Raw genomic sequence first — 72,089 nt, forward strand, 5'->3', positions numbered from 1 at the left:
CGGTACTTCGCGCAGATAATAGAATCTTAGCTTAAGATTCCTGTTTTGAATAATATTTAGAAACACATTCAAAACTGGGGTAAAATCAAAATTTATGGTTAATAAATACTTTTGTACAATTTGGAAAGTAAATGGAAAAATGTGAAGATTTGATTATTGGCTGGTGATCAGTCTTTGTTTAGGTGTGGAAAACACCGTCTAGCAGTAGGTTAGGTTAGATTATGGTGGTAGTCGGCTTGTACAACCAACTCACCTAGAACTTATCGCGGTCGGTTGTGATGCCATTGTGCGACACTGGAATCTGATTTTTTTTTTTTCGTGAACCCATTTTGGGGTTCTTATGGAGCGCTGGCTTGGTCCAGTCCAAGGGTCTGTATGAGTATTGATAAAGTATCTACTTAGAAAACCAGCTCTGATTTTAATTAAGTTGGACAATTGCAAACAAAGTGCTCAACTATTTCTTCCTATTGCTGATCTCTGCAACTTGTACAATATTCATAGGAGAAAACTTCTAATCTCAAGGAATGTCTGCCAAATAGCCAATGACCGGTTATAAAAGCCACGACCCTTGAGTGACCACTACCGCCCGAGAGTAAATGCTATGCGGCAAATATTTTATATTATATGCACTTGAAACTATACTACTACTATTTTATATAAGTTTAGTGCAAGTTTGTCACAAACTAATTTTTAATTTTCTCTATTTAAGTTTTTAACGAACTTTGGAATTAAAAAAAGTGTTTTAAATGCTTATAATATAGGACCACAATCAAACTCTTAAATCTATCCTATCGGCATTCAAAACTTTATATCTATTCCGTTCTAGTTCATTTCTTTTAATTCTATTTCTTTCTTTAGCTATCTTCTCCAGGTATGCGCTAGACGTTTTTTTCTATTTTACCCTTGCGGGTTCCATTCGATGGCTTGCCTCATGATGTCTTATTGCGGTTTTCTTAGCGTGTGACCAATCCAATTCCACTTTCCTTTGAATATTTTTAATTTGATGGGCGTATGATTAGTTAGCGCCCACAGCCTGTCATTATAAATAATTTATGGTGAATTTTTCTTTTATATATACTTAGGCAGCATTCCATGTTTCGCATCTGTGCATTAAAACGGATATAACGTTAGAATTAAATATTCTTAACTTGGTGCCGCACGACAGAAATGAGGATTTGTAGATATATTTTAATTCCCCGAATGTTTGCTGTGTTTTCTTTATTCTATTTTCGATCACGTCTGCACATCCACCAGAGGTCGAAATATTGCAACGTAGATAGTAGAAACTTTGAACCTCCTCTATAAGTGGTGAGTTTAGTAGGAAAGGATGCGCATAACGTAAGTTTTGGAGACGTTAATGTTGAGTTCAATTTTGGAGGTCAGTATCGATATTGATTTGAGTTTTTGTACCATGTCGTCGTAGCTATGCGCGACTTAATTGAGGTCGTTCAAGTAACCACAAAGATCCCATGTGATGGGTCTCTGATTAACTAGACCCTGACCTAAGACGATGTCAAGGACAATATTAAAGCCTTGTTTTATTCCCGATTGAACACTTACTGGACCCCTTAATTGTATATCACGTACAATTCAACAGCATGCGTCTGTATATAAGTTTATTATGAGGGTAATAATTTTATCGGAGAGGCCTTGATACTGGGGTGCGGCGCGAACGGCTTTGTGAGGAAGAGTATCGAATGCTTAGTGAAATCAATAAATACTAAATATATAGAGAGGTGACTGATATTCCAGCTGGTTCTTCATGAAATTTAGATGTAATCGGCGTAAGTTGTGGATTCGTTTTAGCTAATATTAGCAATGATTTTATTAGAAATCTATATAACATAAGTGACACTTCTATCCAATTGGAACATTGTGATGGTCTTTAATTTGGAATTTTAATTATAAAACCCTCTTTAAGTTCATCTAGAAACATAATCTCCTTTCAAAAATGTATCTTGAAATATCCTTGAAATGAGTTATAATAAGACCGACCCTCCTATGAAGCTATGACGAGCGCTGGTGTACATCTGCAATAAATGCCAATTTTAATTCTTCGCTTACAGATGGATGAGTTTTAAATGCTGTCGCGAGAGATGTGCTCAGTAGTGCATAATCCACCAGTTTATGAAGCTCTCGGAATATTTAAAATTTTATATAATTTTATATTTAAATATCCATTTGATCACTACGCCATTTGAGTAATTTTTTTATGCATTTTTGTGTATGTGTCTATTTGTAAATAATAGATAAAAGTCTTTCTCAACTATCTTCACGCATACCCATGTATAAGTCATATACACCCATCTGTATGTAAACACAATTGTCTGTTGGCCGCTTAATCGTAAAACGCCTTTTAATGGGCACCGCGCGATTATTCAACTTGCATGGCGATAATTATTGGGCTGAGTTGCCTTAATTGCCACCAAACTTTAATTGATGTTCGTTCTAGCGAACGGCAGACGGTTTTGGCTCCTTAGTGCCTGGTTCAATGGTTTTTCAAAAGCCCCATGCCGCTGCTTTTGCACTACTTAATACAAAAACAAATATGTACATTAATAGGTCAGCAATTTAAAGGCTTTTAATTGAAAATTCCACCAAAAGGAATTACACACTTGTAGAATATCATTAAGTGGCTTGGTCTAAATTTCGGTGTGGATATGCTTTCGAGTCCATTGAGATTTATAGTTGAGTGGCGAAAAATTAGAGTAATTAAATTTCGAGGTCTATTTCTGGTAATTTTTGAATTGGCTTTTAATACATCATATGGAATTTATATGTGTAAGCAAGAAGTTATCCACATTACACCCATTTTCCTTTATTGATTTTCAGAAAGTTCAGGTTTTGCACGAAAAGAAAGTGTATTCTGTTTTCTGACTACTTTGGCGCAAGAAATTCGGAGAAATAGAAATGTAAATATTATTGATAATAAAAATCTACAATACCATGTAAAAGTATAATATTTTACGAAACATGCAAACCAAAAATTGAACTACAAAAAATAAACTAAACAGTTACGTCTCGTTGAAAAACAATATTTAAATATTTAAACAATTGATGTGCTTGAGTCACCGCTTGATTGAGTCTCTGTGTACAAGGTGGCGCAAAATTTTTCCAATAACTAAAAAGTTTTTGAATAACTTGTTTGCTAAATAAAAAAAATAAAAATATTTTGAGTGTCGCCACCAGTGTTGATACATATTTATGCTCGTTTTATCGTATTTTCCATACCTTTTGGCAAGACCTCCAGTACCCTTGAATTTCTGTGGAATATTCTCCTTAAGGGTTGTGATTTTCTGAGGCTGGTCGTTATAAACCAGTGACTTCAAGTAGCACCAAGGAAAGAAGTCTGCGATAGTTAAATCAGGTAATCCTGCTGGTCATGCTAAATAGCCAAAACGGGAGATTACGCGACTTGGAAACACTTCTTTGAAACCAAATTTTCACCAAGTCCCGCTCATCCAATTCCGGCAGTATGAAATTGATTATCACATCCCTGTATCGTTTGCTAGTAAAAGTGCTCGTATTGCGATGACGTCTTCAAAAAAATACGGGCCAATTACTCCTCCCGCGTAAACACCGAACAACACATTGGTTTTAAGTGGGTGTAAAAGTGCTTCATTTGCGGCTTTCCAGTGGCCCAAAAACGAAGACTTTGCCTATTGGCGCCTCGTCGCTCATGATGCATTACAACAAAAAATCGTCCTCTTTGCTTTGGGATGGAAAGACATACGTGACATACGGTCAGCAGGCATTAACTGATGCACTGTTTGCACTTTGCATAGGGGCATGTGTAAGTCCTTCACTAAATTTCGCTGAAGGGCCCGTTTGTGTTTTTTTTTTGGTCTGGCATAACGACCATGAAGATGAAATGCTCATGAGTACTGCTATCCGCAGAACTGCCAAGAAGATTGTTTCAAAGGCTTCAAATTATTGTTAACGCTTATGCTCGTCTTAGATCGTTATGAATGTGTGTTACATGCACGCAGATTCCCTTCCAGTTATTAGCTGATTTCAGCATAAAATCCACAATATTTTCTCCGTTTAAAATTTTAAAGGTTTCGGGAGCATAGTGTGCGCATTGGGACAAAACGTACAGATTGGGCAATTTGGTGAACTGTCATGGTCAAATCTATGGAAGTATGTTCTAAATACCCCGTGTCCTGGAAGAAGTGGTCCATCTAGATATGCGCAATTGCACGGCCCTTCGTCTTGCAAGGTCTCAGGTGGTTCCAATCTGTTTGAGTCGAGTAGCTAAGTGCTGGAACATTTACCCAGTTGGCGCAACACAATTAAAAAATTTACGTCGATATTCACAACGCACCAACACCACCGAGCGATTATTTGCCAAAATAATCGACACAACAACAACAACTTCATTATCTGTTTGTATACTACCATGCTATGGCTTACAAATGTTATATACCATGGAGCATTAGCTATTGCCCAAAGGATCCTAGACTGAATCCTTTGTAATACTCGCAGGTTGAAATTGGGCACAGCTCCGCAAACTTATGTGCCCAAATTCGATATTGACATAATTAAAGTTTTATACAGAGTGGCGCAAAATAGAAGTTTTGGCTCAGGTAGTTCCCATTAAACATCGATTTTAGAAAATAGTATACGAAAATAAGCATTTAAAAAGAACATATTCAACGTTTTTACAAACGCAATATTTGGCTATCGATTTGTTTTGTTTTGTGTTTTGCGGTGTGGGAACCAATCATTTCATCGGCAGTATATTCGACTCCTAAAAAAGATTAAGCTTAAATTATAAACGAACAACAAATTATCATAAGTTTAGTTGAATTGCTATAAGAAACACTATTATCAACAGCAGCGATTCTGTGAAGTGGACACTGAAAATACGGAACGAATTGTCTGTAAATGTCCTGAACTAAGCAAAAACGGCTACACCACCTTGGTGGTATTCCCGGGCATTCATTTAAGTTATAAATCTCAGATGTGCTAAAATTTTTCGAAAGCCTTAATATTGCACATAGGGTACGTCGTTTGGCTGGGCACAATATATTTCTTTGTTCGTGGTGCGCAGTAGCCTAATAATAATAATAATATCCACAGAAGCTAATAATAATAATCAAGAATTAGAGTAAATTCTTAGTTTGGCTGAGAAGTGCATTATGGACCAACTGGTCACTTAACAAAAGATTCGTGCGTTTTTTCTAACCTAGCTGCAGGCTTAAATGTAAACTAAAAGTTAACAAGTGGTTACCGTTATGACATTTTTAATGACAAAGAATACCATTCTGGAAAAAAATATAGACCACCCCTTATAAGAGGTGCTAGTCAACTTGCATACTCTAAATCTGGTAGGAAAACACGTGGCCGCCGTTTCAGCGCTTAGACTTAATAGTATGCCGCTATGCAAGACCCGGCAGTTTAACTACGCTCCCATATTGCATACTATGAGTAGTTTTAGTCAAGAAATTGACTACTCTTTCCCTAAATCCACCTTTGACAGACCGTTCAAGACTAGCATCCCGTCAAGAAGAGAATGGCAAATTCAACGATCATGGAGAAGAGAGGAAATACATTTTTTAAACGATTTGATCCAAGCTAGAAAATAACGTAGGCTATGGAGTTTTTTCAAAAGAATTAGGATTACAATTATCTGTATGATTTCCGAACTACTGTAGAGTCTACCAGGCAGAAGTCTTAGCCGTAACTGTGTTACTATTAGAGGTGCCAAACCATCGATGGTGGTCGATAGTACCATCGATAGTGGTCGATAGTCGCAATAAAAAACAATGATTCAAAATCATTGAAATTTGTAAGAAAAAACAAATAATTTGAATTTTATTTTAATTCATAAGGAACACTTTAAAACAACTATATATTTTCACAAGTTTGAGTGATTTACATTTGGGGAAAAAGAGTAAGAGTACAGGCTATGTGTCTGTTCTGCCAAAATATTGAACTTATAAGTTTAAGGAACATTGCTTATTTTTTATGAAATTATATTTTAAGGGAAAAGCTAAAAATACAAAAGCCTTATAAAAGACTTAAAAGCTAAAACTTGAAAACTATAATATGATTTATTTATTATAGCGAAAGAGTTTTGTTTAAAAACAACAAAACGTTCACATTTTCTTCTTTAAGCCGTGTTCGCCTATCAGAAACAATTTATCCCGCCTTGCTGAAACCTCTTTCCGACTCCACAGACGTTGCGAGGATGCATAAATATTTATACATCAGTAATTTTAATAAAGGGAAATCCACTTGGTTGACCTGCAATCAAATGTATTACCAAAACTTAGTTTTATTTATCGAAGATTGATTTATTAATTTTACCTTGATCAATAAAAGAGGGGCTATGTCTCTCTCCAGATACTGCCTTTTAATAATGATTGCTTCAAATCGAAAATTACTCTTTTTAGTAGCACATCGTTGGTTCAAAAAATCAAAAATTGGGTCCGTAGTGGTCGTGCTTGCTTCCAGACTGACAGGGTCTTCAACATGAGTCAAATTGCCCAAATTTTCCAAGATACTTGCTGCTTGTTCAGCATTTGCGTTGGATTGAAACCCCTCTTTTTTGAAGCGTGGATCCAAAATCGTAGCCATCCTTGTTACCGTGCGTAGCTCATATATAGATAGTCGTTTTTTAATCGACTCCAACATAGCATCTTTCATAGATTTGCCTAACGCAGTTGCCAACTGAGATGAAAGATTTTCAATTTGCCGATATAGTCCATATGCCAATGGTATTATTAATGACACTGTAACGTATTTGCCACCAGAAACTTTTTCGGACACGTTCTTAAATAATGCTAATATTTTGTCAATATCTTTCAACACGTTGATTTCCTCTGCAGTGAATGGTAATGGTGCATTTGTTGTTGATAATATCACACTGGCAATGGCTTCATGGGTTAATAAAACTCTCTCAATCATATCGTGGAAGCTTTTCCACCTTGTTGGGGTTTCTTGCAACAAGGTATATTATATGTGAAATTTTCTTGAACTTGTTTCAATTTTTCGTTCGCAATTGAACTTTTCTTAAAAAATTTTACAATATTTTTACATTTTGCAAACAAAGCTTTTGTGACATCGTTGTGATTGAGATTCAAGCCATCTTGGACTACCAAATTAACTGTATGAGCAAAGCATGGCAGATTTTGGATTTTTAAAATTTCACATGCTTTCACCATTGAGCTTGCATTGTCAGTTACAATGCAGACAGTTTTTTCAAAGATATGCCAAGATGTTAATATTATATATCTTTTAAAGTGTCTGCAATATTTTGTGACGAGTGATTTGTAGTATCGATCAGTTTTTTGGTTGCTAGCGATGCCGTTTTGATGCCGTATTCATGTACGAAATGACCCGTTACCGTTAAAAAGCTCACGTTAGCACTAGATGTCCACATATCGCAAGTGATAGCAATGTTCGAAACCTGCTCCAAAATTGTTGACAATTTTTCCGTCGTTTTTTTAAACAAATTGGTCATCAGGACGTTTTCCAAATGACTCCGGCTGGGAAGCTTGTAACGTGGATCTAAAGCTGTAATTAATTTAATAAATTCTTTGTCCTTCACTATGCTAAAGGGCTGAATATCCTCAGCAACCATCTCTGCTACGAGTTCATCTAAGTCCTTTTTACGCTTGGAGTTTGCATCATACAACACAGCCCTTTTAAAGTATGACTCCACTGACCGCATGCTTGTACAACATCTTCAGCAACTTGTGTATCAGGAGCATTTCTGTCCAAATTCAGGTGAAACCATTTAAGGTGATCATGCAGATTCGATGTGTTGCCACTGGTTTTATACTCCTTGGCGCAACTAAGGCATTTGACAAATTTCTTATCATCATATCTTTTAAAATAATTCCACACATCCGAAATTTTACTTTTCTTTTTTTGTGCAGGCTTCTCCAACACAAAATTTGTTTCGCTGTCGCTGTTGTTGCAATCGCAACTTGCTGCAGCAGAACTGCTTCCTAAAATTAAACAAAAGTGTTCTAAGCATTCTTACTAATTATTTGAAAAATGTATTACCTCGTTTAAGAAAGCGATCCATTTATATATTTTTACGAATTGTTATTTTAAACAGTTTACAACTTTACACTTTTTAATATTTGTACACAAGCGACGCCACAAATAAAAAAAGCGCGAATATTTGCTTGGTGATGTTTAAATCGCTCTTTTGACGATACTATCGTCCACTATCGAGACTTTTATCCCTCGATAGTTCAGTAGCTCGATAGTGCACTACCATCGATGGTGACGATAGTGCCATCGATAGTTTGGCACCTCTAGTTACTATGTACCTTAACACACACACACCGTAACAAAAACTACGATAAATATCTTCTCAGCCAAGCGGCCATCAAATCAATGGAAGCAGTTATACTAATATCAACTATTGCTCAGGTCAGCCAGGGCATAGAGATATTGAAAGAAATTGCAAGGCCGATGAGCTAGCCAGAGAGGCACTGCTTGAAAACAGAGGCAATATTGGGATTGCTATGGCAACTTGCAAATTAGGGATAAAAAGTGATACTCTCTAGGGGGCTAATAGGGCATGGAGAGAAGAAAATACTTGTATTACAACCAGTCTAATGTGAGTGCAAGTATATAAGAAAAGTTCAGCAGAATTGCTTAACCTCTAGAGAACATCTCGAAGGTCGTGACTTGTGTCACCTGTCATTGGCTGTTAGGTAGGCACTCTTCTAGGCTGAGAGTATTTTCGCATGAATACTGCAGAAGTTTTAGTGACAAGGAAGAATAAGAAAGGTTGTTAGGAACGTACCATTTTGACTCTCTTATGGAACTATCCGGTGTGGGGGTAACCTAGGCTTCATAAGGGAGTCTAACTGGTTCCATGAAAATCTCACCGTTGAAATCTTTTGACTCCTACTTATATAGGAGGTTTTTTAAGAGCTTGATAACTTAAAATAAAAATACGTTACAGAAATATTTTTAGAATGATTTTATTTATTATTAATTGGTAGATAATTTCATCGCATTTAATATAGTTTTTGTATTTGATATCCGGTATATGACAGCCATGGTTACAAAAATATTGTCAGCTTGATTCGTAACATTTTCACTGTAGCAGCAAACCCTTCCTCATTTCGAAACGAGTAAGAGCCGATGATGCCGCTTGCTGCGTGTAAGCCGCGCGTAAAATGGACGAAGTGCTCTATGAACTTCGCAAACAGATTTTTTTTTTCCAAGTAAACTTCCACAATGCGGAAGCGTAGTTCTGTCCTTAACTTATTAATAATGACTTGTCAAACTTTACAGAACAGAAATGTCAACACAGTTTGCCATTCTCAGCTGTCAAACTATAGTTATCGATCTCGATAGTTCTCATGCAACTTCCTGATGAATGAGTATTCATAAATATTCTCTGATAAAACTTGTAAGTGTTGTATTATAACATTGACTGCTGTGGTAGGAAAATAGGGGAAAAACAGTCAGAGTTCCTTGGTAGTAATTTTCAGAAAAGTTAATTAAAACTTGAAAGTTTTACCTGCTTTCCACGGCAATGCATCTTAACACAATATACTCGCCATTTCCTCATAACCGAATTGTAAGCACAAAATAATACTATTCCTCTAACGACTCGCATTAGTATACTACTTTCGACGAAATTATGACTTATACCACTCTTACCTCATTTCGTTGTTTCTTAGACGTTAACTCCAAGTATTCTAAAGTATACCACAATTCTTGCGAGTTATCTATTCGTCGGTTTTGCCGCCGATGTCATCCCGATAAACGCGATAAAAAGGTATGCTTAGCTGAAAAATTTGACAGACAAATCTTACTACCATATGTATGTACATCTTCGTACTCGTAGCCAAAATACGAAATTGGACAGTTCATATTACTGCTGAATAGTAGATTTGTTTAACTCGTTGAGGTTTTCTCCACCGGGCGCGCTCTTTTAAAAGTTTTGCTATGTATTTGAGTGCATTGTCGTGTTGGTGGGTGTGTTTTAGCAAAACAAGTCATGCACCAGTAGAAGTAAATTTGTGTAATTTTGTGGTTAAGCGGTATTAGTAAACGCTTTATGTGTTCGCTGTGTACGAAATAGAAAAGTTTTAATTAAATCCACTGACACATTGCCACATTATATAAAAAAGTTCAATGCTTACAGATGTACTGACTGCTTAGCACTCCATAAAGTAAGCACATGCGTGTGTACATACAAACATGCATATCTGCACGCATATTGGCACTGCACACGGTATAAAGGAGCAATCACGCAAAGAGCAGTGCCTCTCAATACATTTCGGGACTATCTCCAAACTAGTGCAAAATAGCTGCCGACTGGGAGAGTTCGTAAACAGTGTACCAATGCTCAAATACTCTTATTTATGTATATATAGATATTAAGAAAATTTGCTTAAAAAAAAATTAATAAAAAAATTGAATTCAATTAAAATTTCATGAAAATGAAAAATTTAATCTCTGGAGCTGTGATTCAAAAGCTACGGATCGGTAAAGTCTTAACTAAACTGGCCAGTGAAAGTGAACATGTAGTTGGATTTTGCACTTGTGTAATCTAAACGGTTTTAAATAAAAAAAAAAAATCAAATTAAAATCAAGAACCGCATCGATTCAAAAAATTTTATTAAGAAAGTGAGGTGCGCATTTTACATTTTTCGACACACCTTTGACACTTATGGTCGGATTTTAACAATGATTATAGATTTACTAAAAATCTTTTCACCATGGGACTTTAAAGCATAAAATAGGGCGTCCGGTGGCAGAATTAGGTTTTAAATTGAAAGTTTCTCCTAGCCATAGTGAATAATTCCTTTAGGTTTCCCATAATTCAATTATTAAAGGTTTGCTCAATTGTGGTATTCGAATTCTGACACTCCTTTACAAAACGCCGCGCTTGAGAAGGGTGAAGAAAGTGGAAAAACTAAATAGAAGTGGTTGCAAAAAGTTTGTTTTTCTACTTAAATTATAAATAAATATATGTTACAAAGGGATATTAGCAACAAACTGGTTTAACTAAATTCCAGAATTATATTTTGTGAATTTATTTTTAAAGTCGGATCGGAACCGATGCCATGCCACCAAAAAGGCTATAACTCATGAAGTAATAGGAATTTAAAAATTCCTCTCAATGACATATTCTTAAATGTAAAGGGTGATTTTTTAGCTATTATCTATTTAAATAGTTGGTTTAAACAGCTGACGCACGTTTCGTGTTTTGTTTCACTGTCAAACATCTTCAGTTTGGTCTATAATTTAACCATGAATCGTCTTACAAACGAACAACGCTTGCAAATCATTGAAATTTATTATAAAAATGCGTGTTCTGTTAAGAAAATTTAAAGTCGAAAAATTGTGTTCAGCGACGAAGCTCATTTTTGGATCAATGGGTACGTAAATAAGCAGAATTGTCGATTTTGGAGTGAAGATCAGCCAGAAGAATTGCAAGAGCTACCAATGTATCCAGAAAAGGTCACAGTTTGGTGCGGTTTATGGGCTGGAGGTATCATTGGACCGTACTTCTTCAAAGATGCTGTGAATCGTAACGTAACTGTGAATGGTGAGCGCTACCGTGAAATGATATTCAACTTTTTTTTGCCTAAAATGCAAGAGCTTGACTTGCATGACATGCGGTTTCAGCAAGACGGTGCCACATGCCACACAGCACGCGTAACAACGGACTTGTTGAGAGACGAGTTCGGTGAACATTTTATTTCACGTTCAAGTCCTGTCAATTGGCCACCCAGATCGTGCGATATAACGCCTTTAGATTATTTTTTGTGGGGCTATGTTAAAGCTCATGTCTATTCAGACAAGCCTGCTCCAAATAAAGCATTGGAAGACAACATTGAAGCATTTATATGTGAGATACCGGCCGAAACATTGTAAAGAGTATTCCAAAATTGGACTAAGCGGATGGACCATTTGAAGCGCAGTCGCGGTCAACATTTGCATGAAATAATCTTCAAAAATTAAATTATATGGACTGTACTATCGATTTAAATAAAAATTTCATACATTTGTCAGAAGTTTACGTGTGTTTTTTTTTTTGAACAACTTTTCTATAGCTCTTAAAAAACCACCCTTTAGTATAAATTGGCTCCAAACGGTAGCCTTAGTCCCGACAACTTTTACAAGTTAGCACGAAGTTTTAATTATTTCCCCATATTACTATAAGAATGGCAGGAATGAACTTTTTGTTCAAGAAGAACTAAATGAAAGCAATAAAAAGTTTTTTCGGTCCTTTACTACATTTTATAATATTTAAGAAATTAAAATAAAATATTGATACTCGTATGTAAAATTTATTTTTAAAATTACTAACAGATATGTGGTTTTTATTTTAGTACTACTTTGACTAGACCCACCAGTGGCGTCTTCTAAGCATATAAATATGTCATCTTGCACAAATTCTGAACCAGCTGAATTTTGTGTGGGGTTTACGGTAATTTGAGTGCAAACATGAAAACTTTCAACATTTTGTTGCTGGCGCACACGATGATTGAGTTTCGCGTGTAGCTTGCACTTTGAATGATATTGTACTCATCTCTGCTGTAGAGATTTAATTAGTTTAGAATTTGCACATAAGTGGGAGCTTCGACATTTTGAAAATCCTCTACGAAATGCTGTTGCGCGACACTTGACTGTACTTAGACGCACTTTTCGTGCAATGAGTGGCGATAGCTTGACATAATAACTATGTACTGGATATAAATGGGTGTGTGGAACCGTTGATTAGATTTTCAGTAAGTGGCAACTTTGCTCTGGTTTTGATATTCGCTGCTTTGATGATTAGCTGCTGCTGGAGATACTTAGAACTTTACACACAAACAAATTGGTAAGAAGAGCAATGTGAGGTAAATTAATTTAACTTGGATACTATACTCGTATACATACATATATATGTAATACATACAAGACATACGTTGCTGTGCCGCAAAGGTAAAGCTTTGTGTTTTTTTTAATCATGAAACAGGAATTTGGTTTTAGTGCTTTAGGATAAACTATAGTCTTTGTTTCTCCATTTGAAAGCTTTCGATATTTCCTTGCAAAATATACGGATTTACCAGATTTAATTTTATTTATTGACTTTGCATTTTTTTTTATTGGCATATGAGCCAAATCGGACCACAAATAACATATTGCTAAAAATATTAGGGCATCAATGCCGCCTAGTATCATCATTTAGCACAACAGTTCCTTATGACCCGCGGTCTGCAAGACAATTCCCACGTTCACATGCTGTCTTCTCCCAGTTTCTGACTCCCCCATTGTTGGAGTAGTCCAGACCTTCCGTGCCGTCGTATGCTTGTCAGTCGAATCTTTAGCTCACTATATCCTTCCTTATTTTAAACCATTAACTGTGCCTCTTGTTCTCCTCTCATCTTCTTCTCTACTGTTTTATATTTACTTCCAAAAGTCTTTTCACCAGTTTCCACAGCTCCTCTTCTTCATTCGCCCTCAATTGCTATGTTTCCGCTCAACAGCATTAAACAGGCCCAGTATGTACTGCTATATTGTTATTTTGAATTTTTTGAAAATTAATTTTGATTATAGTATTTTTGTTAAGCCGTAGTTTGCCTTTTTTGCTGACAGTAATTTCTCTCTGATAGCAGGTTCTGTCGCATTGTCGTTACAAAGGGTTATTCTAGCAGTGTTCTTGCTCGTCTTCTGCTGCCGAATTTTGATAGTATCGTGTATTTAGTATATTGCTGCCTAATTCAGTTTTATTCAGGAACTCTACCAGTCGTCGTAGAGTTCTACAGGGCAATGCCATCTGCAGAAGTAAAAATCTGGACCACCGTGTTTATCATTTTTTTCCTTGTTCACTCCGCTACATTTAATCTAGGAGTCAGTGGCCTATGATTAAAGCAACTGAGTAGAGTAGAGACCCGTTTATCCTTCATCGATTAAGTAGCTCCTTTGAGCGCCTGACGTCCCATGCTGGCCAAATTCTTTTTGCAGAATTACATGCGAGAGTATCAACCCATCTCCTGTTGGCTGAAGTGGCTACCCTAATTGTACCAATCTCCATACAAAGAGGGTCTATATTGCGCAGCTATGATAGGAATACATTTCCTTGAAGAAAACTTAATTTGCTCATGATTCTATCACTATAGTTTCACTATCACCATTTTTATATAACTTCAAACTTTTTCAAGTCGATGTGCGATTTAGGCATTCAAATCTCGGCTTTATACGATCGCCCACTAATATTTGATAAAATCACTCTTCACATTTACGAGCTATGCCATGCAGACCTTCAATTTCCACTCGCTTCTATTCATTCCTGATCTATTGGTGGAAGAAAATCTATTGCTTTAAGCAGGTCAGAACGTTTCAGGTTTTATGTGGCTTCATAATTACTACTTTTGATTAGGTTAGGTTAGGTTATAATGGTTGCCCAGAGGGTAGGGCCTACTTGGACGAAATAGTTTGGTTCGTCCTTTGTGATACCATTTAAGGACAGAGAAGGGGGAGGAAGGGAAGGGATGGGGGAGTGGTAGGTGATTGTGGACTACGAACGGTGACTAGTCCGCGGTTGTGTTAACCTCATTATGCTGCTGATGTAGTTCATCAGATTTTTGTTATCAACACCTGCTATATCAGCAGGCGCAGAAAAGAAATGAGAACCAAGATACTTGAATCTTAGTCCCGCGAAGGCTGGGCAGCTAAGGAGCATATGCTGAGATGATTCCACCTCATCCTCCATGCAGCTGTCGCAAAAAGGACTCGAAGTGATTCCGAGTCTCACGGCATGTGTACCTCGCGGACAGTGCCCCGTGATGATGCCCACGAAATTTGAGAGATGACATTTTGTCATTCCCAGGATATCCCTCGAACGCCTCCTATCCAAACGTGACCAGAAGGACTTCGCGACCCTTCACGTTCGTGTACTTGCCCGGCGTTCGCTGAGTTGGTGCATAGCCCATCCTTCCAGGAGTAGAGCGCAGGTTGTCAAGGAGATCCCGATCCTCTGCTTTCGCGGGTACATTGCCTCACAGGTCCCCTGTCTGGCCAGCTCGTCGGCTTCGCAGTTTCCTGCAATGTCACTGTGACCAGGTACCCAAATTATCTTTATGTCGAAGAATTCTGATGCAACTACTTTTGATTAGTGTAGGTTATCTTTTTATATGCGTGAAGCGCGCCGCAAGGTGTCATAAAAATGCCATGTTAGCTTTTAAATAAAGCTCAATTAGATGGAGCTGGTGAAGGCACTTTCGATCAGCACATTGCGTACATCGGTACGCAACTTCTGTGCTAAAACTTATTCTCGTTCTTTTGCGCCAATCTCAGCAAATCCAAAATATGTACACATACTGACGCCGAGGCATTTTCTGAATAGTCCGCTTGCAGCTCTACCTGATCTTACATTCCTAAACTCGAGCATAGAGGCGTACACCACAGACAAACATTCTAATCATTGTTTGTACTAAGGATGACATTTTAGCGTTCAGTCTGCATAATCAGGATCATCACCGGAATAGATGGTGGTGCAGGAGTCGCTGTACTACGCATATTACGCGTAGCTAAGAAACTGTGCGCCTTGCTTGTTCAGACATCTGTTGAAGGTCCGCTCCTTTCAAAGCGGGAGGCTGTTCGGAGCAGCAGACGATACAGTGGCGGTACCTCATAAAAAAGTAGTGATTTTTCCACAAAAGTTAAAAAATGTGCTGCACCTTAAGACCTTACCCAAAGTATTTTGGAAAATATTACGATTTACGTGAGCTGAGCAGATTAGATTTTCTAATCCAAAAATTAGGTTTTTATAAATATTTAAAATATGGCTCTGTTAAATAGCATATCTTTTAAATGCCCACCATGAGAACCTCTAAAATGGATAAAATCCGCCAAACAGTCGATCTACGAATGCCTAATTGTTGAGGACATCGATATATGGATGTTGCCAGTTGTTCAGCAACATTCTGCGTTACAGCAACAACAGAAAGCCCACTTTTTGGTCTGCCAGTCATTTTTCTTCCTTGAATTGTCAACGTATTCGGATGAATATTTCTACCAAAAGAAAAAACAAATTTTGCGAAATTTTGTTCTCAAAGATTTATGTACTATATTCGTAATGAGTCTCAATAATTTTAACGCATTCTTCTGTCCGTCCACTCGACAAATGTCAAAGATGACACAAAAAAGGAACCGTCTGAGAATTATTCACTACTAACATTTAGGCGTCACATTTGAAAGACTATTTGTTTTGAAAAACTAATTTCATTTATAAAACAAACTTGATTATTGGGGGAGTTATCAAATTAAGCTCACGTAAATCTTAATATTTGTTAATAAGATTTATAATTCCGATCGAAAAAGTATTGATTTTTTTATCGAAATTCGTTTCGCATTGGCCCCTCGTTTTGTTGTCATACTTACCTATTTTGAATTAATTATTCGTGTTTCAATAGATGGAAAATAACTTAGTAGCTCAACAACTGCATACAGTAATTTGATACCTTCAAATAGCGACTTATAAATGTCATGGTTAGTGATGTACATTTGTTCGATTTTTAGGATCACGGAATTTTCAAGATTTCGTTATTGTAGTCCCGGCATTAATGCCGGTGTACAGTTCTTCATCTTTTTTCAATCATTTAACTCGGTCTTAGATATATTTTCTCATTTAAAGCGAAAATTATTTCTTTATTAAAGTAAGTTAAATGCATACCCAATAAATAATACTTTAGTGCTTCTATATCTGATAAAGTAAATTAAGGTTTGTCGAAAACATCGCAATGGAAGACAGACTTAAAAACGGAGCTGAAGCCTTCTGACTTCGTTCTGTGAGCGAAAATCCGTTATGATATAGTTTGAACTTCAAATGCTAAAGTCAGAACTTAATTTTATTATTTATAGGTACATCTGAAATTCATCGTCACTCACCATTAATATTGCAATATTAATTGATACAACAGGAATAGAAATATTTCAGTCACTTGAAGATATGAACCTCGAACAAAAAAACCCTGATTATTCCTATCACAAAGTGATGTAAGCGCAAAGTGCTTTTCAATGTTACTTTTTTACTATAAAAGTGAACTTTTCGAATTTCATAAGGTTAGTAAGAAATTACAAATCTCAAAAATCCCGACACTGCTCATAAATAGTCCCCGACTTTTTGGGACTTAAAAAAGACTGTTGTTCTGGGATTGACATCTCTAACCACTGTGGTCATACAAAATATGAAATAATGCTAATTAACGCAAACCCACTTATTGAACGCCCGCATGTGAATAATAATTATAATTTAATTGGCAGTGAAGAACTGTAGGCTAGAAGGAAGATTATCTGTTGTGTGTTTCATTGTCACTTATTGTTCATATATAAATATATACTGGGGTTATCTAAAGGAATATAAATACATTGAGTGTGACTGAAAAATAATTTATATTCTGCTATTTCCTGTACTTGCCTGAACTCCATTGTATCCGCACTTGAGCAGGGTGTAATCATTTTAATTAAATTAAAGTCAAATTAAGCCTTCAGACATTTAATTCTGTAACGATGAATTGAGCAACATGGTTATTTACGGTTCGATGTAGGTGCAAGTTTTCAGGCACAGCACCTACGCATATAATATCTTGCATTTATGTACATAAATAGGTATGTACAAAATCCCTGCAGGAAAATACACTGCAGTCGAACAGGTGTTAGTTAGTAATCATCATTTGCTCTTATTTATGCTTTTCCCACACAGACTTATAAATTTCATGCAAGGACACTTTCTTATGCAATCTCACTCAGCAAAACTTCAGTGTTATGTGCAATGATAAAATATTAATTAGCAAAGTCTTCCCTTAATACAGCACAATTTTTGCTGCAGAAACGATAGCCATATATGAAGCAGTACAATATGCTAGCCGAACACCTGGAAAATTTGCAAATTTTTCTGATTCCTTAGCTTCATTAGATATGGTAAGAAATATAAACAATAACAATTATTATACAGACTACGTAAGAAACTGCTTATTAAAATTCAAAAATAAAATCGCACTTATATGGATACCAGAACACGCGAAAATGAAGGGCAACGAATTAGCAGATTCAGCAGCAAAAGAAGCACAAAACCTCCCCCTAACTATGTCCATGAATCTCCTACACGCAGATATTAGAAGTCGTATAATAAAAATATTCAAAAATAAACAACACTCCACATTCGAACAAACAACAAGCTGGTACAAATTTGTTAACCCAATGAAGCAAGAAATCAATGAACACACATTTACACATAACACTGCGGAACAAATTCAGGTTAGCAAAAATTTGGTCCATTCTGAGAGTGGCGGGTGAAAATAGAGCCGATTTTCGGTATATTGTTTCATAAGTACCACAAAAATTTTCGAAATAAATTTTTTCAAAAATTGTAATTGTTGCACAGGGGTCTAGCAATAATTTGGCTTTTACAGATTGAAAAAATATCAATTAGTCGACGAGTTATAGCCAAAAAACCATATAAACAATTTTGCTCCGATTTCGAACTTCGAAGGCCGATTAAAAAAAAATTCGAACTAACATAAAAAAACGGCGCGATACGGGGCTTCTAATTTCGCCTCTATTTTCACCCGCCACTCTCAGAATGGACCTAATTTTTGCTAACCTGAATTTGTTCCGCAGTATAATACTAACATAACTAAAGGGAAATAACAAAAAAAAAATTAGACTACGGAGTGGATGCACCACTAATACAACAATATCTAATAAAAAAGACGTAAATATCTGCAAATAGTACAATACCTCAGCTCAAACATCAAACACATCCTTGACGACTGTACACATTTTACAAAACACAGAAAATCACTAAACAACACAAAACCTACTGATCTACTTTTAAACAATTCTACAGAGAACATTATTAAACTTATAAGCTATTTAAAATATTGTAATATCTTAAATGAAATTTAGCTAACACTCTACGTACAGACTGTTACATAAGAGCGTGATCACTGTTACATGTAGATAAAAAATCAGAGTGTTCTGTTTCTTTTTCTATGACATAGAGAGCACCTCAGTCCTTCATGCTTTTTATAAAAAGTCAGCTGTCTGTCAAATTTAGTCTTCAATTGAGTGGTTTTTCGAAATGAATGCTGTTTACGCCTCTCGCTTTGAGGCAATTTTTCTATGTTTGCATGAAAAAGAACCCAAATTAACGAAAACTGCTACTGCAAACTGTGGATAAATCGCTATAAAATGGTCGGTAACGTTGATGATTTTCCTGATCGCGGAAATGCAAGCAAAGTCTCCAAAAAAAAAGACCGAAAAAAAATTCTCGCATTGTTCTGGAAAGATCCAACTTTGACTTTACGTGGAGCTGCTGTGAAATTGAAAGCAAAAGGGTTGGTATCTTACAGAACGATTCGCAGGCACTTGTTTGCCAATAAACTGAAATATCGCAGTACTTTGGAAAAACCAATGTTGAGTGCAAAACACGTTGAAAACGAGTGCAGCGCAAAACGGAGTTGTCACTTTAGATTGCCCATCTCAGTCATCCCATGCAAATACCACAGAAAATGTGTGGGATCTGATGAAAATGCAGCTTCGCAGACACAAGCCATGTAATTTAGACCAACTTTCTCGACAAATTCGGAAAATTTGGAGGTCTTTTCCGGTGGAATATGCAGAAAAACTAGTGGAAAGTATGCCCCGATGGTGCCATGCTATAATTGGCAATGCAGGAGATTGGACTTGCTACTGAGGTATTTGCATTGAGTATTGACGACCGAATTATCAATAAATTTGCGAATTTTCGAAAAATCAATTGTTGTTATTATTTAACAGTGACCCCGTATGACCACGTGACCCCGTATGACCACGTGACCATGTATAGACTGTACATATTATATATATATTTCCAGTATATTAGCTTAAGGCCACAGTAGCCAAAGCTATAAGCTTATTGTATTTTATAGTTAACTGTAAATATAATTGTCAATAAAAAAAATTGTAAAAAAAAAATAACTAGTGCTGGAACAAACTAAAACTTACTCAGCCTGTAACGGTGCCTGTGATAAGGGTGCCCGGGATTACCGAGTGTGTCACTGTACAGCATTTTATACATTGTGTTCTGGGTGTTTTCGTGATGGGTTCTTTCGTTTTATTCAATTGAAAGTAAATAATGTGTGAAAATATTACAAAATTAAGAATCTATTTACTTTTGCTTGATATGACCACCGTTTGACTTGACTATAACCTTAAGATGGTCCAGAAACGAATCGCAAGCTGCCCGAATGTGACTTCCAGGTACCTTTCAGCACCTCGAAATCGGAGAATCTTTTAGTTTGGACCTTGCTTTCCCAAAAGAAAATAATCCATTGGATTGTGTTTTAGCCATTCTTGGTTCACTTGAGCTTTGTGAGACGGTGCCGAGTCCTATTGATGCGTCCATGGTCTGCCAACGAAAAGTTTGTCTGCCCACGGCTTTAAAGCAATCTCCAGAATACTTTCCCGATAATATTTCGCATTTACCTTGACGCCAGTCTCGATGAAAATCGATTAGAGAGCGCCCATCTGCGGTTACAGCGGCCCAAAAATTACCTGTGGCCCATCGATGACTCAAATTTTCGTATGAGCGGTCGGTCAAATGAACCCTATTGTTTTGGAAGTTTACGAATTGCTCAATTTGGAAAATTTTCTCGTCAGAAAAACAATGTTCGGAAATTGACCACTTTCGACCAAGCGAAGCAACTCCTTCGCTCTCTCAAGTCTGACTTGTTGCTGCTTTGGTGTGATATCATGCGCCTTTATGGATCTTGTAAGGCTAGACTTGAAGATCATTTTTCAGTATGCGGCGGATGCTACTGTCAGATATTTTCAATTCTTTCGCTATTTGATTGGGGATTTAGCTCAAGTCGCTTCGTCACTTTTTGCACCATTTCACGTGACGTTGCAGTCTTTTGATGATCAATAAAAGGAAGCAACCAATTCGACTGATTGATTGGATGACTTTATGTGCCATTTCACGATGTTGTAAAAACCAGGTAAAAAAATATTTGTTTTTTTCCTTCTTGCTTCCGTTTGCTTTAAGACCTATTCGTACTCATGATACAGCCTCGAGACAAAATACAAGTACATTTTCGGAGAAGCATTTGAACTACAAAAACTAAATTTTATTCCAAAAAATTATTTAAATAAAAAATACAAAATTTGTGTTTATAACCTGCTTCAACCTGCTGATTTAAGTTTTTGCTTAAAACGGGTAAGCAATTTTTTTGTAATAAGTGCGACGCTGTTCGGCGTCAATCCTTTCGCGCACCATCAGCTCCCATCAACATGGATGCTAAAATTGCTAATGCTAATAACGCGCAAACTTAAGTGCACAGATCGCACCACAACAACAAGTTCCGAAATCAGTGTCAGCTGTAATACCTGCTGCAAATGTAAACAATTCTTTGATTCGAAAACCAAATCAAAGAAACAGGAGCCACTACTAGTAGTGACTGCTGCTACGTCGCCCGTGAACGTGACTATTGTTATGATGCGCACACTCACGAACGTAAAGCTGACACGAACATCTTATGAGAACCCCATGTGAATGAAAAATCACTACCACTCCGTTCTGTAGTATCCAAGATCGTTTACGTGTATAAATGAAAAATTTTGGATTGTTCCCTAGAAACATATCAGCTGATTGCTCTCTCACTACACAGTGTTGCCAAACAGTATATTTCGAGATCATTTACAAAATAAACTTAGAAAAATTTTAATTTTTAATAAAATAACTTAAAAACAATGATGAATAATGTTAATTATAGATAAATGAAATATTTGCAGTTGGCGGATGGGTGTAAAAGTGTGTATGCAAAAATATCAATGACAATATTGTGTCGATACCACGAAACACAAACACATACAAACTGATGTATTGCGTAAATATGTAACCAAAGGAAAGCATATGTAAGGCATTCATAAAGCTTTATCTCTGTTTTTCAAACATAAATAATGTAAAAAAATCGTTTTTAAAATGCGAACTGGTACAGCTTGAGCTAGGATGTCTCAGAAGGAGTAAAGGCGGCCGCCCCTGGCCATATCCCATTCGAAGGCGGTAGAAGATTGTATGCCCCTCCATTTGTAGAAAAATACCAAGACGCACAACATAAATTGGTGCAGGTGGGTGCAACAAATGGGCTGAAAAGTCCAGCTAACCCATAGATGGCGCTAGTTTTATTGCATTCATCTCTTTTTCAGTTAGTACTAACCTTAAAAACATAGCTGTTAAGATTCCATGTTATTCTATTCATTAGATCGGGAGTTATTGTGCACTCTTAGCGCTATTTTTTATTTTCAGAACAATGGATGAAACATAGTTTCGTGTATTGATTTTACACTGCTTCTTGATGGGAAAAAATACCGTGCAAGCGAAGAAATTCCTTGAAAAGTGTTATGGGTACTCCGCTCCATTAGAACTAACAATGAAACGATGGTTTGCGAACTTCAAATGTAGTCGTAGAGACACCGATAAATGCAGTAGATTTTGAACATCTATATTACATAAATAAAAAATTCACAAAATCGTTTTGAATGATGGAAAAGTGAAATTGCGTGAGTTAGCTTGCATCGTAAAGATATCTAATTGCTCCCATATCCACCGTATTCGTCCGATTTGGCTCCCAGCAACTACTGGCTGTTAGAAGACCTAAAATATCCTGGCCGATAAGAAATTTCGCTCGAAGGAAGAGGTTATTGTTGAAACTTTAGCCTAATTTGAGGTAAAAGATAAATCTTTCTACAAAAGTGGTACTGAAATGTTATAGCGGCGCTAGAAGGACTACGTTGTTCTTCATGGGAATTACGTTGATGAATAAAGCTTTGAACAAAACGATAAACGATAGAGTGCCCAAAGGTCAAAATAAAGATTTCCGTCACTTAAGCTCGTTTTTTTTTATTTAATAAGAAAGGTGTTCAAAAACAAAACTTATTAATTCTGTGCCATTTCGCATATGTTTCAATTTGATTGAATAAGTGCTCACATGCAAGTTCACCTTCTCAATTTCCATGATTTTATCGACGATTTCGACAACTGTACTACTATGGCGAGCTTCATCATCAACGTCCACAACGTAGAACAAGTTGGCTCCACTTTTCATCTCTTGATTTCGATAACGCATTAAATCCACAAATAACATTTTTTTACAAATATTTAAAATCCATTTCAATATTAAAAGTCTTCTAGCATTTATACGCATGTACTTTTCAATCATCGAACAATCATCGACCACTGGACATGAACTGCCAAGTAGAATAAAATTTGCTTAAGTTCGAGATTTGTAATTTTTGCAAATCACATCGTACGTTAACCATATTTGACGTTGTGAACTAGGCAGCTGCAGTATACACACAGGCAAGCATTGATGTGCATGAAGGTCCAAATAAACACTTCCATCATTCACAATCATTTTTTTTTTATTTAGTAAAAAAATGCCAAAAACAAAATTGGATGATTAATCTGTCCTTCGTAACGTATAATTTAAGAAGACGGTCTCAGAAGTCAGTCGGATTTTGCGGACCCATCATGGGGAAAGTGCAGACATTTTAAGTTCCACAGAATTCCAATAATGAACAGCGAAGCTGTTTAAAAGGAAGAAACTTTTGCTGAAATTGGTAAACAATTGATTCACTATTCGCTATATGGAAAAATGAATATCACGTTTAAGAAAGTGAAAATAACGTTTAAAAAAATTAAAACAGTCAACCTCCTATTTGTAGTTTTTGAATTAAAATTTAATGGACTATAAAACGGTCCATAAAAACTCTCTCTAGGCATGCAATTGAGAATTCGGATGAAAAATTTGTGAAATGTTTTTATTCGGCTTGTTAAAACTCGCAAAGACGTGCATTAATAATTACCTATATTAAATAATGTAATATGTTCTACTCCAGATACATAGCACTGACAACACAGTGGATCCTAGAAGCATAAGGGAGATCATTGTGCAGATCAGCCATCACTAATTAACCTATCCTTCTAATTTTTGTATGAAATTTTAAAATTGGATTTATATGGTTTTTATTAGGCAATAAGTTATACACTTGTGCAAAAATAATGAACATTTAGCTTCGATTACTCAAATACATTTAAGTGTTTCACAAGGTGTCGTAAGTGTCGTATTGTTTATATCGTAACATGTCCAATGGTTAAATAAATGGCTCGTAGAATATAAACCACGACAAACTATTTTTTGGCTGTATGAAAATTCATAAAACGACTTGTACGGCAGCTTTTTATTATTTTTAGTCGCTTAAAGTTTATCAAATACAACAATACGACACTTATGAAACTTGTGTGAAAACCACAGTTGCTTGATCTCCTTTCAACTGTTGCGAAACCAGTCGCTGCCTGACTGATTCAGCGAATTACATAACTCGCACTGGACGTATTTCTATGCCCTTATGCAGGATACGTTATAATTGACATATGTATGTATTTATGAGTGCTATCCCATGTCTCTCCTCAATTCTTCTGTCAATTTTATTGCATTGCATAATTACACATATAAATTTTGCACCGAACGTATGTATTTACATAGAGCAGGTATGTGGCTAAAGTGTTGTTATGCTGTTCTTTGTGCAATTAATTGAAGCGCTCCATTGCATGCATGCACCCTAAAACCTCTACTTTTGTATGAATGAATGTGAGTCATAAACAATGTCTACTTTGTTAGCATACGAGATTGTACTCAAATGAAATTAGTATGATTAAACTCATTGTCACGCTGCAATGGCACGTGCAGCAGCATATCACAGACGTGTGCATTTGTGCAAATTACTTGTCCATAGGTGCAAGTTGTTTGCTTATAATTTTATATGTCTTTGATGTGGCATATATAAATTCACTAAGATTCGATTATCAAGGCTCTTTTGCACGTACATACAGAAACATACATGTATATTCTAGTGGTTTAAATTAAATTTAATAGGAAACATTCATTACTGAGATGTATATTTATGTGTGCGAGTGAAATCCTTGTATTACCTAAATTTCAGTATAAAATTGCTTTGGGCATAACAATTAGTTTACTAAGAACTCGAAATGAGCTTTTCCGGACGTTCGTTAGCAAACGAAATACCACGCAGAGCTTCTCTGGTTTTATGCGAGGATATACTCGTATAGTGTACAAGTAGTTTCAATCATTTAGGCGTAATTTCAGATGTATGCTGGGCTTAAACAATCCTTCGTATGCCCAGCCAACTTTAAATTGCATAATTAAGAGAAAATGCGATAGGAAGTGCGACGATCCTCAAGCTAATCATCTCTCTCTATGGAAAAACCCCACATTTAACGATATCGTAGCCCACGGTGCACGGAATGCAGAGATGTGGTCAACCTCAGACCTTCACCAGGCTCTCAGCGATTATAAAAGAATCAACTGATTTCTGACGTAAGCGGGGTTATAACAAAACTGAGATAGTGTTGGTATATATATTTAATTGGCGCGCACCCTTTTTGGGTGTTAGACCGGGCTTCTCCTCCTATTTGTGGCGTGCGTCTTGATGTTGTTCCACAAATGGAGGGACCTACAGTTTCAAGCCGACTCCGAACGGCAGATATTTTTATGATGCGCTTTTTCATGGCAGAAATACACCCGGAGGTTTGCCATTGCCTGCCGAGGAGCGGCCGCTATTAAAAAAATCTTTTTCTTAATTTTGGTGTTTCATCGAGATTCGAACCACGTTCTCTCTCTGAGTTCCGCATGGTAGTCACGCACCAACCCATTCGGCTACGGCGGCCGCTACTATACTTTCGAAATATCGAAAAAACAAAAAAAGATTTTTTGATATTTCTAAACCACCGGGTCTACAGTATCGGCACTATAAAACCATTCACAATTTTAGCAGCTTGGCTTGTAATTTCGCATTTATCAAAGAAAAACTGTACATAATACCGAATTTTCTCTTTGTTGATTTCCGTTGCTAACACCCTGTAACTCCCAACTGAGTGGAACAAACAAAAAACAGTAAAGGAATTTTTTTAGTACAAAATGTCACCTTGACAACGAGCATAAACTTTAAATTGTGTGATCGATACTGTGCGAGATATCGATCACTACAGTCATCTACCGAGAAAGTAATGGACTTTTTGCCCCAAAGTAACGAGTGGTAGATAGTGCGGTAAACCCATTTGTAGATTTGTCTCACAACTTTTATTTAATTCATATACTAAAGGCAAACAACCGCATCTCAGTTTAATGTCATCTGAAAACAACATTGTCTGAATGCAAGACATGGCTACCGTCGTAGGGTAAACGCAAATTACTTGTGACGAAAAATGCAAAAGTTCCCTTCGTAGGCATGAATATTTTCCATCGTAGGCAGCTAGTTCTGCGGTAAAAGTAAAAAAAACAGTCATGAGGAAAAAAAATAAACTACGAATCAATGGAATTTTTCAGGAAATTCCAACTTACACTTTGTTAAATCGGGTGTTTTTTAAGAGTTGGAGAACTTAAAATGATGATACGGAACAGAAAAATTGTTGAAATGCATTTTTGTATTTTAATCTGGTTGATAATTTCAGATTAATTATTTTTCGAGTATGATGTCCGCTATATGTCCGCCGCGGCTACGAATTACATAGTACATTCGATCAGTCCAATTTTGGACTACTTTTTTCAATAAATCTGGACGCATGGCGTCAATGGTGGTTGAAATGTCGTAAATGTTTAGCTAATTAATTTCTGGAAACAAAAATTCAGTCAGCATAGCTCGATAGCGCGCGCTATTCGCCGTAACGGCAGCTTCGTCGAAATAGATAAGGGCCGATGACGCCGCCAGCGTGTAAGCTGCACGTAAAATGGGCGTAGTGCTTTATGAGCTTCGGGAAGAATTTTGTTTTTTTTTTTTTCAAGTAAATTCCCAAAATTTGGAAGCGTTGTGCTGACGTTCATTGAGTCATGATGATTTGAAAAATTGCACTCAACAGAAATGTCAATACAGTTCGCCATTCCCAGCTCCCAAACCAAATCTATCTACATATATCGATAATTGACATACAACTAAGGAAGCCACCGATACTTAAATTTAGTGGACTATAAATCTGCACCCCACAAAGTTTTCTATAAATTATAACTAAAATCCGTGGAATTGTAATGGAAAGTTTTAGGAATTTTTCAATATTTTGTGTATATGGTAGTTTATGTGATTTTCTAAAAAATAACAAAAAATAGAAAAATATTGGAGAGTGGTAAAACTCTTGATGTGCCATCATTTGTCGTGGGCTGTATCAGATATCTTCTAAGCAGAAGGCACATGGACTATGTCTGCCTCCCTACTTAATCTAAATTTAACTCCTCCTACCCTAGTATACTGCGTAAACACTTTTCTTAGCATTTGCCAACAATCAAATTGTCAATGTGTTGACAGCATTAGCAATTGCACAGCGCAAAGGCGGCTTATGGCGATAAATTGGGCGTTTGGTGTGCACAGCTGTCATAAGAACAATATCGTTTTGGTAGCGAAACTGTAGAGAAGAACGAAAAGATAGTGGGGAAGGAGTGGTGACAAGCAATCAAAAATCTAACTTTTCGCACCATTTTCGTCATGGATATTGGCCCAAGCAACGGCGAAAAGGCAAAGAATGATGTCAGAAGCCAAGCAAATCACACTGTGAAAATATTTATGTGACTGTATGTAATCGGCTGCATGAATGGATGCCTGCGTGTGCGTGGAAATGTGTGACGGCTATTGAAAACAAAAGCCGAGTCGTGGCAAGTGAGCTACGGAAAGCAAGAACAATAGCGACATTTAGCCAGCAGCATTAGACGCGATATTTCAATGTCAGTATGGGTGACCACAAACACACAGGCGGCTTACGCATGCAAACATATATTCGCATGTAAAAGTGTATTCAGTAACATTTGGGAACCTGTATGTATGGTGTATTGGTGTGTAGTTTTTGTTGATCTCTTCCACTCGAGCGCTTTGGCGCGCCATTTTTTGGCTAGCATTCTATCATTTTGCAATGTCGTTTAGCCCAACTTTGCTGCTGCCATTGTCGTTGTTTATTGTTGTCCTTTTTGCATAATACCATTGCGAGCAACTTTTTTTCTTTTGTTTAGCATCAGAGTTGTGCGCTGAAATGTTCTGTCAGTTGGCGTGGAAATTATTTCAACGAGTTAAAATTTAAATGCATTTTGCTTTTGAAATGCTGTTCGTGCCAGTCACTCATACGCAGTGGTGTTAAAAACCAAACCAGCATACAACTGCAGCCAACAAATACGCATACAGGCCAGCGTACCAGCAGTCAGTTGCCACACATGAAGTGGCGTAAGCGGCGGCGACCGCTGCAGCGACAAATCAATGTCATCAGCAGTCACACACGACAAACCGTTATGTTGCATGCAATGCACAAAAAATATTTAAACATTTGTATATTTTGTATCTGCGTATTACTGGCACAAAAGAACGTTTGTGAGAAAAAAGCAAATGCAAGTTTGAAAAATAAAAACCTTTTCTCTCAACTATGTATGCTATTTTTTTAAGCACTAAAGATTAATGTATTATATAACTCTCGAGTGATATGACAGACGTTGTTGATGCGCATTTGCTGGCATTTAAATGCACTGGTTGGCGATTTATTGCCACAAGGACCTTGAAGTTCACACAAATTTCTGGTTTAAGCAGGGGCAAAAGTGTTGAACATGGCTATATTTTGTTTTTGGATTTGTTTTGAGACAGAGGAAAATATTGAAAATTACTCAAACATCTAGAAACATATAAAGTTTTGACGACTTTCACCTTTTTTGAAATTAAAATAATTATGGTATAAAATGGGTTTTTGAAATATTTCGCAATTTTTTATTCAGTATTTGCGATATTTTGAATATTCCACCGAACATCGTCATATTTAGTGTAAGAGATAATGCCAGTATATTGTATTTACCTAAAACGTAGGCCCTAAAGTAGATAGACTAATTTTACAAACAAGTTTATTAGTGATATTAAGCTCAGTTAGACTTTCAAACTAACTTTCACCTGCTGCGAAATTTTTTCCTAGTAGAGAAAATTGGAACCACGCAATTAGTTCTTCAATTTTACCTACTTCGAAATAGACTAACTTCTTGCTTTGGCGTGCAAAGAGACACATTCTGAAAGCGACGCTTAAGGTGCTGGTCGGTTGCAGGCCGGCTTTGCTGAGTGCTTCAATAACTGCCAAAAATGAATAGAACAATACTGAAATATATGGTTTGAGACCAAGTTGTAGCTTTACTTAATGCGCTTGAAGTTTGGCGAAGTTTCCAATAGCTCAACGTTCTATTTCGAGGGTTTTTGTTATATAGAAATTGTCTTTCATTTAATTTTAACTGGTTCAGCTTAATTTGTGAATTTTACGAAGATTACAGAGACTGTTTACTTACATTTGCTTTTGAAAAATGTTTGAAGAAACCTTTATTATTGAAAGAAAAATTTGCGATATGTTACAGCTTCTAGTTAACATAATGATTCAAAAGTGTGTTATGTATTGTTGAATAGGGCTAACATCCCTGCTTTCCTTTTTCTTTTAGCGGATCATCTGATTGCCATGACATCGTTCGAAGCTCTCATTTGGCAAGCAAAGCAGTTACAGCAATCGAAGCCAGCGTGCATTGGGCCAGCACTTTTAGGCAATCCGAATGTGTGCTTTGCGAATACGAGTAATGACTATAGCATCTTTCCTATGCGATGATAATAAATGTATATATTTAAAAAACTCTCAATTTCATTCTTAAACCTGATTAGTTTAAAATATAGGATTTTTATAATTTCTTCGATGTGCATACGAGAGAATTCTTGAAAAAGCTCTCACAAACTGCTGTGCATTTTCATACAGAAGCGCACTAGCACAAGTTAGGTTGGTATTGGAAATGAGAATAATGTAGTAAAAATCCAAGCCTACGTAAGCTAGGCAGTGCTAAATTTACATAGAATGTTAAATTTTCAAAATGTTTAGTCATTACTAGACATGTATCCTCACTCATAAAGTGCTCAGAAAATTTATAATCAGGGTTTTCGCAATGCCTTAAACAATTACTAAAATATTATATATTTCCATTATAGACGTCAATACATGAATGGGTGAGGTTTTTACCTTGTCACTCGTCTCGAAGCGGTGTGCACAATGCAGTGTGTTGTAGTTGAACATTTCTACTGTAATAATCCTAATAACCGAATAGCACCGGTTTACTACACTCTTCTCGTGAGATGTCTTGTTGTTGTTTTTTTTTTTTTTTTGTTTTTCGTGAGATCCAAGTACAGCAATTATATCTAAGATTTAATTAATTTGCTGTAGGAAAGGCTTACTGAAAGAGTGAAGTACTGCCCTAGCTAGACCTAGACATTCGCATAAATAGGAAGTGGAAAATAGTTGCTTTCACCCAATGAATTGTGTTGGTTGGGTTATACAACTTTTTAATCTGCCCCTCAGAAAGTATAGGACTGACGTTGGATCTGAAATCATCCAGCTTTACAAATCGTTCCTGAAGATGGACAAATTCTCTTTACGGGTGAAACACATGACAATCAGTTAAAAATTTGTTTAAAAAAACTACACTTTTTTAATAAAAGAACTTACTCTCATTGCGTAACGAGCCAACCAAAACATGCGCCATCTTGGTCTCACTCCAGCAATACAAAATTTCGAGCAACTCTAGACAACTTCGCCTACTTCCGGTCTGGTCCGATCTCGAAATCCGTTGCCGAAAAGTAATACACGCAAATGTTTCGCTTGGTTTCCATTAAGCGCCGCACGATTTTACTCAATATTTTCTTTTTATTTTGCCTTTTGGGACATGAACGAATTTAACGCCCTCTTTCGTCCACGTTTAGTGGCTCGAGAAAAACAGTATTGCCAGCTAACTTTTTTAGCAAAAATTTTCATTTCTATGCGTTTGAGTACTTTTTCTTTAGAATTAGCTCTGAAATAAAAAATAGCTTTTGCAAGCAGGCATCACGGATTTATTGATTAGCCTAAGATAGCTGACACAGGAGGGAAATTAAACAACTTATACCACCTTTAAATTGTGCTACATGGGTATGAGTAATACACATTTTAAGCATTGAATAAATTAGGCAGAGTAGACAAACTTTCGAGAATAAATTCCTTTTTTGTAAATGTATGTCAACAAAGGGTTGATGAAAATGCAATTAATCGCGAAAAAACAGCTATTAGAGAAAGAATAACTACATCGCTCAGCTTATGAAAGAAATCAAAGGCAATTATATGGCATGGCAATTAAAAAGTTTCGCAACAGCAAATATTTCGCCGACATACTAAACTTTTGAGCCATATCTATGCATTTAAGCCTTTCTGATGCTATTTACAAGCTGTTCCATATTCCCATTTAAAATTTTTTGTTATAGTTAGCATTTATTTTTTTGTTTTTGCAACCTACTTGCACTTTTTCATATCGATTGCTACTTTCTGCAATTTCATGCACTTTTTGTTTTTTGTTTTTTTTTTTTGCACGCAAATTTTTAATATTTGATTTTCTTTTCACTGCAATACCGTGAAGTTTCATACATACATATGTGCATATGTATGAAGGAGCATGTGAAAAAAGTAAAGATTGGAGTTCGAACAGCAGTTAACATATTTTATTGATGTACGAGTATGTTGGTAGATATATGCATCAGTTGGTGTATACATACAAGTCTCTACGTGTGTGCGCCCATTACAGTTTCGCACAAGCACCGCCATTGTATTAAAAGTTTTGCTGCAGCGAAGTTTGTGCCGCATAGCGCGGTGGTATCTGGGTGCTGCTATTGGTAGTGTCTGACTGCAACGCGGCTGTTGGCTGCTGCGCGTGCCTGGCATACGAATCGCTACTTTTTTGCCAACAACGCAGCAAGAATGGCAGTATAAAGGGCCATTACTGCAATAATATGGTAGATTTATGTGAAAATATATGTGTATTGTGTATGTACGCATTCTTTTAGTTATTCTTAGACCCCTATTATGCGTTCGTCGGCTGGTAATTGTACCATTATACCTTTAAAAGTTTCTTTGCGATGAATTAAAAGTCGTGTTCTCATTCACACAAGACAAATATATGTATAAAGGATGGATCGTTTGAATTTATTTCACTGTTGTGTCTATCGCAGACATGTGTCGGTAAAGACTATAAACTTATAATAAGACGGACAATTTCCCAAAAACCGCAAGGCGCTTACACCCTTTGTTGAGTGTTTGACCGAACTCCGAGCGCCTCCTATTTGTGGAGAGATCTACAGTTTGATGCCGCCTCCGTACTGCAGATTGTTTTTCATGAGGAGCTTTTTCATGGGAAAAATACACTCGGAGGGCTTTGCCTAGCGAGGAGCGACGCTATTAGAAAAAAAATTCTATAATTTGGTGTTTCATGTCCGGGATTTTGAATCTGCGCGCTACCGAATGGTAATCACGCATCAATCCATTCGACTACAGCGAGACCAGTAATTAATCTGTTAAAATTTAACATTTAAAATCGGAAAAACTACTTTTCGCCGGTATCTAACGAGCTTGTCAAAAGATATATAAAGTCATCATATCATTGGCTTGTTCGTTTTACATAACAATTTTTCAGCAGCAACGACTAGCCTAAAGCCCGAAAAAATTTGTACAGTTAACCCGAAATGGACTTTCTTGTGGCCAGACGTGAGACGTACATATCAGTTTCTAGTCAGATGTCAATATCAAATGAAACTTGAAGGCATTAGCTGTTCAATTATAAATTATTGTTTATATTTTCCAGTAAAATATAAGTTAAAAATTCGATACACAAATGAATCTGAAAATGTCTTACCTATTTACTAAATAAAGCCTTCGTCTACATGGGTTCTTCGAGACTACTAGATTAATTAAATATTTTAAATAAATTCAATTTAGATTTATATAATATTATTATAAAATAGCTAAAAAGATATGTTGTGCAGCCATGTATCCTACTCAAATAGTCCTAAAACTGCTATAGGCTTACTTTGTACCAGTAATTTTGGATCTATAACCCCACTTCCCAGGTGATTTAGTCTGCGTCGTGCCACTGGTGGGCAGTCGCATAAGATACGTTCAGTTGTTTTATATGCCTCTTTACAGAATCTATATTAATCATTTTCTACCACACTAAATTTTTGACCTCTACCCTTACACGTTCTGGATCAATCAGTCTATTCGACTGCCTCATTTGGCTTTAGGCTCTCTAGTACTCGATTAAGCCTCATTGTTCCCGCTCACACCACAGAAACCTTTTCGCGAAAGTGTCCGCAATTTCGTGCCCTTGATGTCCCGGTATCCAGATCAGAGTAACAAAGTTTCTTGATGCTAGAGTTACGAGAATTTTAAAACATTCCTTGACCAACTTTGTTTGAAATGAAAAGATATTCCCTGTCACTTAGCTCTAAGGCGTGAACCTTCGCCTAAAAAATTGAAGTCGTTTTTATCCTTCTTGAAATGTGCCTTCTTGAAGTGTGGTCCGACAATGGCCGTCTTTCATTTTAGACCCATCAGTAAACCATACCTGTGCGCCCTGTTTTAAAGATATTTAATTGTTTCTCCACGCTAAGCGATCGCTTATGACCACCTTGAAATTCTTGTAGAATTCTGGTTTTATTTCCATCTTGTCACATACCGTTAGGCACGAGAGTTCACGATTGAACCCAGAATTCTTGCATGCCCAGTAAGATTGCCTTCCTTAATATGTAATAGATTACGAAGTCTTAGGACTGCACTAGCTGCCGACCGTTTGACTAAAAGGTGGAGTAGAGTGAGTCCTGCCACCATTCCTCAATCCGTTGTGGGACAAGTTGGGATTGCTCCCGTTACGCTCAGGCAGGCTATTCTATATACCTTGTTCAGTGTCATCTGAGTCATAATTTGGTCTACTTGTGTCCCCCATACTAAAGAGACGTATGTGTTCATTGGCTCTATTATTGTCTTGTAAGACCATGAAATCATATTTGCCCGCAGACCACATGTTTTACCGTAAAGCCTTTGGCACATGTGTATTGCTCTCAAAGCTTTATTTGTGATGTAGGTTAATTGATTTTTCCAGGTCAAGGTTTTATGAAGGAGTTAAGCTTGCGTCCCATAGTTTTAGAGCCCTTAAGCCTAGCTTTCTTCTTCGGGTGAGGGATTTAACTTTACAATATATAAACTTTATATATTTTACAATTTACTATTTATAACTACAAATCATACAAAGTGCTTTATCGATTTATCATAGATATTTGAGCTAACTTTACTTCCGATACAGTAATTATGCTCTTCAATTTATTATTATATTTCCTCTACTTTTTTATCCACATAAAGAGAAAAGTAAAAAAAGTTCTGATAAAAATGTCTGATAAAATAAATATTTTTTTCTATTTTCTTGCATTGATTAATTTCATGAACTAATTAATTTAAAATAGTTTATTAAACTTTTAAAAGCCAGCCATAGTCTTCACTCATCAAAAACTATACTTTGATCTGAGACTGAGAATTTAGCACTATTCAAAGTAAGTATATATTAAAGGGCGCAGAAACAATATTTGTGTATTACGTCGGTCCGAAAAACTCATCGTAATACTCGTATATGTAAATACGTGAAATATTTATCTGCAACATTTTCGGTAGTTTGCTTTTTGAGGTTTTTTTTTGCGTCAATTATTTTAACAAAAGTATACCGATAATCGGCTTGTAGCGATACCATCAAAAGGTAGGTACCATTAAAAAATTTTGTGTATAATTTTAATACAGAATTCAACTGCAGTCATGCTTCGCGCACGGAAGTATTACAATTTTCATGTCTGATAATTTTTATGCTGTCCAAAAATTGCAAATGCCACATTGTCATGTGATACACCGTGAAATTGTGACATCCTTAAGCATTGTTTTAACAAGCATCAATAAAATATTTTATGAGCTTTTGAACCTGAAAAACTTTTGTTGACACTGAATTTTATATCCATTGCTTAATATTGAATTTTCGCTGGAAATTTATTTTTTCTTCCTTAAAATATAATACTCATACATTTAAACATGACTCGATTTGTGGCGTATTGGCTGTTATAGTATTATATTCAAAGCACTTTTTCAATTGAGTTGTGAGTACATGGTTCTATTTTTCTGGGCTTCGTTCAGGAGGTCAATAATCGTTAGCCAGTTATGAGTAGTGCAACTGTGCATATATGCATATACCTACAATATAATATTATACTCATACATACTCGTGGGTATTATGTGTAGAAACCATAACCATTCAATAGTTTTCTAAAATTGTTCTGTTTGTCCTGTGGAGCAACCCAAACATTCTGTCTAAGCATTCCCGCCCATAAAGTAGTATGAAGTATTGAAGCCTTCCAAATTTATAAATCTCCGTGACCAGCTAACGGCAGTCTCTTCCCAAATTTATAAATCTCCGTGACCAGTTAACGGCAGTCTTTAACTGTTTACCGAAACTAAGGAGGGAGTTAATACCCTTCTTAACTTCATACTCAAACCGGTCTCAGGCTAGGACCAGTCTCTCAAAGTTTCTCATTAGAGTGATGGATGAATTGTCCAGCTTTCACTAGCTTTCTTATGTCCTAGAAAAGCTTACCGGTAAAATAAACCTGAATAAAACTGGTGCAAATCCATATGAAATTCATTATGGTCGCCCTTTTGTATGTAGAATTGACTTTTTATAATGTTCTGTTGCAATCTATCCACTGCGACCACATGAGGTCGTGGAGTTTTATCTGTTCTGTTTGGGACCCTCGTGCTGAATGATTTTCTACTTCACATTATTTTGATAGCTATTAAATTTGTTGCATACGCTGCAGATTTAGTTATTCTGGTCGTAAGAAAAATAGTCTCGAAGGCTGATCAAATAACGTGATCGGCATTACTGACTTAGTTATGTGGAGTTTGGTAGTTATATTTATGAACAAAATATGAAAGAAAGCAAAGAAAAAATGGTTACATATTTCAAGAGTACACATTTGTTTTTTTCCGTCGGCTTTAATGTGCTTTGTATAAATAGTTAGTCTTTAACATTTGTCTTTAGTAACATTAACACCATAGCGACCTCCCAATAGCCATTTTACTATAACACTTTACACTTTAATATCTCTCAACAATGGGATATAAACAACCCTTTCCTGAGAAAGTTAATTCGTTGAACTATTTCACAAATTTAGTGCTCCCGCAATTTTACTTTAACTTTTAATCTGCTCAAACTGCGAATTTTGCTCCATTACGAATTTCTACCTATTTCGACTTATTCTACAAGCACAACAAATCGCAAAATTAATATAACTATAAAAAACTTATTTGTGAACAAATTTCGGCTTTTCATCCTGAGTTGGAATCACTCCATCTCCATAGTCTTACAAAGTGTAATTCATGTAATATACAGATGCAGAAGTTGCAACGCCCATTCAAACCTACTTCAAATGCGCCAGTATTCAATAGATGTGAGGCAGGTCTTGGGTAACCGCGTCCAAGTCTCTTTAAGAGTACTGCACTAATAAGTTGAGGAGAAGACAAAGTAGTCAGTGGACTAATCTAACCACTTGAAGAATAACTCTGGTCATTTGGCCAACTTTCGTGGACCATAGACAAAGGCTACTACGCTTGCCTAGGCTATCTACACCGGACATTTCTCACGGGGATGGGCAATAGACATGGCCCCTGTTTTTTGAGGCTTCTGAGGGAACTCTTGATTCAAAAGTCGACGTCTACCCCAATACTTTGTTCAGACATGCACCTTAATTCAGGCAAAGTAAGTTTATAACTGAATTATTGACTAGAGCATTTGAAAACCGATTAGGTTTTATTTTGGTTGTTGAAAAATGGAGGGAAATTTATTTTGAAATGGAAATTCAGAGAGGTTATATGCATCTTTGTGTAGAGGTGCTCAATTTTTCGTACTTTACGGAACTTCCCATCACACTATGACCGCAAATAAAGTAACAAAAGTCTCCCTACCATTAGTACGCGCCAGCCTCTTCGTCTTTTGGTGTTGGTACTTTTCGTTGCACAATTTTAAAAGAGTTTGAGGATTGAAAAGATTATTATTAACAGTTTTTTTCTTTACTTTTGCTCATCATTAGCATTGCCTTCTACTTGTTTTCATGACATTTTGTCAAACTTTGCTCTTCCCATTGAACAGACTCCACAGCCCGACTAGAATTACAGTCAGGCATGCCGAAGAATCAGTTAGGTCCGAATTCGGTCGGCCTTACTGAGGCACGCCTCACTATTACCTTACCAGGCCCACGTTTGGCAAAGTAAAGATTGGCATGCCAGAACAATACCAAATTTGGTTGTGGTCACGAAAATCTGTGGCAGTGTCTCACTTAGGCATAAATTGGAATCCCTAACTGATTTATAGAAGGGTATCTGGAGTTTTACCGAAGTTCGGTTTTTCGAACCTGCGCCTAATGAGGCAGATGTGTGGCGATACCTTTCGGGACTTGGGCCTAGTTTGGCTGCCTTATGGGGCGCAAATTTGGAATGCGGTCTGCCTTATTTGCGCCTAATCACCGCCTTACCAAAATTTCTAGTCGGGAGGGTTGCATGGAAGATTTCACTTCATTTATGTTAACTTAAGTTTTAATTGAGTAGTTAAGTAATTAGATTTTGTAGAGTAAATCTGTTCAATTAACGCCTGAGAAAGTTTTTTAATTACTTGATTAAGGTGCTTGTCTGAACTTTCGTTAACCTACTAACTGGTTGCAGAGATTTCTCCTTTCATTCTAAAAATGTATTTATTCCTAAATGCTAAACTACAGTTATAAATCAATATGCCAGCCATTGCTGCATGTTCTCTTATTTTTGCTCCGAATACACAACATACGAGTGGTTCGTAGAAAAAGCACAAAAGGCGGTAAGCAATAAAAGTACATAAGCTCAGCCATATGGATCTAAATCCCTTTGTAGTCAGTATTTATAAAAGCTTTATTCGTTGCAATAACGTTCCCAGGAGGATTATTGGGATACACAGGAAATGCGTGAAAGGCATACAAAGTGCATATACAGTATTGCGCAGAACTTAAGCTACTTTTTTCTATAACCAAATATTAAATACTAATCATAGAGAACATATTTTTGGTTATTTGGTTTGTTGATTAATAATTAAATATCTGTAGATGTTTCATTTTGATATCAGATCTGTTAGCGGAGATATACGAGTAGATATGTTTGAGGCCGAAAATATTGTTGCATGCAACGAAGAAATAGCAACTACTTTGGACCCGAGCAACGTTTATCGGTGGTACGAAATGTTCTCAGAAGTCCGAATCACCGTTAGAGAAATTGCTGAGGACCTGGACATATCGATTGGCTCGTGCCAATTGATTTCTTTCAATTATTTGATCATGAGACGGGTCGCCGCAGAATTCGTACCAAAATTGTTCAATTTCGACCAAAAGCAGCATCGCATGAACATTGCTAATGAGATGTTCGACTCTGACCGCGATGACCCAAATTTGTTCCAGAGGATCATAACTGGTGACGAATCGTGGGTTATGGTTATGAGGTGGAAACCAAAGCTCAATCATCTCAATGGAAGCTGCCGCATGAACCAAAACCTAAAAAAGCGCCCCAAGCTCGGTCGAATGTAAAAGTTTTGCTTACCGTTTTCTTCGATGGCAGAAGCGTTGTGCATCATAAGTTCTTGCCACAGGGTAAAACGGCCAATAAGGAATATTGCCTGCAAGTTATGCGCAATTTGCGTGAAGCAATCCGTCAAACGCATCACGATAACGCCCTTGCTCACACATCGTTGCTTGCGCGCGTCTTTTTGGCCAAAAACAACACACTAATGATGCCACAGCCACCGTATTCCCCAGATCTGGCCACCTGTGACATTTTTTTTGTTCCCGAAACTGAAGAGGTCCATGAAAGGACGACGCTACGCTACGATTTACGAGATAAAGACGGCATCGAAGGAGGAGCTGAACAAGATAAAAAAAAAATGATTTTTTGAAGTGCTTCGAAGATTGGAAAAAACGTTGGCACAAGTGCCTAATATATCATGGGGATTACTTTGAAGGAGACAAAATAGATATTAATGAATAAATATTTTTTGAAAAAAACACACAATTCGCGATACTTTTTGAACACACCTGTATACCGGCCAACTCTTCGAGGTTTTCAAAAAGCGGTTTGCCAAGGGTTAACATCCTCGTTCGCAATAGGGCAGGGTATTCGCAGAGGACCTATTTCTCCGGTCGATTACTATTATGGCAGTATATATTGTAAGGGATACCCATTTTGGCTGCTTGCTCTCCTATGGGCCAGAAGCCAGTTATCACTGCCGTGCGTCTGCAGGCATCTTTCCGTTTCATATTTGCCAATGATGATGATTGTTTGTTGTTGTAGGTGAGCCATAATGTTGTGCTAACTTTGCATGTTTCTCCATTTAAAATCCGAGTTTCGTAGATATTTTGAAGATACTGCATTCTTGAGTGCACCCTGTGGTGTGAATAGCGATCCTGCAAGAGGGTTATTTTTCGCAGATCCTCGTCTTGCTAGTACGTTCCGATGTCCCGGCACCCAGATTAAGGTAACGCTATGATTTACAGTTTAGAGCCTACTGTAGCCGAATTCAGTGTCTGCATTGTAGGTTGGCTACCCGAAAGAACACCGATATTGCCCTTAACAGAGTGGTTTTGCGATTAGTAGCCTACAAGTTTCCTCTATTAGCAATAATTCCGCCTGGAAGACAATGAAAGTAATAGCAGCACGCATAGATTTTTTAATTCTAAGTCTATGAGAATTTATACCTTATTTTTGAACCATCTGTGTAGACTGTAGTGTCGAAAATGTTTAACAGAAGTCCCTTACTCCAATCTTCCCAAGATGGAAAGGGAGTGGCAAAACCATTTACTTGAACAACACAGATTTTGTTTTTTGGAAAAATTAAATAAACTTACAATAAAAAAAAATTGGAATAAAATACCCGCCACAGAAATTTTTTCTTATTTTTTTTTCATTAATGCTCAGTAGTCTCTGATTGTTTCACATTGTGATTGCCACAACTTTTATTCGATTTATATTCAATTAGTACACTGACGCGATATAAAATATAATATTACACATCTGCTTAGATTGGCAAATGGACCTGTTATAACTGTACCCATGCCAGCTTTGCGCTGGAGCAGTCTTGCGCATTGGTTAGCTGTGCGTTTTTGAACATACTCAAAAAGTTATGATACTTTTGGAGATTACTGAACGTAGTATCAGCTATTGATGAACAAAATAAAAAAAAAAAATTTATTTTTTAATTTAAAAAAAAATATGTAATATTTTGTCCCCAAACGATTTTTTGACAAAGTCAGTTATCAATGCCGTGAGTCTGCAGGCATCATTTCGTTTCATATTTGCCAATGTTGATGTTTATTTGCTGTTTTTTAACACAATTTTTTAACCAAATCTTTTTATTTTTAAAAACAAACAAAAATTATTAAAATGTTTAAAAGAATTTAAAATCATTATGAAAACTCTATACCAAAATTTTCCACATCAAATTAATATCAAATATCAAAATATCAAATAAACCAATTTCCAGAAAAATTTCAGACCAAAGACGAAAAAATCGAAAATACTGGCATCACTTTGCATGGAATCGGTCAATAATATTGTATATTTAGAAATATAAATTTATATATGAGCCAGCAGAAAGAGTTGCTTAGGTTTTGCACAATGCTGTTTGCTTTTAGATTATTGCATGAAGCTCCTAGAGAGGCGTTTGTATATATTACTTATGCAAATTATATTTAATATCTCTTTATATGTATTGATTCATTTATTGCAGCACGAACAAAGCCGGCAGGCCTTACATGCACACAACGAGAATTGCTCACATTTATATGTATGTATATGTGAGTATGCACAGGATGAATTGCTTTTGGTATTAGCTTAGAAAGGTATTTGCGTGCAAACACACAGCCATTGGATAAGCGAAGCTACTTTAACAATAAATACACAATGCAGCCAGAGCTGTCTGCTGTGCGAATAAGTGCATAGGGATGTATTTATACTCGTAAATGTTTGTATGCTCTATATGCACACAAACTAACGTAGTGGTGGTAGTGTAAGCAAGCACATTCGACTCCCATAAATCTTAGTTAGTTTTCTTTGATACCAGTTACTGTAGCTGGCTCCTGCTATTTTGTTGTTTTGCTGCATTCGCTTGCTTTTAATGCCATTTCACTGTCTGTTGCACTGCCAATGCACATATACGCATATTTACGACTAGATATGTATGAACATAGCCCTGCACAAATAATATTTAAATAAAAGAAAGCTGGTTTTTATCTGCTTCGGCGAAGGCAAAATAGAAAAGGCTTTGATATAGATAGCGACATCCAGATCTTTTGAAAATAAACAAAATTATGAATATCTGAGTATATTGGCCAAAGATGTATTGAATTTATGCCCAAAATATGTTAACCATAAAAGCTTTGAAATTGAAGAATAGGCTTTTTGGGAAAAATGTTAAAGAAGTTGATGCATAAAGAAATAATAGATTCGGTTTTTAATGTCGAAACAGGAAATGCGTATGAAGTAGGCCATTGTGGCAGGAGAGTATTGAAAATAGTTTAAATAATGATTCAGCAGCCATTTACGAAGAAATAAGTAGAGGAGCTTTTACTAAACTTGTTTGCATTTCAATGATTCTAGCAAAGTGTAGGGGTTTCGGTGCATAATCTACAAGTGAAAATTGTTCTTTATAAAACAGTTAAAGTTAAAATTAATAATAAAAAAATTACACAAATAATTATAAACATATTTTTTTTGAAGCAAACTAAATAGAAATAAATTCAAAGAATTCGAACTCAATGGTTAAATATTACTCACTGGATTCAGCTTTCATTCTCCATCACATACAAAGGCAGCCGATAAATTCGCGACGTAATGTGCGTAACGATGAGCCAACATCCTTACGTATAAGTTAAAACAGTAATTGTTTGTCTCATCGTTTGTATGAATGGCATAATTATGTTATTGTGATGGACATAACTTACTGAGCTGGTTATACAAATTCAGTTAGCATGGAAAAACTTAAAGAATTACACCAACAATGTTATTTTAAAAAAACTTAAAACTCAGATTTAGACATTAATATTATTACAAAATTATTATATATAAAAAACCGGAAAAACATAGTGAATTCGTTAGCTCTTGTGTGCATCCGTTTCTTGGATAAGAGTTTTGTCTTCGATAAGCCATTATAATTGACGCTTACACCCTTTTTGAGTGTTTGGCCGAGCTCTTCCTTGAATTTATGGTATGCGTCTTCATATTTTTCCATAAGCGGAGTTGGTCCAACTGTTTTAAGCCGACTCCGAACGGCAGATATTTTTTATGAGACACATTTTCATGGATGTTACTTAGGGGGCGTCCATAAATTACGTGAGGTGTTTTTTTCAATTTTCTGAACCTCCCTCCCCCCCTGGTGAGATGTCGTGAGATTTTATTCAACCCCCTCCCCCATCCCCCAATCTCACGTGAGATTTTTCAAAATGTGGGTTTCTTATATAAACGCGTTGGATTGTTATTGTAAAAAGAAAAAAAATTTGCTTCGTGCTTTTATTTACGGCTAGTTAAGACTAGTAATCGATATTGCTGAGAGTTATAAGTGTAATAAAAATTTAACAATAGAAGACTTAAATCGTAACTACTGCGATTAAAAAAAGAATATCTACTCTAATTCAGTCCATGGAGAATCATGCGCGGTTTCAAGAGAGACTATTGGGACCAACATGTCCATATGATTTTCCGTAAAATCATGTGCTCCTTCAACTTCGTTCTAATCTAGCCACTCTAAGCCGTTGAAGCTTGCGCACAGTAACTCATTAGCTCGTCTTGTGACAATCCGTGAGGGTCGCACTTTGCGGAACATACGCGCTTGCTTAGCTGGTGCAATGTGAGCTGCTCTCCTGTGCTCTGCAGCTCTTGTGATAGATGCGAAGTAAATACTGCATGTACTGCAGCATGTTTTCTCTAAATCATCACGTATACTTAGGCAATAGAGATCAATAGGCGTGCTGATGAAGGCATTCAGCGGTTGAATCGGTACGCGTATTAGAAATGGAGCAAATGATTTTCCGTCGTGTTCTTTAAAGTCCGGAATTGTCAAACGTCAACCTGAGTGATAGGGCGTTCGGCTCATAGTGGCGCGAAAACAACCGACGGGCTACACTGTACCGCAAATTCAGATTAAATTGAGCTATTTGGTATAAAACAAATATGGTGGTTTGACAGTAGTAATGTATAACGTCGAAGTATGAATGAAATTATTTTCTTTCGAACGAATCATACTACGATTACGCTTGAGATTAAATCTTAAGCATGTACAATGTTTTTGTTTCAATCAGAAAAAAAATTGCGTGATATTTGCCGAGACCCCCCCTCTCTCCAACGTAAGATTAGATGAGATTTGACTCGACCCCCTCCCCCCCTTAAACATCTCACGTAATTTATGGACGCCCCCTTATATAAAGGGTTACCCAATAAGAGGTGTTGTTTTGATATTCAAAGACAAAAGCTATATTTTAAAATAAATGATCGGATGTTTATTTCATTATAAAAAGGAAGGTATGTCGTTAATAGTGGAAAATAACATCAGGCAAATGACCACCACAACCACGCTTACAGGACAATATCCTTTTCATGAAATTTTCAAGTGGCTGCAATTGCAAAGTGGCTGCCCTATGTCCTTGATAGACTCACGAATTCCATCTTTGAGGTCTTGAATCGACCCAGAGCTGTTGACGTAGACCTTCTCTTTCACGTGGCCCTAAAGAAAAAAGTCACAAGGTGTTAAATCACATGATATCGGTGGCCAATTGTGATCACCACTTCGAGAGATAGCACAGTCCGGAAACTTTTCCCGTAAACGATCAATGGTTTCGTTGCTTGTGTGGCACGTAGCGCCGTATTGTTGAAAATAAACGTTGTCCAGATCAATACCATCCAATTCCGGCCATAAAAAATCGTTATTGGAAAACCTTATAAAAATTTGTCATGTGATTGAATTTAATTAAAATGGCCAAGCTAAATGTTCAACAGAATTTAAAAGCTTAGTAATTCCTAATCACAAAAACAGTGTATATCACAAAGTTGCTGGTGCAAGGTTTGGCTTACTAAAATCAGCTGTAAATTTATTTTCACACACATTTAAAAATATCAAAACCCTCAAAACATTGCACCGCAGGGGACGACCACGAAGTATCAGACTTAAACAAGACACTAGAATAGTAAGATACTTGAAAAAATATCCGACAGAACAGCACTCAGCGCCTTTAAGTCCCTTAACTTAACTGTCGAACAGTTCAAAGAGCGCGGGCAACTGAGTTAAAAATTTATAGGCTGCCAAGAAGCCAATAATTTCAAAGCGTGTCTAAAATTTGGGCGGAATCATCTTGGCTTATCTATGCAAAAATGGAAAATAGTTTAATTTTCTGAAAAATCAACGTTAAACATGGAAAACTCGACTAGAAAATAAATGGTTTCATCCTTGCTACAATCGAGAAACTGTCAAGTATGGAGGAGAGCACATAATAGTATAGTGCTGTTTCCCGGTCATGGCATTGTACCTCTTCATCGAATTACTAGAATAATGGACAGACTTAAGTATAAAGACAACGTTATTTTCCAAAATAAAACTGAATCATAAGGGAGAACATGAACACTCATTGTGCCCAGGTCTCCATCCGATTCAAAATCTCTCAGAAATTGTAGGTAAATGAATAAAGGGAGATCGCATTAGTGGCAATAGGGACATGCTAGTTGAGACAGCAACAAATTCTGGAAGTAGCATTACGAACTACATCGTCGGAAATGTAATTGTTTCTATGCCATACAGGTGAAAAACAGTACTTTAAAATAAAGAATATGCCTTTAGATATTAATATTATACTCTAGTTCATAACTTCTTTAACCTGATGTTGGAGAGCATCGTACTAGCCGCAGAACTTAATCGCTCAGGCACAATATTTTATAAGAGCGTACAATTGTTGGCGTATGCCGATGGTATCGATATCATCGGCCTTAACAACCGCGCTGCTAGTTCTGCCTTATCCAAACTGGATAAAGAGGCCAAGTGAATGGGACTGATGGTGAACGAGGACAAAACGAAGTACCTCCTGTCATCAAACAAACAGTCGGCGCACTCGCGTATCGGAACCTACACCACTGTTGACAGTAATAATTTCGAGGTTGTAAAGGGCTTCGTATACTTAGGAACCAGCATTAACACCGATAACAATGCCAGCCTGGAAATCCAACATAGAATCTCTCTTGTTAACAAGTGCTACTTTGGACTAAGTAGGCAAGTGATTAATTAAAACCAAAATATGTGGTATGGTAGCACAAAATGAAAAAAAGACAACTCCGTTAGAAATGCGAAAGCCACATAAATTTTCCCACGAATGCGAATTTGAGTGAATGCAATCACTATCAGTATTATTACAAATATCGTATGAAGCAGGCTAATAACTGATGCTATAGATACTCTTCTCTAAATTTAAGGAGGCCTCTTATCAGTCGGCTTCAAAAAATCGATTTTGTTTTACTGCAATCAATAATACAATATATCTATAGGAGAATATGCCCTCAAAATTTTATAGCGGAATTCAAAGTGATTTCGGAGTTACAGGCCTGTGTACCGTCCCTCGTATGAGTATACTGTCTACCTTCTGAAAACTTTGAAAACACGTTTTCTCAAAACTACAATATGTTTTTGAAAATGGCGTGTAAGATTAAAAAAAACGACGAAAGTTACCATTTCAAACCGATAATCTATATAAAGATAATTAAAATGCGCTACTAATTAACTAACAAAGTACAAAAAAAAAATTCACTTGTTAATGTTACTTAACACCTTTTTTGAAAAAAAATAGCGAAAAAAATCACTTTTTTTCATTAATTAATTTTTTATACAAGAGTAGTCTATTATATGCGGGAAAGTGAAGAATTGATTAACTCAATATTAAGAGAATATCCTCCTTTTAGTACACACACAAGGTTCCAGCTAGATGGCACCACGCCGCACACGATCAGAGATACCAAAGCGAGACTGCGTAATTTCTTCTATTCGCTTCCCTGATAAACCGATAAACATAACATATCTTGGCCACACAGGTCGCCCGAACTTACTCCTATAAACTCTTTTCTGTGGGGGATCTCAAAAGCTTATGAAAGAAATCCAGCGACCATCTAAGCACAAAAAGAAAAAATATTTTGCGTGGCTAGTGGCATCCCGACATCACTTCTCCAGCGAGTAAGGCCAAGGAGCCCAAATTCTAAGAGTGTATTCGACGTAATGGTCAACACTTACAGAAAAGAATTAAAAAAAAAAAAACAAATCCGCGCTTGTCTTCTTTGTAATAGTTAGTAAAATATATTTTTATCATTAGTAATTGTTTTTTAATTTAGCTTTTGATTTTTAGTTCTGTCGCCGGACAGCCTGAACCAATGAACTCGAAAGGCAAAACTGTACATATTTTTTAAAGTTTTGGGATTAAATTTAAACGATTTGTACTGAATCTATTACCACTTAATGAACGCAACTATTCTGAATAAAGTAACTACATTTTTCTTATTCTTAAAATATTTTACTTGGAATGCTCCTTTTGTGTATTTGTGTTGAAGTTGAGCAGAGGCCGCTGCACTTTCATAAATAACTCACTGTCACTTTTGTCACTTTTGCTAAGCCTGCCGTTCACCAACGTAATGCCATTGAAAATGCAAGTGGCATTAAAAAAACGTTAAAGGCAATACATTAGTTCTTCTCTCATCCAAAGCTATGCCTATGCCAACGGCGTGAATTGCATTTATGTCAAGCAATTGACAACTTGATTGCATTCTTTGTATAATTTTTTTATCTTTTTCTTGTTCAGCATCGGTAGGAAACGCATCTTGTATCGCAACACTATTTATAATTTTAAATATACATATGCATGAAGATAAGTATATTTGTATATGTTCTGCTCCACTTTAGTAGCAAATCCGCAGCGAAACCGAATAAATCAGGGATTATCATTTATAACTAAAAGCCACTGCAGCCTTTTATTACTTTTTATTTTTCATTTGCTACACTTTTGCGGCTCATCACGCTAATCCACACCGAATCTAATTAAGTGTGCCATCGGAAAGGATGCACTTCTGAAAGATTAAATAAATATAACAATAAGTAAGCAAGTGCTAATTTCGGTCCAGGCAGAACTTAATATACCCGCGCACATGATAATAAAGTTTACTTCAAGCTGACTATTAAATATTCGGAATCAAGTAAACTAATAGTCGATGCGATTTATAGTTTATAACATCGGGGGGTCGTGCGGAAATTTAGCCTTAAATATATGAAGTGGGAGTGGTTTTTATACAAGATCAATAACAGTTATGTCGAACCTGTTATCGTTTTTGCTTGGCGTTGTCGTAAGTGTCTCGCTTTTCATTACCAGCTACCATCCGCTTCTGAAATACGTCGATGCTGTCCCGTCCGTGAAATTTTTTTGTGTTAACTTTTGTTAAACTTTTTCGAGTGGTTTCATATAGCTTATTATGCAGCTTTTGTCGGAGGAAAATTTTAAAAGTTTGAGTACTTCTTCTTTTCAGGTGCCTCTCTCTGACGAAATCAATACTAAGTCAAGCAATTATAAAACTATCTCAACAGGTTTTTTATATCGAACGCATTTTTATAACGCGGGACACAGATTACTAGAGCCCTATATTATAGGTATATTATCATATTATTTGGAAAGACTAATTTTTACAGATGTATTAAATAATACTAAATAAACAGTTGGGGCGTACACTTCTGTTAGGCCGTGCTCTTTCCCCTATTTGTAGCGTGTGCCTTAATGTTGTTCCACAAATGGAGGAACCTATAAATATAAGCCGGCAGATATTTTTTATGTGGCACTTTTTCATTGCACAAATACACTCGGAGGTTTGCCATTGTCTGCCAAGGGGCGACCGCTTTAGAGAATAAATTTTCCTATCATTTACAGCTGCATTAAGGACTACCTTAAATGTAGAAAGGAAATTTTTTATATCAGTTTTCCTAAGCCTCAACTCCTACGCCTATAGACGATATATACATGTATAAGATTCTCAAACTCCTAGTTGGAGCATAGATCGTCAACAACTCCTCTTCGCCGAGAACACAGTTTTGTGCAAGAGCTTTAAATTTATTCCGGGTCGTATTCAGTGATCTTATTTCAGCCTGCCTATATTTCATGCTATCTTTTAGAAGGGGCTCCACAGCAGCGCCTGTTTGGCATTGTTGTCGTCACTCTTCCGCAGGGTGTACCCAATATATAATAATAATATATTTCCATTGCCTTTTGCGGATTTCAGTTGCTATATCGGGCTGATTTGTCTTCCGCAGTAATTCGATGTTAGATATATGTACAATAGTTCGAGCCCAAAAAATTCGGACTATGATGCGTTGTTCTATGAAAATCCGGAGGGTGTGGATTTGGCTCAAGAAACCGTTGCGAAATCCAGCTTTCCAGGAATTTATCGATGCTACAGGGTGTATTTTTTACGTGTCAATTATAATGCGCGCATTTATTTTTGCGACAGCAGGGAGAACACAAATGCATCTCCAGTTATTAAAATCTTTAAGGGCACCTTTCTGTGTCAGCCCTTTCCTTCTTTAAACCCTTGAGGATTGGTTGCACTGCCCGACACTAATATTATAATTAGGAAGAATATTTTGGCATAGACCATAACATCAGCTTGAAAAAAAGAAACTCAGCAAGAATGCCACCAGTGCCCGCGGCCTTATTATTGGAAAGTTGTTTTATCGCAGTAGCGATTTCCGGCAAGGTGGGTGGTGCAGTCCTGATTCTGGTTCTATAATTCTATTGACGATGCCATGCTCGTCTAAAGCAGGGTGTAAAACATTGTTAAGCTCGTCTGATAAATGCTCTTTCCAATGACGCAGCTGATCTTCGTCTGTCATTAGGAGATTTGAGTGTAGGTATTTAAGGGGGTGTTCAACGTCCAGGCTTTTGTCTGCCATTTTCTTCGTGATACTGAATAACTCACGAGCATCGCCTGCCCGATGGTTGATGTAATTACTCTTGTTACGACACACAAAGCGTCTTCTGGAAATGGCGATATCGTTCTTCTAGCTGTTGAGCTTGATCGTAGCCTCGTTCCGCCACCGCAGACAATTTTTCTCTGATGGCTTTTTGATCGCATATGTATATTCCCCCAAGTTTCGACGCGCATCCATTGCATTTTATCGCTAGGGGTTGGGCCGAGAACGTTTTCAGCACAAGTTTCCATGGCGGCTTATGCGGCGTAACTCGTTCATCTACACTACTTGCGAGCAAACGGTGCTCTATTTGCAAGTCGTTGCGAAATTGTGCTCTTACTATGGATAACTCGAGAAATATGAAAAAATATTACATGTAAGTCTTGGTACGGATTGGAGGCAGGTACGGCGGGGTCTCATATTCAGATTCTGTATCCTATCAAGGTTTGTAGCTATTTAAGAAGTTAATTTTGCATGTACACTTTGAATAAAATAAATTAAATTAACTATTTAAAGCTAATTGCCTAATTCTTTCTACAAAAGTTTCTCATGTAATTACTGTATTTAGGCAGTCAAAGGAATGAAAGCTTAGCTTTCTCGCGTTTTTTAACAAATTTGTGCCATACAACTCGTTCAACTCTGTTCGAAATATGCAGTTGATTTATTTATTGTAGTAATTTGTGAAATGCGGCTTCTTGTATATTTGCGGTTATTGAACACTCCGATTCGATTAGTCCACACTTAACACGATTCGATTTTATCAAGATTGACATGAAAGATTGCTTTAAATTAAATTTATGGGCACTCTTGTTATATTCCAGTACAAGTTGTGCAGTTCACTAGAATTGAATGCGGTTAAATTGATTACTAAATTTCATTAGAAACATCAGTAGTTGAGGACAAATAATTCAAGTAAGGAGGAAAATCGTAAACAACGAAATGTGATGTTCACATATACGATAGCATACGCACATACTCGTATGTGTAAATGAAGTATGTATGCAGGTAAATATAAAATACCAAGATAATTGCACTCATAAATGATGACATTAAGCCAAAGTACCTTACAAGCTTTCTCTTTTACAATCATTAACAAGAGACCTTGAATTTACTATATACCATAATAGCATAATTAAGCCTTAGACTGAGCGCCTCGTACAAACTGAGTCCACTGAAGATGTCACAAGAAGTATCCGTACTGCTCGATTAGCGGTAAATACCGCTGCTGTGGTCGCTGTACATTCGCTGTGTCGAATTTTGATGAAAGAAGTGCAAACGTTCACCAATAACTGCCTGCAACCCATGAATCATAGAATAGTTCTGATTTTTCCCTGTTAATAACTTAATTATTGAAATCAACAAAAATGTTGGTTCGTCTTGATTTTTCTAGTTCCTAGTCTATTTTTAAAACTCTGTTAATTGAGATTCGTGTTAATAATATACTCGTGCTCGGCTCAATCGCATCAATTGAAGTCGATACCGATCCCCAGTGATAGTTTCGCTTAGTTTCAGCAGTTCAGTTCTTTTCTTTGGATTGCTGTAATGAATCCATTTTTCATCATCCGTCATGATGCGATGAAGAAAACCCTTCCTTTTTTGCCGCTGGAGCAGTTGTTCACAATCGAAAAAACGACGTTCAACATCCCTTTTAACTCATAAGGAACCCAAGTTCCCTGTTTCTGAATCATTCCCAAAGCATGCAATCGCTTGAAAATGGATTGGCGGGTAACGCCTAATACTGAAGCAAGCTCTTCTTGCGTTTGACACGGATCCTCATTGAGCAATGCCTCCAATTCAGCGTCTTCGAAGGTTCTTGGCCTTCCTTCACGCGGACGGTCGTCAACATTAAAATCACCGTCTTTGAAGCGACGGAACCAATCTCAGTACGTTGTTTCACTTAAAGCAGCATATCTATAAACTTTTTATAGCTTTCGATGCTCTTCATCCGCCATTTTTTTCGAATGAAAGAGGAAAATCAGCACTTCCCACAAATGATGATTATTCGGCACAAAATCAGACATTTTCACAAAACCAAAAGTAAATGATACCAAAACAAAATCACTAATGTGTCGAAACAGTTTCTATACCATAAGTATGTCTAAGCTTGGTTTATGACGTTTAGGTTATGTTAGAATCGACTAGCACACACTGCTGGCGGCATCTATTGACAACCAGCGGGAACTTAGTGTCGCTCCTAATAAATAAATTGCTCATATTCCGTTAGGAGTGCGAGATGTTTGGACCATGTTAAATGCTAATTTGAGTCAAAAGTACAGGCTAGGTGAATGTTTTTTCTAATAGCGGTCCCCCTTAGCAGAGAATGGTAAACCTCCAAGTGTATTTCTGCTTTAGAAAAGTTGCTGATAAAAAAACATATACCTTTCAGAGTCAGCGTAAAACTGAAGGTCACACCATTTGTGGAACAACATCAATACGCACACGGCAAATTGGAAAAAGAGCTCGGCTAACATCCAACAGTATATAAGAGTCAATTATATAAAGCAAATGTATATATGTACATACAGTGCCGTTCACCTGAATAGGTTTGAAAATTATTTCTTCTATTTTTTCTTCTCTCTTTGTTCCTATGGCATTTTTCCCTTCTTTCTTTTTTGTTTTGAACATTCATTTGCTTACTCATAATATGACAAAAAAAAATGTAACGGGTTCTATGCAACGGAAAATCAGAATTTTACTTTCATCGTGGAATTCGCTAAATGTGTGGTCTATTTTTGGCTCATCTGATTAGGTTTGACAACTCTGACTTCACTTTTTGATTGACTGCGTGATTGAAATCATATAATTTCTTTAGTCTACTTAAATTTAAAGTAATTGTTACCATTTTTTTTAATATGGGTTGGGGATAATCTTTAACCGATTTTGAAAAAGGTCAAATTAAAGTCTATATTGAATCTGGCCTAAAACATAATGAAATAGCAAAGAAGGCTGAGCGAAGCCAAAACGAGGTAAGCAATTTTCTTCGTAATGAAGCCGATTACGGGAAAAAAATGAAAGGAGGAAAAAAATACGCTAAAACGGCATCAGAGAGGCGACTAATCCCTCGAACTGCCAGTAAAATCAGGGATGGTTGCGGTGTAAATACTAGTTTGGCAACGGTAAAACGAGTTATTCGGAGTGCTAAACACTTAAAGAGATTAAAAATAAAAAAAAACCTCCTTTCAATGATGCACGGAAGGAAACGCGACTTCGATTTGCTCGGGATCACATAACATGGAACAAGGAATGGAAGGCTGTGGTCTTCTCCGACGAAAAAAAGTTCAATCTCGACGGACCGAATGGCTACAACTATTATTTTCACGATATGCGAAAAGAGGAATGGTTTTTGAGTCGTCATCACTCCTGTTCAGGAGGCGTAATGGTTTGGGGAGCCGTATCGTTGTATGGAACTTGCGAGCTGCGGTTTGTTTAATCAAAGATCAATGAAAATGTCTACTGTGCTCCAAAAGGCTTTTCCCCAGTTTTCCGACATTTTTGGACCTATTCAATGGACGTACCAACAAGACAACGCCCCCATCCATACAACCCGGGTTACAAAACAGTTGATTATAGACCAGAATGTCAACTTGCTCGAGTGGCCGCCATACTCCCAAACATAAATATTATCGAGAACATTTGGGGCTTTTATCCAGGAGAGTGTATGAAGGGGGAAGACAATTTCAAGACTCGGCGACCCTGGTTGAAGCGAAAGCGAAAAAAGCCTTGTCAAGTATTTCACTGAGTGAAATTGAAAAATATTACGATTCCTTATCAACTCAAATGTTTGAAATAATTAAGAATAACGGTGCTCATGCCAAATATTAAATAATGCAGAATTAGTGTCTTTTATTATTTAAGTTACCAAGTGCCATGAAATATTGCTGTGAATAATTTTTTTTTATAGTTTTGTTGGTCAAACCTATTCACTTGAGCCAAAAATAATGTAGATTTTCAGCTATGTTTTTGAAAATATATTAAAAAAAATATAAAATCCAATCCAAAAAAAAAAAAAAAATTTGTATTTTATAAATAATTGATCGTTTTACTTAAACAAATTTATTTGGTTTAAATCCGAGTGCTCGTATGAAGATATTATGTTCTAAGTCGGAAAAAGAAGTCAAACCTAATCAGTTGAGCGGCACTGTATGTTTCATTATTTAATTTAACTTCTTCAAAAAATATTTATAAATTTCAGTGCATTTTGATTGTTTTTCTTCTATTGTTTGCATTTGTTTCTTTTCACTTGCCCAATATTGCAAACGAATCTGAGATTCAAATACATTTATGAATTGCTTAGTTTTATTGTTGTCGTATCTCCATTGTTTATGCTATTCCCAAAGGAAATAATATTGCACCGTGCAATTTATATTGAGTGGGGTCGTTGCGATGCTGGCACTTGTCATATTAATGTCAAATTCTTATTAGACGCTGAATTCTTTCCATGAATAATATTTTTAAAACATGTCTCTACTTTGGCATGGAACGTTTCACATTTGCTTGTACATAAATATATGCTGGCATAGATAATTGACTTGTCATAATTCTAAATTTCAGAAAGCTTGAAATTCAATAAGTCCCTTGGGTATGTACAAATGAAACTTGCGTCAAAATAAGAAGTGAAATTTTGTCTTAGGAATTCAGTGACCGTTCAATAGAACTTTGCCTACTGGCGAGACGACCAATTACACAAAAAGTTAGCTTTGACCCCGAATCGCGTGAGTACTTTTACATATGTATATACATACTTACATATATATTTATGCGCAATTATTGTAATTGAGAACTCGCTAGAAGGAAAAGTTAAAATAATTTCAAATTATGTTGAAATTTTCAGTATTGGACAATGAATTATTAATAATAAAATACTTAAAATAGTAGATAGAGAAACAAAAAAATAAAATAGATCATTAATATACATATATATACCTTCTGCTCAAATATGAACGAGACGTTATCAATAAAACGGTCCGCGGATGACATATGGCAAAAATAAATTTTTTTGTTTTTTGGTAGGACTGTTATAAGCTTACATGGCAAATTTCAGCATGATATGTCACATAGTTTGTTTTCTGTGCTACTGTAAACAAGTCAAGCTCGAGTGAGCTCATGGCTGAATTAAACTAGTATATTTGACACTGCCTGCTATTAGAAACAACTTCTTCTATCATTTTGGTGTTTCGTGCGTGAGTATTCGAACCTACGCACATCCCAATGGTAGTCACACACCAACTCATTCGGCTACGGCAGCCGCCGTACATACGACTAAAAACTTAAATGTTGTTCCTCATTTATGATCACCAGAGGTTTTCTGAACAAGAGTTTTGAGGCCAATACAAGAAGCTGTTAACAGCTTAGAATCAGAGTCCACCACAATACTTAGAATAAATATTTGCCGGCAGGCATATTAATTTGGCAGGCAATCTGCTCTCAAGGTGCTTGAATCCGCCACGATTAATTCGGAAAGGGTGATGAGCTGCCGTAGATTATTAAGCGAGATAGGAGAGCAGTTCACGCTTCAGCTAGTAGCGGGGAGCGGTAAAATGCCAGGTAACGAAATGAGATAGTGAGTAAACTCGCAAAATAAATCGCGTTCACTTAATACAAACTGTTGACCAATTGCATAACGATTGCATAACCGAACCGAAATCAGAGTTCATAAGTGAAAAGCGTAAGTGGCAGAGTACTCTGGTTCATGCATTCCTTGGATTAATTTCAAGAATAGTAGAGGCTTTAGATCCATCTGGATCCAGAATACAGGAGGCATGGTGGAAATCGTTGTATAAATATGGTTTTATATACTTAAAAAGGGCAAATGCGAAGAAAAAGCGGATCATTTTCAGAAGTTTCATTTAAAACGCGGCAGACATTCTGTAATGTTTTGAGGTTGCATATCAGCTCAAGGAGTCGGAAAACTACTTTTGATAGACGTCACGATGGATAGGCATCTTCACTTGTGTATTCTTCTCAAAAAATTCGCGTGCCAATGTAGAAAAAATGGGGATGCCAAGTAACGAGCATTTATTTCATATTGGTAATGATCCTACATATACAGCTTTTGATGATAAAATATGAATACCTTTCAACACAAAGCATTTGCAAATGCGGATAAAGTGAGAGCACACAAAATTTCATCAAAAAGTGTCTTAAGGCGGTTTGCTCAAGGGAAAAAGTACTTGTCGACTGTCGTCGAAAATTGGTTGAATTTATGCCAAGACGCTGTTTAAAAAAATAATGACTATCATAGCTTGTACTCGTATGTAAATATATTTATACACCACTGCTGGACAAAAGCAAAATACTTCTGTGAGCATCGAATACTAATTTTCTTACTTATGGTTGAGTTTATATGAAAAACAAAAATTAGTTTTAAATTTTGCTGAATTATGTATATAAGTAGCATTAACATTTAACTTTGTAACTTTAATAATTTGTGAAATAATTAAAAAAAAAATAAAATAAAAATACAAAAATTTAATGATTCACTTAATCCCTTGGGTACCGATTTAATTGAGAAAATATTTGTATGTGGAATGGATTAAATTTTTAATTGCTTGGAGTAGTGTGTAAAATCAGTACATTTTACTTAAGAATTCATTTACTACTGTGGGCAAAAAGTAAGGTGAATTTGGTTGTAAAATGAAAAATCTTTATTTATTCTTGTAAATCAATTTCATGCCCTTCAAAATAATCCCCTCTCGATGAAATACACTTATGCCAACGATTTTTCTAATACCCGAAACATGCCAAATAGTCCATTTCCGGTATAGCCACCAGCACCTTCTTCGATTCAGCTTTTATCTCCTCAATCGACTCGAAACGCGTTTCCCGGAGTGGTCTCTTGAGTTTTGGGAATAGCCAGCAGTCACACGGAGCCAAATCAGGCGAAAACGGTGGTTGCGGAACGATATGCGTGGAATTTTTGGCGAAATGGTCACGAAGAACGAGTGCAGTGTGAGACGGTGCATTATCGTCTGGTCTTTTTAGACGAATTGCTTCACGTAAACGAAGCATAACCCTCAAATAATATTCCTTATTAACAGTTTGGCCAGGTGGAAGGAATTCATAGCGCACCACACCACGAAAATCGAAAAAAACTGTCATCAAGACTTTTATTTTTGAACGACTTTGACGTGCTCTTTTCGGTCTGGCCTCACCTTTAGCACGATATTCGCTTGATTGGTCGTTGTTTCAGGGTCGTAAGCATAAGTCCAAGTCTCATCTCCCGTAATGATGCATTTGAGCTTGTCCTGATAGTCTGAAAGCATTGTTTCACACACATCAACGCGACGACTTTTTTCCAAGAAATTGAGAGTTTTCGGTACTAAGCGAGGTTTGACTTTTCGTAGGCCCAAATGGTCTTACAAAATGGTTTTCACAGATCCTTCTGATATTCCGATCATATCAGTAAGGTATTAAACAGTCAACCGACGATTTTTGAGCACTGACTCCTTCACTTTATTGACGTGTTGGTCATCTGTTGACGTCGACGGTCGTCCGGAGCACTCCAAGTCATCAACACGTTCCCGACCCTCTTTGAAGTCTTTGTACCACTTATAAACATTTTTCTGCGACATGGTCGAATCACCAAATGCCTTCTGCAACATGTTAAACGTTTCCGCAGCCAAAATTTCAATCCGCAAACAAAATTTGATGGCACCTCTCTGCTCAATAAAATCAGACATTGTAAAAATCGACAAATGCACTCTTGGTCGTTTGGTAAACACAAGCGTAAATATATTACTGATAATGACATTCACATGAAAGTTTGCCCAGATGTTATTAACAGTTCTGCCAGCTCCAGAAAAAAATAACTAGAGCGAAATTTTAATCCCGCGAAGTTTGACAAATAAATTCACCTTACTTTTTGCCCACAGTAGTATTTCCAGAATATTAGTGACATATGAAGTATTAAGATAACTTAACTAAGGACTAATTAGACTTGCAAACCAGAAGAAAATTAATAAAAAGAAAAATTAAAACTAAATGAATTAAATTCGCACTCGTATTACACACGTCATTCGCTGCTAGCGCAACCAAGTGCATGACGTGTCTCAAACATCAAATGTACTCAAGCGGTTAAAATTACTGATCATATAGGGCATCAAAATGGCGGCCGCCGTAGCTGAATGGATTCGTGTGCGACTTCCATTCGGAAGTTAATAGGTTCGAGTCTCCGCGCATGAAGCCCCAAAATTATAGAAAAGGTTTGTTTTAATACCGGTCGCCCCCCGGCAGGCAATGGCAAACCTCGGTGTATATATCAGCCATTTCCTAATAAACAACGCCCAGTCGTTCGAAGGTGGCGTAAAACTGTAGGGCCCCTCCATTTGTGGAACAACATCATGATATCATCATCATCATAGCATCACAGTTCGGGGTGAACCATTGCTTCCGTCAGATATGCCCATATCTCCAAACTCGCCTTCGATGTCATCTCTCCATCGTTTTCTCGGCCGGCCTCTTCTTCTGTCGCCTTGTGGATTTGTTTCGAATATCTTTTTTATAGTTCTATCGTTGTACATTCGTAAAATGTGACCGTACCATCGAAACCTTTGTCCTTTGACGTACCTGATTACATTTGCACCAGATTACATCTCGACTTCATCAACTTTGTATGCGTGAAGTAAGAGTTATTTGCAGCTTGTATTCTATCTTGCATGTCAATACATCATCTTTCTGTGCGTTCAGCATAACTCTAAGATACTGAAATTCATTGACCATTTCAAAGTTATAGCTCCCGATTTGTAAGTTATGTGTTGCGTTGCGTGTTGCACCTGCCATATATTTGGTTTTTTCTTCGTCGATGATAAGTCCTATGATCCTTGCAGAACCTTTTTGTTTCTGGCTATAATTACGATGCCATCCTCATAGGCACAAATGTGTAGTAGCAGGTTGAAAAGCAGAGATGAAAGCGCATCTTCCTGTTTTATACCTGAGATCACTTCAAATTACCTTGGATTCTCCCTTTTTCCGAAGTATTTGCTAAAGTTATGCCAATCAGGCGTATTAGTTTACAAGGTATGCCTAACATCTTTAAATGATGTTGAATATGATATCGGTTAAGTTTGTCAACCGCTTGTTTGAAGTCTATAAAAAGGCAATATCACATAATTTTGTATTCGTGGGATTTTTCAAATATCTGGGAGAGCGAAAAACATTGGTCAATTGTTGATCGTTCTGCCCAACAACGCGGTGCTCGGCCAAATAGCCCACAAGGGATATGCAAATATATATAATGAATACTTAACATTCCTATATATGCGCCTAAAACTTATTTTATTCCTCTAATATAATAATAATGGCGGCCGCCGTAGCCGAATGGATTGGTGCGTGATTACCATTCGGAATTCACAAAGAGAACGTTGGTTCGAATCTCGGTGAAACACCAAAATTAAGAAAAACATTTTTCTAATAGCGGTCGCCCCTCGTCAGGCAATGGCAAACCTCCGAGTGTATTTCTGCCATGAAAAAGTTCCTCATAAAAATATCTGCCGTTCGGAGTCGGCTTAAAACTGTAGGTCTCTCCATTTGTGGAACAACATCAAGACGCACACCACAAATAGGAGGAGGAGCTCGGCCAAACACCCAAAAAGGTGTACGCCCCAATTATATATATATATATATATATAATATAATACAACTGAGCTGCCTTACTAAGCAGCACAAAATATTGATATCCAACGATGGTCAGTATCTCAAGCATAGACTACATCGCACCAAGTCAATGTGATCATTTCAGCTCGTACACCTTCAATATCTGAACGCTAATTCTTCGTTTTTACTATTCGTTCTTGGAACAGTCTACTACTAAAGTTGAAAAATATTAAAAGCGAGCTTTGAAAACATTTCACCAATTCTGTTCGTTTTCCCAATAGCTAAGTTTTTTCATCCTTTCTTTTCAACTTTTTTTCCTCTCTTTTGTATTATAAATGTACCCGCCTTAGACTTTTAGATTTAAAGTTGAAATATACTGTTATCTCACTTGCTATTATAATATATAAATATGAGTATTCAATGCTGAAATGTAGTCAAAGGTTGTTGTGGTGGATAATAATAAATAAAAATAAATACTATAAATAAATGGTCCTCACGTGTAAAATACTTATGTGAGTTAGTGGTATACATATTATATATGGTATGTATTAATGTAAATGCATATCATACCAATAAATATTGCCGAACTTACACGCATACATAAGTACATATAATATTTATTCGATATGCCAGATTGGAGTTTGCGAAACGCGTCACAAAATCCAAACGGAGAGTTCGCATGAGGTCACAAAAAAAATAAAAGAATAAAGCTTCGGCGCAGCATTCGGTGCCGTAGTTGTAGGTTCAAAGGCAGTAAAAAAACAGTTCTTAACTTCTTAACTATATTTGCAATTACCTAACATTCTCGTACTTTAGACGCCTGCTATCAAAGCAAAATTTGATGAAAACCTCCAAGAGTTTTATTGACTAACCTAAGCGGTTTTGTTGACAAGTGCTAATGGTTTGAAGTTAGCAATGAATCAGGTGGGTTAGTTACTCACCAACTACTTAGTATCCCCAACCAACCTCTACTGGCCAAAAGACCGATATGCATATATCTCGGAAATCATGATATGCATATAATGAAGTGACTTAAAGTGACTGATTTATCTATTAATAAGGCCGAAAAGCCTGGCAGCCTGTAGTCCTTATTTCCCGTAAAAAATGCATTATTTTTTTCCCCCAAACTTATAAATATAAATAATATAATATTGTGTTATAATAAATAAATATTTCAGTAAGCAACAGAATTAAACCATTACATTCAATTGCTAAACTTATTTATAACAATCCATTTGCAAATTAAATTAATTTCAAATTAATCCTTTTATCTTTAGGAACACTTCCATTTTTTAACCCTATTTGCATTTGAAACCCACGCCAATAATAATTGGAGCACGGTAATCCATGCAATTATTTATACTTGTATACATGTACATATATATAATATGTACATCGCTCTAAATCACTCATTATCCGAAATAAACCGCAGTGGTTTAGCTGGATTCGCATGCGTCCAAAAACTTCGTCGGATACCATTACTGCTCAGTTCGAACCCCACTCAATGGTGTGCGTCTGGAACGTTTGCCACTGCATACTGCATCCCTCGAGTTTTGCTACACATCACACCTCAGTACGTTACACGCTGCCTCATGCCACAACAATTTGGGGCGGCAGACTTTTCAGATTTGTTGTAATCAATTTCTCGGTCGCCCAATTGTTACGGCACATTAAGCCCCATAATAAAAACAATTTGTTGGATTCGCACATGCACGGTTACACGTGAGCATCTAAAGGTATTAAAGCATGTTATTCCACAACAACGAAATCAATAAATTTACTTGTAATATATCAGTCCCACACTTACAGCGCGCAGCATCTCTGGCTTTGTGGCATTGCCACAATGCCCCTTTACCTATGCGTGTACTTTTGCATGCGCCCATTGCCGCATGTGGTGCTAATAAAATTGCAAAAAAAGGGAAATTCTGGCTTAAAAACCAATTTTGCCCTTAACTCGAACTACAAAGCAACAACAGCTCCTTCTCCCATGCTCGCCAATCTTTGTGTTTGGTTGTGGTATTTCTTTTTTGTTATGTTCGGCTAACTCGATATCAACTTTTCCGCTGGCTCTTGTTTTGTGCATTACAATTCGGAAATTTGTTGCTGTATTCATGGAAATGAACGCTTTCGTAACCGTTCAAATATTTCTTCCAGCTGCTGCTTCGACTGACTATTCGATTGCCTACCAACATGCACATATTCACGGATATATATATTCCCAATGCTAAAAGCCTAAAATTTATTTATTTATCTGCTACAAACAAATACGGGACAGGATTTTTACCGCATGCAAAAGGGTGCTCATGGAAGCAGATTAGAAATTGGTGGTACCCTACGCAAGTCATTTTCGAAATGTTTGAATCTTTGGTTTTTGAGTTTTGAATTATCATTTTTTTTAATTTGATATTTTTTTACATGGGTATCTCTTAAAAGTCCAACCACATCCTTGTGTAAGATTAGTAGGTGGCTCAGGTCGACGCCTCAGGCGGCTCTGGAAGTAATCCTATTTCTACCTATTGATATATAATATATGTATGTTAAAGGGATATCCGCCAAATCTGCTTCCAGGATTAAAACAGCAGGCATGCCAAAACGCGCACGGTCATGCAACAGTTCTACTATCTGTGGAACACTTGCAGATACATCGAAAGCAGGCTATCTGGTTCCCCAGATAGAATTGAATAAAGACTATAAAATACGAATACCCGACAAAAGGATTGGAAGACCAGAGTCATATCAGATGCTAGTGGTCACCATATTTATACTAACTATTCAAATATGGACAGTAAATTCTTCCTCTAGACTCCCAGACGGGTGTAGCGCCTTCCAGTCTGAGATCTACGCTATAGACAAAGCAAAAAAAAAGCGATAAGACAAATGAACTTGCTTCCGGCAAACCTTGCCATTTTTGTTGATAGTCAAGTTGCGATCAATGCACTGGTCTCAGCGCGCATCAATTCAAGATGTGTTAAAGAATGCAGGAGATCGCTCTCGCTTATTAAACAACACAACACCACAGTTTGCTGGGTCGCCGGCCACTCTGGAGTGGAGGGAAATGAAAGAGCGTATGAGTATGTAAGGAAAGTCTCTAAGATTTGCATTCAGCGAGTGGTAGAGGATATAAGCATTACCCTAAACGGGCTGTACATCGCCATTGACTTGAGCGTAATCGCGGAAACCAATAAAAGGTGGTCTCTGACGGCAGGGTCTCTTAAGCGCTCTGTCCAAAACTGAATCCGGAAAGGACAAAATGTCCCCGTGGATTCAACAGATCAACTCCCGGTTTCTCACAGGTGTTATAACGGGTCACTGCACTATTGGCAGCCTAGCCGGTAGAATGGTTGTACTTCACAATAACTCCTGCAGAAGTTATGCAGATGAAAAATAAATCGAGTCAGTAAAACACCTCCTCTGTGAATATCTGCACTTCGATTATTTCTTTGAAAACCTGGAAAATTTGCAAAATGTTTCACTAGACGGACTAATTATCTTCCTAAAATGATCTAAATGGTTTAAGCAACTTAGCTAGGAGATGGAAATAAAATGCAGGTATCACAATGAGTTTTAGGGCCAGCGAGTGTCTTGTCTTAGACAAGCAACCTTGCTAACCTAACCTAACCTACAAAGGTATCGAATATGTGGTTTTCACATTTTCCTAAAAAAAAAAATACCTATCCAGTGGATAAAAATACTTTTATTTGCAAGGGTTAGCTCAATTTTGTTTCCACCTACTAAAGCTTTTGTGTCCCGGCGCAAGTTGGTTTGAAGGAGTGCGAAAAATAGTTGAGCGAAATGAAAGTAATTAAATTTGGTGGAAATATTTTCATAAAATATTAATGCAAATTAAATATGCAATGTATTCCACAAGATTTGCGAGTCAACGGCCATACCAGAAGCTTGGAGGGAGAGTGTTATCAACCCAGTATTAAGAAAAGGCGACAAAAAAGAGCCAAGTTACAGAGGCAAAACTCTTCACTAAAATAATTGCAGCGGAAATATCGAAACACGGCAGAGAAATGTTAGAATACAACAAATCCACCTCCCTATGTTTTGTAGATCTTACTACAGCATTCAACTAAGGACGTGAGCTGTTAAAAAAAATGTTTCAAAAACAAGAACCACAAACCAGCCATAAGATACAAATTGACGGTCATCCACAAGCCGATAGACCAGGTTCTTGAATTTATTTATCTCGGATCAAGCATCACCATCAATAAAGATTAAATAATAGAGGTAAAGCAAGGGGCAAACCAAGCAGCAAAAGTATCTAGATGCCTCATAACTGCTGTATGGAGAAAAAAGTGCATGAGGACCGAAAGAACGGTAAGAATTTATAAGACCGAAAAACAAACGAAGAAATAAGAAACATTTACAACGTAGTAGAAATAAAGAGATGAGTTCGAACAGGAAGACCCATATAGCCCATATTTGTTATTGTCAACAGGACCAAATCCTAAATATAGAATGAAGAAAAGAAGGAAGATAGTAAATTTCCTAAAAACACAAAGTTAGAGTGAGATAGCACAAAATATATCCTACGCCTTCACACCCGTTCACTCTAATGCACAATAATAATAATGGAACACAGAACTCATTGTGCGATTGTCTGGGTATGTATTCGGTATTTTTTAATATCTTAACAGCTTATTATCTGGCAAATAATTTCATGGCCTTTATTTTTTAAATAAGATATACGGCATATGTCTGGATACGAGTAACGCGGCTCATTCGATCAATGCTGGCTTGAGTATTGCAATAAATCGACTGTTAAGCGCGCTGTATTGCAAGCAGCGTCGCCTTTGGAACCAAATGTCGTCGATGTTTAGATGATTAATTTTTGTAAACTAAAATTTAGTCATAAAGGCTCAAGAGTCCTCACCATTTACCAGAAAAGCAGCTCCTTCCTCAATTCGAAAGAAATAAGGGCCCATTGCGCCGTCAGTGCTCTATCAACATCGCGAACAGGAGCGTTGTTCTGGCGTTAAACGATTCATGATGACTTGACAAGCCTTATTGAACAGAAATGGCAACAGCTGTCAAATCACAGTTATTGATATCGATGAGAACAGCTAACAAAACACCCAACATACATGAGGGCCAACTGTTTTAGTTTTTTAGTTACTAGGTATCGCTTAGCTGATTATTTGTTTAAGTTTATTCAAGCTTTCCAATGGATCAACGTAAATTTATAAAACTCAATTTCGAGACTCAATTTCAGACTGTGTATATACCCTGTGATCAGGAAGTACCAGGAATGTTTAAATAAAACAAAACAGAGTTAAATTTCAGCCCAATTTATTTTATCTACTTCAAAATAGGACCCGTCTGAAGCAACACACATATGCCAACGTTTAACCCAGTCCTCCCAGCACCCCCTGTTAGGCCGACGAAGGGATGGCCTTCAGCTCCTTCGCCACATTCTCTTTGATCTCCGCTATCGACTTAAATCTCCTTCCACGAAGTGGTAACTTCAACTTGGGAGACGAAAAGAAGTCGCACGGGGCCATATCAGGTGAATAAGGTGCTTGAATGATGGTATTTACTTCGGGTTGGGTCTAAAACATCCAGCATAATTTGGGCTCGGTGCGATGGCGCGTTGTCGTTATGCAAATTCCAAGAATTGTTTGCCAACGTGCGCGGTACGTTTAAATTAAACATTCCGGTACTTTTTGATCATAGGGTATATATATATATATATATTAGAAACTGTTTTGTATGTGCTTATAGTATTTATTATACACAATATATTCAATAAAATGTACAGTCACCACCATTAGCTACAATGGTTTCACATCTTGGGGAATACCTGCTTGAGCGCCCTTATTTGTTTTTCTTAGAGTTTTTGCTTAACTCTTGCCCACACATTTTCAGCAAGCTTGACATCTGGCTGCGGGGGAGACCAATCCAATATTACTTTTTTGACTTTACACACCTTTGTCTTCGATGTTTGGAATCGTTGTCTCCTTATAAAGTCCAAGGTTGTGCTTGGCAATGCTTTTTGGTAAATTTTATTCCCCAAAACTCCATTCAACTTGGCGGTAAAAACAAATAAATGGCCAAATCCGTTTTCGGATTAGCAGCCGCACACATGAACCTTAACTAATGCTTAACAGTTCGTTAAAGTTATTGATTATCAGCAGTGCACCAAACCCGTGGTATGTACTATCCCAACCAATCCCGTTCTGAATTTGCCGTAGCCCATATAAGCCTTTTGTCAATGTGTGATAATGAGAGCAGGGATTTTTTCAATGTGCTCCCTAATTTGAGTTCCTCTGCACGTAAATGTCCTCGTATGGTGAATTTGTATACATTAATAATACTTTTTCTTCAGTTTCTGCTTCAGATTCTCTCCAAGATCAGTTTGGTTTTAGCACAAGAAAACCAATTATCTCCTGATCTTGCTTGAGAGAGGATTTTTTTTGTTTTTGGTGTCATCCGGGGAAGTCGCCTATGTTTTTAACTTCGATATACCTTTGGACCTATTTTTTTATGAACGTCTTCTACTTCTTCAAATATTTTGTTGGAGATGCAGCGAATTTTTTGGATCTTTAAAATGTGCTCATAGAAACACTACTTCAAATCGTGTTCTATACGCAAATCTAATTTTGTAGAATATCTTGTTTCCAAATTTCTCACAAAACTAACAAATTGCACAACAATTATTTCACGCTTCCATTTGACAGACTGTATTTCATTTTTATCAAAAAGTACTGAAGTAAATCTTATAGAGAATCTTTTTCTTTCTTTCCCTTACAATTATTTGAATTATGAGTGAATAAAAAGACTTACCCAAGAAAAAATATCTACATTTTTAACTCCGATATCTCAGCAACTACCTAATATTTCTTCCTTTGCAACTAAATATTTATGAGAGCAACTTCACAATTTTTATCAAAACCGAGGTGATGAAGTTTTTAAGGCTGGTACACTTTAAATGTTCTGATCAATGTATCAAAATTTATATTGGGTTTAAGGGTTTGGAAAAATGTTACTGTAATAAGTCTAGGAGTTGGCCTCCGGAGACAATCTCTCATGGGACATGGTAGCATTTTCGGGCAGTTAACACCGTATTTCTCCGAACTTCGAACAGATCTCTCTATCCGCAAACTAGAGCTTGAGGGTCGTGCTAGGGCAGTCTTTCCAAATAGGCAGGAGGGGAAAATCTGCACCGGTGTTTGCACCTCTGTCTTCACTGACGGTTCGAAGATGGAATCGGAAGTCGGAATGTGGGTTTTCTCTAATTCAGTCAATTTTTGTCAATTCAGTCCTTTAAACTGCCAAACACTGCTAGTGTTTTTCAAGCATGGCATGCTTAGGCATGGAAAATGCTTAGGGAACGCGGGAGCGAGGGAGATATTAACATTTTCTCCGATAGTCAAGCCGCGATTAAAACTCTGACGACGCCATGATGCAGAACGAAATTAGTGAACTCCTGTAAAGAAGAGATCAAATTTCTTGGTTGTGCAGGTAACATTTCTCTGATCGCGGTTCCAGGACATAGGAACATAGAGGGAAATGAAATTGCTGATGAGCCTACCATGAATTGGACTGAATCAGCCTCAGAGACCTCCTAACCGGGTATAGGTATTCCCCTGGCAGTTGTTAAAGGGGAAATGCACAATTTTTTTCCCAGGAAAGCGCAGAAAAGATGGAGCTCCATTTCTTCATGTGCTATTTCGAAAACCCTTTAGCCTCAATACGTTATACGAAAGGCTCAGCTACTTCTTTGGACTCCTCGCCATTCAGTTTCTAAACTGGTAGCTGTGTTTACCGGCCACTGGCCGATCGGCTCACACGCGGAAAAGCTAGGGTTACCATTTAACTCCCATTGCACAAGCTGTGGGGACCTTTCAGAGAAAGAGACTGTAGAGCATTTTCTCTGCAAATGTCCGGGTTTGACAGCTAGACGACTAAGCTCTCTGGGAGCTCCTTTCTTCGACAGCCTGGGGCAGCTCTGGCTGGCTGTAGATATCTACCTGCTGGAGGTCTCAAATTGGTATCAAAACGGCGCTTTAGTGCTACTTGAGGAGTGCCAGACTGGGACTTCAACCATTTTAATATACCTACCTACCTAAGTCTAGGAAGAAATTTTCAAGCAGAAACATACCTTCCAAAGATATATTGAATTTCTCCAGCACGCGCGAGAAGAATTAATTTAGAATGTTATTTTACGAAGAAATTTGAAAAATGCCCACAAGTGTGTGGACTAAATTTGTTTCATGAACATTTGTATTTGGACATTTATTCATACACAAGAAAATCCCAAAATATTGCGTTGCCAAAGCACTTCGCAACACTTCCATAGTGCTCGCTAAATGGTTAGTGAGTTTTTTAAAGAATTAAAACAAATCGCTTTTCACTACTATAGATAGAAATTATATCCTCGATCGCAACAAAATTTACTTCACAAAATATGTGTAGACTGTTTTAAGTTTAGAATGGTTATGTTGTGCGTATGGTTCACTAGAGGGGGCAAAACAACAATAAAATCAGAAAGCATATAAATGTTTGCCTATATGTATTTTTGTTTTTTCGAAAAAAGTCTAACTGCAGTAAATATTTACATCAGCGACAAGCTATTTCCATGTCTATGCACATTACTTCCCCCTTCGCAGTGCCAAAAAATACCCCTGCCAATAAACCGATTTTCCACAGGAAATTCCATGTCTCTTGTTGTGGTTACGAATACTCGCCAAGTGATAAATTTCGCCTGTCACCTGAAAGTATTCACCGCAAATTTATAAATAAACTCAATTGTATGTAAGTGCCAAAGGAAGCTGCACTGCGGCTTGAGAATGTCGATTGCATAGTTGGCAAAAAGGCAGTAAACGAAGTGCGCAAAAGTAATCGGGGTATAAAGGGGATGTGGGCAGTGAAGTGTTTGTGAAGAATTTGGCTTTTACGCAACATTTGAACGTAAACAACATTTTGGCTAGAAATTAATTTATTGCAGTGGGTATACAGGTAGAGTAAAAGTAAGGCAAAGGATGTGATGGAGTACAAAAGTATTTGTGCTTTTAGGCAAACACTGGCTATACCTACATCGCAACTGATTTTACTCCAATTCTGCCAATTTATTATAATTAATTGAGCTGACAAAAACCAGAGGATTTTAGCTTTCTAGTTTTCACCTTAAATATCTGTTTTTTGTTTTGTTATTTTCTGTTTTTGCGTTTGTTTAATTTCTGTTTTTGCGTTGCAAACCAAAACAATAAATAAATCACAATAACCGCTGCTTCAGACACAAAGTCGCAATCGTTTATCTAAATTAATACGAAATTATTAATTGCCTTTCAACAAATCTACAATACAAGCGCTTTCGTTCCTTCAAAAACGCGTAGTTATGTGTGCACACACACACACACATATACACCAAAGAGTGCATCGTAAACATTGGAAAACTATTGACCATTGAGCTGGTTAAGCACCAATCAACTGCAAATTGGGCCAGCAAGCGTTGCGCAGCGATTGCTATAGCTGTTGCTGTCACTGTCAGTCGATGGGGTTTTCGATACTGACATTGACAGCTTTAAATTCCGCTATGTTGTGATTGTCTTAGATGTCAGGCCCAGACTTTCGTAATGGTGTGAGTGAAGCGGTTTTGGGGATATCAAAACAATATTAGTTCGCATGTTCCTGTTTTTGAGCTAAGGAATAATGCTTGGCCATTTCACACATTTATGCGGTGTAGTGGTGTTGACCGCAATTGTTGCTGCTGCTGTTGCTGCGATTCGCATCTGTGCGCGTAATCACAGCTATCTAGCCATCTATCAGTGGTACTACGGCTAATGGTACATTGAAATAGATTTACATATACATACATACATGTAGATGTACAATACATATATACACGAATCTACACATATTCTACATACATATATAAACACGTATGCGCAGCACAGATCTTTGTTGCAGCGAATTCTATGGCACTGCTACTGAGTCACCGAATGATAAATGTTTGTCGCTTACATACAAAGCAAATTAAGTTATTACCTGCTAAGCCCCATAAATTGTTGCCAATTACATAGGTGGTATCAATTTACTGTTGTAGTTGTTGTTGTTATTCTTGTATTTGTTCCACTCAAATGTTTGCATATGCGCCATAATTATAATTGATTGAAGGAATTTCTTGGTCGCTCACAAGCAGCTCACACATCCTACGTAGTAGTTCTCCCTATACAATTGTCTTTGTAGTTGTTGTTTGTTGGTTGTTAGTAATTGTTTTTGATTGCTCACGATAATCATTAACGCTGCTGACGGACATAAATTATTCCAATTCATTGTATAGATAATGCGCTAGTAATTGAAGAATATCCTTTTCTGTTGAAACCAGCAAAAATCAGTCAACTGTAATTTGATATCAGCAAGGTGAGCTCCTCTGCTAGAAACATTTTTATTCAGGAATTTATGTGAGCATGCGAAGGTATATGGAACATTTCGTGTGAAAGCAATAATTTGGTATACATATTTTACATACCTTTAAGAAACCTGGTCTAATGTTGTTATTTGGTCCGGTTTTACATTTAAATGGCTAGAATGCCCGGGACAACAAGTTTCTCTAATAGGCGAGGTGCAGTCTGAAACGAAATGTAGAACAAGGTGGCACAAAATTAATCACCTTATCAGAAGATTTATAATGTTTGCAAACGGCGTCGTATGCCAATCATATTTGACACTTGTAAACTAGACAGCTGTAGTATATAAACAGAAAAGTAACGGTGCTTGTAAAGGTCAAAATAAAGATTTCCATTGCCCAAAATATTTTTTTTTTATTATATTGGGTATGGGAATAAGTTTCCGTACTTTTCTAGCCAAAGTTACGAAGTATATAACATATTAAATAACACATGAATTTATGAGAAGCATGTGCCATTGGAAGCTACAACTCTACTCCATCTTTCAGGCAGCATACGGATTCCCCTAACGAAAAATTCGAGTTCTTTCGACTTGATCCATTCATTGAGCCAGTTTTCGATGCTCTCGGAAGAAGTGAACCACTTCTATTGGAAGCGCTGAATGGAAGGGCTGATTGCATTTATTGGAAAATATGGTAATCCGTCAGTTTGTCATGTCTACCGTTCCACTCCAACTGTCTTTCTTTGAGAGCTCAATTCAAGCGCATTAGCTGCAGCCGGTAACGATCACCAGTGGTGGTTTCAGATGGCTTAAGGAGCTCATAATATTTAAATGACACACATCTGATCCCACCAGATCGCGATCTTTATCACTCACGTCGAAATTGCCACTTTGGAAGCGTCGAAACCACTCCATACTAGTTGTGTTTGATGGAGCGTGATTACCGTAAATATTGTTCAATTCTATAGGTGCGCTTCAACTTTTTTCCGATAACGACGCAATATTTTTTATTTTTCACTTGTCATTTGTAAACTTCATTAGTATACATTTCATCATGGAACGCTACACACTTGAGCAACGATTGCAAATCGTGCAAATTTTTTATGAAAATAATCGTTCTGTTGCTGCTACTTTAAGAGCACTACGGCCATTTTACGGTCCATTTAACAAGCCGTCCCGTTTTGGGGTTATGTGAAGTCATTGGTCTACAGTAACAAGCCGGCGACGATTTGTGAGCTCAGAGCCAATATTGAACGCGGAATTGCTGGAATTTCGGCCGATTTATGCAAAAGAGTGGTCGAAAATTGGGTTCAACGATTGGACTTCGTAAAACGTGCACGCGGTGGTCATGTAAAAGAAATCGAATTTCATACTTAAATGTATATGTTCAAACTCGATAATAAAAAAAAAAATTAGTTAAAAAAGTCAAACCGTTTGTGTTTTATTCAAAAAAGTTCAAAAGATGAAGCGCTCTTACTGAAAAACCCTATACAACACGTTTCAGCTGCACCTTTCTTTGAAAGCTATGAATGGAGCATGACTTCCGCAAATGCTGTTTCTTTCGGAACGAACGTACACATTTTTGATGTGAGCTAAAAACGAATATTTACGCTTCAAACGAATGTCAACTACTGCGATCGGGACCTCAGTCAGCAATATAATATTACTAGAGCGAACACAAAAATAGTATCGAGGGCGAAAACTTATTCCCATAAATAATATCTATATATCCTTATAACTTATCTAATAAAGATTATATTGTATTTATTTGATGCTAGGTAATTAAATGTTGGAACGATGAACTTGTTGTGTCTACGAGACCTTACTGGTATCAATTTCTCTGTCAGATAGGGAGGATACTTGAATAATGTAAGTTTGCACATAAACATGCAATTTCTAGCAGACAAATAACTGTTAAGGCAACAGCCCAGTAACCTCGATCGCCAGGCAGAGATATGGTCTTATCTACCAATCCCATATACATACCGCGTGGCGTTATTAAATGCCACATTAAGTTTATGGCAAGATGTGGAGTCAAGTTTGTTGTATACCACCTCAGAGTAGGTAATGAGAGGCATAACTAACTGGACAACTAATTTGCGCCTCGTTTTCCCTGGCGCGAATGTGGCAGAGACTCTCAGCTTACGCAATGTAGCATAAATATTCCCCACAACCCTATTTATATGGTCAGCACAAGTAAGTTTTGTGTTAAGAATAAACCCCAAATTTTTTCCTTATCCATGAAGGTAAGGGAACTAGTATCTGTCCACAATTTAGGGATATTGTCAACATGTTCCACACTTTTATATATAGGTAAGACATATGACTTTGACGCGTTCAAACATAAAGAGTTTTCATTAGCCCATACAGAAATTGCAGACAAATCATTGTTCATTTGGAAACACAAATCTTCAACGAGACCAATACGACTGGACAAGTACAATTGTATATTATATCATCAGCATACGCATGGACTTTCACATACTGACAAACGGTAAAACATCATTGACCAAAAGACTAAATAGAAGTGGGCCAAGGATAGACCCTTGCGGAACGCCAGTGTGTACATATCTAGGCTGAGATGTTAATTTTCTAGTCTTATGCTTCTGCGTTCTGCCACCAAGGTAGCTGGCCATGAGCTTCACCGCACTGTCTTTGAAGCCGAAATAGTGTTTAAGCCTCAAACATAACAATTTGTGATCCACTGTGATAAATCAAGTAAACAAAGTAGAGTCAATTCACCGTTGTCAAAATTAATTCTAATATCGTCTAGTATTTCAACCATTGCTGTCGAGCATCTGTGACTTTGTTTGAAGCCAGATTGTGGAAAAAGTAGATGATTGTCCTGTACAAATGATGAGATTTGCGTGGCCATCAAGTTTTCGCAAACTTTGGAAAATGTGGGCAGTATGTTGATAGGTCTATAGTCACCAGCATAAATATCATTTGTCTTTTTTGCGATTGGGAAAATTATAGCCTTTTTCCATACTGCTGGGAAACATGAAGCAAGTCAAGCAATGATTTATTATATGGGTAAGGCGCCTTATTATAAAGGGTTTTTCAATTTGCGCGGGTCGATTTTGGCGCCCTGTGGCAGCCATTTTGTTTTGGTGACATTTGTCAAATCTTTTGTTTATTATTCAGTTGTTTATGCAAAATCATCATGGCAAGTTACACGATTGAACAGCACGTTCAAAT

This window comes from Anastrepha ludens, chromosome 2 (assembly GCF_028408465.1).
Source record: "Anastrepha ludens isolate Willacy chromosome 2, idAnaLude1.1, whole genome shotgun sequence".
NCBI classification, from domain to species: domain Eukaryota; kingdom Metazoa; phylum Arthropoda; class Insecta; order Diptera; family Tephritidae; genus Anastrepha; species Anastrepha ludens.